This window comes from Mustela putorius, unplaced genomic scaffold, assembly GCF_011764305.1.
Source record: "Mustela putorius furo isolate JIRA1106 unplaced genomic scaffold, ASM1176430v1.1 tig00000135_pilon_pilon_pilon, whole genome shotgun sequence".
Taxonomy (NCBI): domain Eukaryota; kingdom Metazoa; phylum Chordata; class Mammalia; order Carnivora; family Mustelidae; genus Mustela; species Mustela putorius.
In genome coordinates, this window is record NW_025421292.1 from 1,575,594 (window position 1) to 1,645,751 (window position 70,158).

General features: G+C 44.1%; 3 protein-coding genes across 12 annotated transcripts; 1 reads left to right on the forward strand and 2 right to left on the reverse strand.

The window, feature by feature from the left end:
- Nucleotides 1–20,751: 20,751 nt before the first annotated feature.
- On the reverse strand, nt 20,752–26,280 carry LOC101674777 (HLA class II histocompatibility antigen, DM beta chain). Of its 4 annotated transcripts, none has more exons than XM_013044839.2 (6): nt 25,984–26,277; nt 25,023–25,304; nt 23,437–23,721; nt 21,675–21,791; nt 21,480–21,515; nt 20,752–21,110 (listed from the first exon to the last, which is right to left on the reverse strand). In XM_013044839.2, the coding sequence occupies exons 1-6, from the start codon at nt 26,036–26,038 to the stop codon at nt 21,094–21,096; spliced, it is 792 nt and encodes a 263-aa protein (XP_012900293.1). In that variant the 5' UTR covers nt 26,039–26,277; the 3' UTR covers nt 20,752–21,093. The 4 variants fall into 4 exon arrangements, with proteins under 4 accessions (XP_012900293.1, XP_044930609.1, XP_012900294.1 ...); XM_045074674.1 differs by having other exon boundaries at nt 25,023–25,215; nt 26,108–26,276; XM_013044840.2 differs by having other exon boundaries at nt 25,023–25,215; nt 25,984–26,276.
- A 2,418-nt stretch (nt 26,281–28,698) lies between these two features.
- Nucleotides 28,699–37,943, reverse strand: LOC101675687 (HLA class II histocompatibility antigen, DM alpha chain). Of its 3 annotated transcripts, XR_006605171.1 has the most exons (6): nt 37,757–37,877; nt 36,218–36,502; nt 35,358–35,636; nt 35,003–35,128; nt 33,818–33,980; nt 28,699–28,946 (listed from the first exon to the last, which is right to left on the reverse strand). XR_006605171.1 is itself a non-coding variant. In XM_004770577.3 (5 exons), exons 1-5 carry the CDS (start codon nt 37,842–37,844, stop codon nt 33,964–33,966), a joined length of 795 nt encoding a protein of 264 aa, XP_004770634.1. In that variant the 5' UTR covers nt 37,845–37,943; the 3' UTR covers nt 33,443–33,963. The 3 variants fall into 3 exon arrangements, 2 of the variants coding, with proteins under 2 accessions (XP_004770634.1, XP_004770635.1); XM_004770577.3 differs by lacking the exon at nt 28,699–28,946 and having other exon boundaries at nt 33,443–33,980; nt 37,757–37,943; XM_004770578.3 differs by lacking the exons at nt 28,699–28,946; nt 33,818–33,980 and adding an exon at nt 34,399–34,649 and having other exon boundaries at nt 35,000–35,128; nt 37,757–37,943.
- Nucleotides 37,944–51,946: 14,003 nt separating this feature from the next.
- Nucleotides 51,947–64,198, forward strand: BRD2 (bromodomain containing 2). Of its 5 annotated transcripts, none has more exons than XM_004770579.3 (13): nt 51,947–52,395; nt 54,999–56,315; nt 57,921–58,224; nt 58,846–58,983; nt 59,693–59,831; nt 59,918–60,132; nt 60,230–60,604; nt 61,108–61,236; nt 61,428–61,676; nt 61,808–62,073; nt 62,702–63,006; nt 63,217–63,339; nt 63,447–64,198. In XM_004770579.3, exons 2-13 carry the CDS (start codon nt 56,287–56,289, stop codon nt 63,584–63,586), a joined length of 2,412 nt encoding a protein of 803 aa, XP_004770636.1. In that variant the 5' UTR covers nt 51,947–52,395; nt 54,999–56,286; the 3' UTR covers nt 63,587–64,198. The 5 variants fall into 5 exon arrangements, with proteins under 5 accessions (XP_004770636.1, XP_012900279.1, XP_012900281.1 ...); XM_013044825.2 differs by lacking the exon at nt 51,947–52,395 and adding an exon at nt 53,649–53,813; XM_013044827.2 differs by lacking the exon at nt 51,947–52,395 and adding an exon at nt 54,262–54,391.
- Nucleotides 64,199–70,158: the final 5,960 nt, after the last annotated feature.

The window sequence follows — 70,158 nt, forward strand, 5'->3', positions numbered from 1 at the left end:
GTGTGTGTGTGTGTCTTGCTTTTGCTTGGTTCATTTGTTCTTGCTGCAATGGGCTTTTCTATATATTGTGTCGATTTGGATGTATTTGTAAGAGTTTTATTAGGTCCATTTTGTTATAAATTTTTCTCAAATTTCAGGAATAATTTAGAAGTGAGTACTATCAACAGCAAAAAAAAAAAAAATTTATCTTGACTTCAGCAATTCTTTAGTGCCATTCCATTTTTTTTCCTATTTGAGTAAAAATTAAACTTTTATCCCATTTACTCAGATATATCTATCCTTCATTACACCTAGGAATCAGAAGATGCCTAGAATAATAGACACCTTTTCAAGTCATAATATTAATAACAATTTAACAATGGTTTCTGAGAGTAAGAATTCAAGGTGATTACTTCCTCTTATCTTGATATTTGCCCTGTACTGTTTGAATTTTTAGGAATGAAGGTATCACTTCTTATAAAAATGGTACGTTATTTCAAAAATTAAATCCCCGAGTCTGAATTCAAATAAATGACATGGTGGCTAAGCAGAACTCCTTAGTGGTGGAAAGAAAGGGGGAGTTGGAAATTCAAAAGGATAGAGGAAAGGTAGGAATTTTCTGGACCCTGGAATCAACAGCTGTTCCAAAATGCTGTTGCTATACTTCTCCAAAAATTCTATGTGGATATATAGGAAAAGAGCCCTTGGAACTTTTAGTCATTGCTCCAGAAGAAAGACAAGGACTTCAATAGTTTCTGGTTAGCAGAGAAAGGTTTGTTACTTTAAGAAAACCCATAATAACTCCTTCAGGAAAAGAATAATCACACATAATTTTTACATATTGAAATAACTGCCTCTAAATAGTGGTGTGGTCTTGCTCAAGGTTTCTCTAGTTTGTCTAAGCTCTAACTTTTCCTTATCTCTGATAGGAGGGTGTGAGACTATGTCTGCGGTGACTTCTAGATATAAATCTGCATTGAACAGTCCAACTCGGATAGTCCCATTGATTTGCTTAAAGGATATAATTTTGTCCATTATTTTTTAAAGATTTTTTTTTTTTTTTTTGGCAGAAAGGAGGAGAGGAAACACAAGCAAGGAGAGTGGGAAAGAGACAAGCAGGCTTCCTTTGAGAAGGGAGCCCAAAGCAGGACTCGATCTCAGGACCCTGAGATCATGACCTGAGCTGAAGGCAGATGCTTCAAAATTGAGCCACAATTTTGTTCATTATTAAAAGCTTTGTTTATCCCAGGTAATAATTTACTGAATATTAATTGTTTTTAACTTTATTAATTTTCTTTTTTTTTATAAATTTTTTTTTTAAGATTTTATTTATTTATCAGAGAGAGAGGGGGGGAGAGAGAGAGCACAGGCAGACAGAATGGCAGGCAGAGGCAGAGGGAGAAGCAGGCTCCCTGCTGAGCAAGGAGCCCGATGTGGGACTCGATCCCAGGACGCTGGGATCACGACCCGAGCCGAAGGCAGCTGCTTAACCAACTGAGCCACGCAGGCATCCCAACTTTATTAATTTTCTTAAAAGGCTCATCACAGAGTGCCTTTAAATACTAATATTTTCAAGTATATTTCAATAATTCAGAGGACATTTTTTAATAACCAAAATTCATTCATTTTGAATGAATCTGATGCTATTTGAAGTACCAGAGATATAAGAGTGAACAAGATAGTTGCAGTCTCTTTCCAACAAAGCTTATGGTTGAATGCTTCTTGTTTGAAATATGATTCAAGACTTTCAGGAACACAACCAACCCATAAATCGATAAAAAGAAATCTATCCAATCCCAAGTCACTAACAAACAGAAACGAATGTATAAATACCTAATTTTAAAACTTTTTTAAGTAGAGGGTGAATAAACAAGCATGGTAAAATCCTTAAGTAAAATTACTGACAAATTATAGCCCATAGATGTCAGCAAAGACCCACCCGAGAGCAGGAAAACATTTTCCCAAAGGAGGTAGTGTTTAAATTTCTGTCTTCTGTTTCTTTCCCCTGCAAATATTTGTTTTGTTTTATGTTCTCTGTGTCTTAATAGCCTATAGCATGTATCTAAAGCAAATGTTTTCTATTATTTCATCTATTTATTGAACATATTTTGTTTCTTAATTTCATCCAATTCATTTACTGGTTCTGGTAATCTAGGTTTGCTCTTCTCTCTACTCTAAAGGTCTTTTCATTTGTAATGTAAAAACCAGTGCTTGCCCCTAAGGTCAGGAACATGGCAGGGATGTCCATTATCACGGGTGTTATTCAACATAATACTAGAAGTCCTAGCTTCAGCAATCAGAAAACAGAAAGAAATAAAACGCATCTGAATTGGCAAAGAAGAAGTCAAACTCTCACTCTTTGCAGATGATATGATACTTTATGTGGAAAACCCAAAAAGACTCCACCCCAAAACTGCTAGAACCCATTCAGGAATTTAGTAAAGTGTCAGGATATAAAATCAATGTACAGAAATCAGTTGCATTTCTATGCATCAACAACAAGACAGAAGAAAGAGAAAGTAAGGAGTCGATCCCATTTACAATTGCACCCAAAATCATAAGATGCCTAGGAATAAATATAACCAAAGAGGCAAAGGAATCTGTACTGAGAAAACTATAGAACACTCATGAAAGAAATTGAAGAAGACACAAAGAAATGGAAAAACATTCCATGCTCATGGGTTGGAAAAACAAATATTGTGAAAATGTCTATGCTACCTAAAGCAGTCTACACATTTAATGCAATCCCTACCAAAATACCATCAACTTTTTTCAAAGAAATGGAACAAATAATCCTAAAATGTGTATGGATCCAGAAAAATCCTCCAAATAGCCAGAAGAATGTTGAAAAAGAAAACCAAAGCTGGCAGCATCACAATTCCAGACTTCAAGCTGTATTACAAAGCTGTAATCATGGGGCACCTGGGTGGCTCAGTGGGTTAAAGCCTCTGCCTTCAGCTCAGGTCATGATCCCAGGGTCCTGGGATGGAGCCCCGCGCGCGCGGGCTCTTTGCTCAGCAGGGAGCCTGCTTCCTCCCCTCTCTCTCTGTCTGCCTCTCTGCCCACTTGTAATCTCTGTCTGTCAAATAAAATAAATAAAATCTTTAAAAAAAAAAAAAAAGCTGTAATCACCAAGACAGTATGGTCCTGCCACAAAAACAGACACATAGATCAATGAAACAGAATAGAGAATTGGGACTTCCTCAAAATAAAAAGCTTTCACACAACAAAGGAAAGAGTCCACAAAACTAAAAGACAACTGACAGAATGGAAGAAGATATTTGCAAATGACACATCAGATAAAGGGCTAGTATCCAAAATCTATAAAGAATTTTTCAAACTCAACACCCAAAGAACAAATAATCCAATCAAGAAATGGGCAGGGGACATGAACAGACATTCGGGCAAAGATGACACCCAAATGGCCAACAGACACTTGAAAAAGTGCTCAATCTCACTCAGCATCAGGAATATACAAATCAAAACCACAGTGAGAATACCACCTCACACCAGTTAGAATGGCTAAAATATACAAATCAGGAAAAAACAGGTGTTGGCAAGGATGCAGAGAAAGGGGAACCCTCCTACACTGTTGGTGGGAATGCAAGCTAGTGCAGCCACTCTGGAAAACAGCATGGAGGCTCCTCAAACAGTTGAAAATAGAGCTACCCTATGACCCAGCAATCGCACTCCTGGGTATTTACCATAAAGATACAAATGTAGTGATCCAAAGGGGCACATGCACCTGAATGTTTACAGCAGCGATGTCCACAATAGCCATACTATGAAAAGAGCCTAGATGTCCATCAACAGATGAATGGATAAAGAAGATGTGAGATATAGATATAGATATAGATATAGATATATAATGGAATATTATGCAGCTATCAAAAACCCAAAATCTTGCCATTTGCAATGATGTGGATAGAACTAAAGGATATTATGTTAAGTGAAATAGTCAATCAGAGAAAGACAATTATCATATGATCTCACCGATATGAGGACTTTGAGAAACAAGACAGAGGATCATAGGGAAAAGGAGGGGAAATGAAACAAGACGAAGCCAGAGAGGGAGACAAACCATAAGAGACTCTTGATCTCAGGAAACAAACTGAGGGTTGCTGGAGGGGAGGGAGATAAGAGGGATGGAGTGGCTGGGTGATGGCCAGTGGGGAGGGTATGTGCTATGGGAGTGCTGTGAATTGTGTAAAACTGATGAATCACAGACCTGTACCCCTGAAACAAATAGTACATTATATGTTAGTAGAAAAAAAACTAGTGCCTGATTGTATGCAGGCACAAATTGTTTTCTGAAACCCTGGTTTCCAAAGTGGAAGTGTGAGCACCGCACTGAATGCACCCAAGATCTTTCAGAGGAAAAGAAAAGGAAATATTAGTGTTTCTATTTATATATATTTGGCAACTTTCAAACTTTCTATTTGTATATGTTATGGTACGTATAACCAAGTCATGTCCCTAGTACATGTGGATAATTTATGATAATTTATTAAAATATAAACATATATATATAAGTACTCGAATTTTTTTACTGAGAAAGCTGTCTTAATCCATTTGGGCTGCTATAATAAAATATGAGAGACTGGGTAGCCTATTAACAGCAGAAATTTATATCCCATTGTTCTGGAGACTGAGGAGTTCAAGATCAAGGTACCAATATGGTTCCATTCCGGTGAGACACCTCTTCCTGGTTCATAGCCAGCACCTTCTCACTGTGCCCTGAAATGGTGGAAGGACAAAGAGAGTTCTGGGACGGTGTCTTTTATAAGAACACTAATCCCCATCAGGAGGGCTGCATCCTCATGACCTAAATATTTCCAAATGCCCCACCTCTTAATACAATCGTATCAGGCAAAAGGATTTCAATATGTGAATTTGGGGAGACACAAACATTTAGACCATAGTAAGTGCTTTATGCTTTTCCTAAAAAAGAAATTGTGTTTTGTTTTGCCTACATAATTGGAGTGTGTGTTCTTCCAGGGAATAATGGTATCTTCTCTTACCTTTTCTAAGGGACCTTGTACATGTAAATGCTAATATTCATTGAACTCCACTGACATACAATTCAGTTCTTCAGACCACCCATCTGGGGACCACTCTTTGAACACACTTTAGAGGCATTTTCATTAAAGCTAAGCTTTCTTTAAAAATGTGAATTAAAAATTAAAACTAAAAGTGAAACAAAGACATTTTCCTTTGTACCAGCAGAAAGAAGACTTAATGAGAAACTTCAGTAGTAAATGTAGATAAGATAGGAGGGCAATTGGAAAGGATTAAATAAAGCTGTGCCAGCAGCCTCAAACCAAAGAATGTCCAGTTGCCTAGTTAATTCATATTTTGCATAATTTTTCATTGATAAGAATAACTCATAATTAACTCAACTGGCTTACCCATGGTTTTTAAACCTTAGTGTACATAGGAATATCTAGGATGTAGCTTAAATACAAATTCTCAGTCTTAGCCTAGGGATTCTGAGCAGGTCAGGGGGTTCTAGAAATGTGCATTTTTCATCAAGTATCCCAGGAGACTCTAAGCTAGTTATCTGAGACATGATTTTAAGGTAAATGTCCTAGACAACCACATTCTACCTTGTCACCAGCCGTGAGAACTTGATTTAACAAAAAAAAAAAAATCTAGTGGGTGCCTGAGTGGGTCAGTCAGTTAAGCACCCAACTCTTGATCTCAGCTCAGATCTTGATCTCACGGTGGTGAATTCGAGCCCCATGTTGAATTAAAGAAAAGAAAGAAAGAAAGAAAAAGCAGATCTAAGAATTCATTTATCAGTCTGTTACTCTCACCATCTCCCTACTGCCAACTGTGATCAGAAGTGTGTAAGAGTCTATGTTCTTCCTTCAGAGGTGCTCACGTTCCTAGCTGTGAGATGGTCCAGTTTCCTCAGAACTGGGTATAGACTGTGATCTTGGTCACCCAAGGCCAATTGCTGCTCCATCGTGTGCCAGCAGTGCATTTTCTGATATTTACTTGATAAACCATTGCTCAGTCCTGAGCTTCCTTTCCTCCTGATCCAATCCATGTAGCCTGGCTGATCCATTAGGTAAACCATCTTCTGGCTTTCCTATCTTCCCAACAGAAATGAACACAAGAAATCCTGGAGCAGAGTGAGACACCTCTTTGTGAAAATAGTGGAGACTCACCTCTCCTAAGGTCTTTAATGAAATATGCCCTAAATCCCTCCCCAAAATGCCCTTCTTCTGTACTTCCTCTTTCAGTGGATTAAATTACTGTCCACTCAACTCTCCAAACCAGAAAATTAAGTCCAGTCAGTTTTAAGGTCCCATCAATTCTTTTGCTTTGAGTCATTTCATTGATCTTATCTCCTTTGTTTCTAATCGTAATGGCATACATGAATACTGACTGAGTAGTGGGTTCAAAGTTGGAGAAATGGACTTCGAATGTTAGTTTTTGTAGATATAATAAAAGCCATGGTAAATTAGAGGAGAAAAGATACGGAGAAAGTAGGACAAAGTCAAAAAAATGTTCATGAAAGCACTTTGGAAAATTCATAGCATTACACAAATGTAACATTTTATTATTAACCATAATTTCATTTTTGTTCTGATTCTGTCCAGAGAAATTTCTTCCTTAAAATAAAAGAATTTTAAGCCTTTGGTCAAAGAACATTATATGGTCTTCCACTTACTACTTGTTTATTTACAATAACACTTCAGCAGCAAAGAAAAAGTTGTTTTACAGGGGAAAAAAAAATAACTTGCAATGCCCACTGTGTAACTCAGCTGTGGTCTTGGGTTCAAATTAACATGTACACTCAAAGGGGAGTAGTGTATACTAGACTAGAACTTGGAACCTGGTTCACTTAGCTTCACAGAAGGATACAGGACATGAAACAGCATTCTTGTTTAATGTCTGATGGCATTAAACCTGTCTTCTCAGGAGTTTTTACAATAATCTAGATATTGCTTCTTGCCCTCTCATCTCATGGGGACATGCTTGGCTGTAACAGACAAGACTGCAGGGGTGGATAGGAGCCATCCCAGAGTATGAAAACCCCACAAATTTCAGAACCCTATCTTAAAAGCCTGTGAATGTGAATTCCAAGCCAACAGGCACTTTCAGTTTCAAGAAACACCATACACAGAATCCAAGGTTTGTGTTTCCTGACAGGTTTTTACATATTTCTTGTCACATAGGCCCACAAACTTTAATGCCTACTCAGCCTTCCTCATGCAGACATTGTTCACTGAACAGGAGTCATGTCTATAACTAAAAATGTTACTTTGTAACACAGTTGACATGCCTTGTTTATCTAAACCCAATATATTCCCAAGAAAGAGTAAGGATAAAATAAACTCAAGTTCATCTTCCTGTGGGAAAAAAAACTGCTCTAATATTGCTGTTAACCCTCAGGCCCCCCAACAGACGGGGTTTGCTCCCACTCAAGAGTTCATTCCAGTGAAGGCGCTTCCTGGTAGCAGCTACTGAGCATTCAGGGGAAAGAAATGGAATGGGTGCCCACAGAGAAAAACCCATCTCTTTAACCTTCAAATACAAAGAACACAATCAATTCAACAAGCATTTGCTGTATATCTTGTACCAAACGGTGCCACATAGGAAGATTCATCTGCCATCCAAGAGAAACTGAGGAGAGGAATGGGAGCAGAGGCCAATGAGAAGATAGGAAACCACGGGACCAACTAGAGATGGCTGCAGCAAATTGCTTTGAGGGCTCTGAATACTGGTGCTAGGGTGGCTTAAAAGAGCTAATTTGAAAGGATTCCTAAGTCCTAGAGATACTTCTAAATCACGGAAAAGGAAGACATAGCCAAGCAGATCTTAAAGGCCACACGGCTAAGACTATCTATCAGAGTGATGCAGCCTCATCACACAGCTTCCCCCTAAACCAGTCAGTATCTTCCTGGAAAGGAACCACTGAGTCTTCTGCAAAGTAAAACACCCCTGAAGGTACACCCAGAAACTGCTCAGTGACGTACACTGAAAGTCCTCAATGGAGTGAGTACACAGTAAGTGCTCAACACAAACATACCTCTCCCCTACTTCATGTCACACACACCCTTAACTCATGAAGCTCCATGTCTCCTTTCTGTCCTGTCACTGGAGCAGAGACAGCTCAGAATTCCCACTCACCACCCCACTTGGCACCAGGAAGAGAGACCCTTGGCACAGGCATGACAGCATACTAGTGCTGGTCACAGAGTAAGACTGATGATCAGAAAGCTTCTGACTGCAAGCCATTGGGCGTCACCTGTCACTCTGTCCTTTGAGAACCAGAAATAAAACTTCTATTTCCTGCTGAGATGGCAAATAAGTAGGTTCGGGCTCTCAACTCCTACCCCATGTTAAGTTTGGTAAGGCTATAGAAGCAAAGGGAAGCAAAGATTTGGGAAACAATAACAATGGCAACAACAAATGGGAAATGTTTAGAACTTGCCAAGAGACAGAACTGCCATCTTGAACCTGTGTGTTAGGGAGGCGGGAGGGCTGCCTCCAGGGATAGAAGCAGCAATGGGAGGACAGACTGCAGGAGACCTTTTTAAATCCTGCACTTATCTCTTCACAATTGCCTTGGAACATCACTGCCTCCCCTTTACAACTTTTAATACAGCAGGAAAAAAAAAAATCAGTCCATCAAATGGAAAGTGAGAGAAAGGAGGAAATAAATACATTAAATACAAAATTTGAAATGAGTTACAAAAATAAGTCTCAACAGTTACCAATTGAAAAATAGAGACACTGACAATGGAGGAAATAAAAAGACCGAACTATGAGTTGCTTATAATAAATACATTTAAAGCTGGAAGATACATAAAGGTTGAAATGAAAAGGAGGAAAAAGATTTACCAGGTGGCAACTACGACCCCCCAAAAGTTGGGCAATTATCTCAATACACAACAGAACAGAATTTAAGGTTTAAAAAAGTGCCTTCATAAGGGACCAACAAAAAGATTTTTATATAATTAAAAAGAAACAACAGAGCAAGAAGGAATGGAAATCCTAAATATATATATAATCAATAATACAACCTCACAATTTATAAAGCAATAACTGAAAGAACAGACAGAAATCTATTTTTTTTAATTGTAGTTGGTGATTTTAACAAACCCATATCAAAAACTGACATACAGAAAAATAAGCAGACTTGAAGAACAATAAAATCGTTTAAGCTTGTTTATTAATCAAGGAATTGGAAAATGAAGAATTCTTCCAGTTTACAAATATGTGATCCAGAATGTGTGATTCTGGATCACAGGACAGGATAATAAAGGGAGTGGTGAGACTATGAGGATCTTTATTGAGAAAACTACTGAAATTTGAGTATGTATTGTAGATGAGATAATAGTATTATATCAAAGTTTAATTTCCTGAGTATTATCACTCTCTTGTATTTATATAAAAGAATGTCCTCACTAAGAGCAAGAAATGTACTGAAATACTTAACAGGAAAGGGGTATGATGTGTGCAACTTACTCTGAAATACTTAGAAAAAAAATTAGAGAGACAGAAACGGAGAAGAAGAAAGCAAACATAGTAAAATGTTAAAAAGTTATTGAATCTAGTCAAAGTGTCAAAGGAATTTTTGTACAATCCAAGTAATTTTTCTGTAAATTTGAAATTATTGCAAAATTAAAAGTTTTAAATTTTCATTAAAAAAACATTTGAGTTAAAAACAAAATTATGAAGAATGTAAAGAATAATTAGAACTGACCAGAAATAAAAACACTACACATCAATATTTGTTAGATATGATTAAAGCAGAACTTAGAGGAAAATTTTTTACTTTTAAATGCACTTTTCAGGAAACAAAAAAAAAATTACATAAATAAAATGAGCTAAGCATTCAACTCAAAAGTTAAGTAAAGGGGAACAGAACAAACCCAAAGGAAGGAGGAAGGAAATAATAAAGATAAAAATAAAGATAATAGAATTGAGAGCTTAAGACAAATTAATGGAAACAAAATCTGGCCTTTGAAAAGACACATCTATATGTTGTTCCAGAAAAGAGAGTGAAGAACAAAAGCTGCCCAACTCATTGTAAAAAAGAATTTTTATTACAAAAATAAATAAGGAAATACAAGAAAGGCAAGTTTTATGTCCACGCTTTATAAAAGTAAACACAACACCCTAAGTAAAATATTAACTAAATAAAAGCAACAGTAAATATGTAACTCTAGGATAACCAAAGAAGGTTTATCACAGGAACGCAAAGATGTTTCTCATCAAAAAAAAAAAATCTCTCAATATAATCCCCCATATTAGGATATTAAGAAGGAAATATATACATAATGAAACAGATCAATGAAGAAAAATTTTTTTATTTCAACATCTATGATTTTATATATATATATATATATATATTAAAAAAAAAAAACTCTTAGGGGCACCTGGGTGGCTCAGTGGGTTAAAGCCTCAGCCTTCAGCTCAGGTCTTGATCCCAGGGTCCTGGGATCAAGCCCCCACATCGGGCTCTCTGCTCAGCAGGGACCCTGTTTCCTCCTCTCTCTCTCTCTGCCTGCCTCTCTGCCTACTTGTGATCTCTGTCTGTCAAATAAATAAATAAAATCTTTTAAAAAAAAAAACCCTCTTAGAAAACTAGGACTAAAAGCTATTATTTAACTTAATTTATTAAGATTATACATAAAAACAGTGAGGACTTCTGGGAAGAATGAGTAGACCCATTTCTCCCTATTCCTCTCACTAAGTACAATTAAAAACCCTGGCCATTATATATAAAACAAACATAATACTCTGAAAGGTTGAGATAAGAAGGCAGACCTCATGGGATAAACTTAAAAGAATTGAAATCATACAGAGTATGTTCTCTGACCACAATAAAATTAAAGTAGAAATCAGTAACAGAAAATCTCCAAACACTTGGAAAATTTGCAATCATTTTAAGATAACCCCTGGGTCAAACAATAAGTCTCATGGGAAATAAAAGATGCATTGCTTTGAATATAAATTAAAATACAATATATCGAAGCCTAAGGAATATACTTAAAGCAGTGCTGAGAGGGGAATTTATAGCATGAAAATCATACATTAAAAAAAAAAAGGAAAAGTCTCAAATCAATAATCTGAAGCTCATAGCTCAAGAACCCAGAAAAAGGTCAAAGCCATAGCAAGCAGGAGAAAGCAAATACTAAAGATAAAAGCACAATTCAATGATATTGAAAACAGAAAAACAATAAGGAAAATCAATGAAAAACATCTTTGAAAAGATCAACAAATTGATGAAACTCTAGCAAGACCTGTGATAAAGAAGACAGGAATCACTGATACCAGTAATGAAACAGGGAATATCAATACAGACCCTGCATACAACAAAAAGATAAGGGAGTGGGACACCTGGGTGGCTCAGTGTGTTAGGCCCCTGCCTTCAGCTCAGCTCATGATCTCAAGGTCCTGGGATCGAGCCCCACATTCTGCCCTCTGCTCAATGGGGAGCCTACTTCCCCTCTCTCTCTGCCTGCTGCTCTGCCTACTTGCGATTTCTCTCTCTGTCAAAGAAATAAATAGAATCTTTAAAAAAAAAAAGGTAAGGGAATATTATAAACAACTATATAAACATAAATTTGAGAATTTAAACAAAATAGACATGTTCCTCAAAAAAGACAAACTAAAAAAAAAGAAAAGAAAAAAGACAAACTATTACAACTCACCCAATATGAAACACGTAATCTGAATAGCTCTATGGAACTATTAAGGTGTTAAATTTGCAATTTGAAATTTAAATTCCCAAAAGGGAAACTCTGGGCCCAGATGGCTTCACTGGAGAATTCTACCAAACATTTAAAGAAGAATTAACACCAATTCTACACAATCTGTTGCAGAAGAGGAGGGAAACACTTCCCAATTCATTTTATTAAACTTATATTACTCTAATATCAAAACCAAATGAAAAAGAAACTACTTGAAGGAGCAGGAGGCTGGCTGAGGACAAAGCAAAGGCTGGCGCCTTGCACACCCCCTTCACCCGCTCCCCTCCATATGTGTAGCATTCCTCAGGCACCCCTGACTGCCATAAAACGATAAATAGTTAACTTGCAGAGATCACAGTCCTGCAAGGTAGGAGTCTCCCTTGGTTTGCAAATGTCCTTGAGATTTACAACAGAGAAGTTACCTTATCAATAGCCCAATTTCCAGGGACACAGAACTCAGTTCCTCAAGCCCTAATGTCACCCTCCCCTCCATGAAAAGTAGAAGGAAAAGTAAATAAAGTTAAATTTCTTCTAAACCTAAATCTCATTAACAAGGATGCTTGACAGCAGGAATGTAACATTTCACCAGGAGACTCCCAATTGTCATTATGTTAGTGCCTCATTAGAGGGAAAGTGGCCTTGGCTTGATAGTAACCAGGCCTTCAATATCCTGATAGTGTTTTTTTTCCACATGCGTGGGCTAACCGGCCAGTTCTGCTTCTGTAAGATTGCTTTGTCTGCTTTCGCGCGCGGGATCCCTGACCCAATCCACTGACGCCAAGTATGCCTGTTCAAACTATCAATCAATCAGCTCAGCCCCACCCGAAACTTGTTTGTACCTGTCTATAAAAATCCTGCACCGACCCAGCTCTGGACCTCTCGGCGTTATCGGCAACGAGCAGCGCAGAGGTCCAGGTTCGAACCTGCAATAAACGACCCTTGCTGATTGGCTTTGACTCACGTCTCTGGTGGTCTTTTAAGGTGGGGGTAATATTCAATTGGCATTTCATACTCACCTATATTTTGCATCAATATAAGCACAAAATCATTAAAAATAGTTAGCAAATATGATTCAGCAATATATTAAAAAAAAAAACAGTAAATACTACAATCATTGAGGTTTTTCCAAGGATGTCAAGCTGGTTCAATATTCAAAAATCAGTCAGTGTTATTATCAGGCTAACAAAGAAAAATGATCAAATCAACACAATTATATCAACCAATGTAAGAAAAGCATTTGATTAAATTTAATACCCATTCATAACAAAAACTCAGAAAAAAAATGGGAATAAAGAGAATATTCCCAAGTTGTTTTAAAAAAAAAGGAGAGAGAAAGAAGAAAAAAGAAAAAGGCCTCAAGCTAACACATCTAATGGTGAAAGACAGAATGCTTTTCCTATAAGACCAGGGACAAGGTAAGACATCCAGTCTCACCACTTTTATTCAACTTAATTCTAGTCAGTAAATAATGCAAGAAAGGAAAAGAAAAGGTAAACACAGTGGAGAGGGAGAGCCAGAAGTAGCAGCTGCTCAACCTAAAATAGATTAGGGACTTAAATGTAAAAGATAATTTTTTTTTAATTAGGGGAAATCTTCAGGATGCAGAGCTAGGAAAAATTTCTTAGCATTGACAACAAAAGCATGATTCATAAAAGGAAATATTAATAAATTGGACCTCATCAAAATTAGAAACATTTGCCCTGTGAGAAACCTGTGAAAAGGATGAAAAGACAAGATACACATGATGGAAGGAAATATTTCCAAACCATGTGTCCAAAAGAGAACCAGTATCTAGAATATACAACAAACTCTGAAAACTCAACAGTAAAAAATAAACACTCTAATTAGAAAATAGAAGAAATTGGGCGCCTGGGTGGCTCAGTGGGTTAAGCCGCTGCCTTCGGCTCAGGTCATGATCTCAGAGTCCTGGGATCGAGTCCCGCATCGGGCTCTCTGCTCAGCAGAGAGCCTGCTTCCCTCTCTCTCTCTCTGCCTGCCTCTCCATCTACTTGTGATTTCTCTCTGTCAAATAAATAAATAAAATCTTAAAAAAAAAAAAAGAAAATAGAAGAAATGAAGAGATGTTTCACTGAGTAGGGTACACAGATGACAAGTAAGTACATGAAATGATGTTCAATAAAAGCCATTAGGGAAATGCACATTACAACAATGAGATAGGGGCACCTTGGTAGCTCAGTCAGTTAAGCGTCTGCCTTTGGCTCAAGTCATGATCCCAGGGTCCTGGGATTGAGTCCCACATCCTGGACTCCTTGCTCAAGCAAGAAGCCTGCTTCTCCCTCTGCCTCTACCTCTCTACCTGCTACTCCCCCAGCTTGTGCTTTCTCTCTCTCTCTCTCTCTGACAAATGAATAAATATATCTTAAAAAAAAAAAAGAACAACAATGAGATATCACCACCCACCTGTTAAAATGGCTAAAATGAAAAACAGTGGCAATACCAAATGCTGGTGGTGATGTGGAAACTGGATTGCTCATACATTGCTGGTACAGCCATTTGGGAAAACAGTTTTGTGGCTTCCTTAAAACTAAACAGGCAACTACTGCACTGTTCAGCAATTATACTTGGGCATTTATCTTAGAGAAACAAAGACTTGTGTCCACACAAAAACCTGTGCATAAACGTTTAGAGCAGATTTATTCCTATTGCCTAAATACTGGAAACAATCCAAATATCCTTCAACTAACTGCTGTATCCATACCATGGAATACAACTACCAATAAGAAACTGTATGTAAGTAACAACCCTGTGTAATCTACAGAAAAATATGCTGAGGGAAAAAGCCAATCCCCAAAAGTTATATACTGTATAAAACATTTTTGAAATGACAAAACACAAAAATAGAGAGCAGAGGAGCAACTGCCAGAGTAGTTAAGGAGGACGTGGGATAATAGGGAAGTGAGCGTGGCCATAAAAGAACAATTTGAGAGATCCTTGTGATGATAGAAATGTTCTATATATTTTTAAAATATTTTTTTTATTTACTTATTTATTTGAGGAGAGAGAACACAAGCAGGGAGAGAGGCAGAGAAAGAGAGAAAGGGAGAAGCAGACCTTCTGCTGGGCAGGGAGCCCAATGTAGGACTCAATCCCAGGACCCCAGGATCATGACCCAAGCCAAACGCAGACGCTTAACCGATTGAGCCACCCAGGGGCCCAGAAATTTCTAATATTTTGACTGTATCAGTATATCCTGGTTGTGATAATGTACCACAGCTTTGCAAGATGTCATCACCAGGAGAAATAGGGTTAAAGGTACTTGGGATCTGTTTATACTATTTTTTTTCACTACTGCACTTGAATAATGTGAATTATCTCAAATAACATGTTTAATTTTTTAAAAACCCTACAGCAAACATTGTAATTAATGGAGAACATTTAGCTGCATTTCCTTAAACAATAATGCTCATTGTCACTGCTACCACCTAACATAGCCCTGGAGGTCCTGGTCAATGCTATGGAAAAGAAAACTAAGAGTTTTCAGGATTTAAAGGGTTACTCTCAGAGTTTGCTGATGATGTCATTATCTACCAGGAGAGAGGGAGGATATCAACAACAAACTACTGAAACCAGCAAGAGAATCCAGTTGTTATGTTTTCACCTACAAAAATTAGTTAACTTCTAATATTTGCAAATTACTTATATTATAAGATGTTAATATCCAGAGTATATAAAGAACTCCTACAACTCAACAGCAATAACAAATAAAACCACACACAAAAATAATTTAAAAACAGGCAAATGATGTGAATAGATATTTCTCTAAAGGTGTTATGCAAATGGATGATGAGCATATAAAAAGATGTTCAACATCACCAATCATTAGAAAAATGCAAAGCACAAAACCACAATGAAATATCACTTCACACCCATTAGGATGGTTACCATCCAAAAAATAATAATAATAAAACAGGTACTTGAAGATATTTGCATACCCATGTTCATAGCAACATTATTCATAATAGCCAAGAGGTAGATGCAACCCAAGTGTCCATTGATGGATGAATGCATAAACAAGATGTAGGATATCCACACAATGGAATACTATTTGGCCTTAAAAAGGGAAGGAAATAAGGCAGTCTCAAAATGACAAATATTGTATGATTGCACTTACGCGAAGTATCTAAGGTAGTCAAATTCACAGAAACAGAAAGTAGTGTGGTGGTGACCAGAGCTGAGGAGAAAGGGAAATGAGGAGGTGTTGTGTAATGGGTACCGAAATTCAGTTTTGCATAAGAACATTTTGACGATTCACTGCAGAGTAATGTGAAGGTACCTAACACTACTGAAATGTACACTTCAAAATGGTTAAGATGGTCAAAGTTGTTATGTTTTCACCCCATTTTCTGAAACATCAGTTACACTTCTCTACACAGAAAGAACTGATAAAATAAAATTACAATAAGATAATCAATCATAATGACAACAAAGTCTGTAAAATGTCAAAGAGTTTACTGAGCATGTATGGGACCATGATGAAAACGTGAATTTTTTTAAAAAGCATAATAAAGAATACACAAGATGATTTGAACAGATGGAAAAACACCCCTGTTTTTTGCAAGGGATGACTTAATATTAAAAAGAAGTCAGTTATCCCCAAATTGCTCAATAAATGCAATATAACCTCAATCAAAGTTCAAGTTTAATTCTGAGGAACTAAAAAATCTTACAGTACAATACATCTGGAAAAAATAAACGTCCACAAAGAGTTACATAAGCCTTGGGCCAGGGCAGGGGAGACCAGAAAGGAGTATTCTCTCAGGTCCCTCAGCAGGAAACAGCAGTCTACTGTTATTACTGAGGTCTTGTCCCTGCCCATGGCCAAAGGAAACCCAAGTTTTGCATCTTTCCGCCCCCTCCAGCACCGCACTGCCTCAACTGGTTTTTTTCCCTCATGTTGTGAACGTGCCAACTCTCCTACATCTGTCCTTCTAGATCCACATTTCTCCACCTTGGGTATGTCATCACGGTTCCCGAACTCCTTGGCTTCCCCTTGCTTTCAGCCAAACTCTGAGAGTGGAGGCAGGCAGAGCTTGAGGTCAGGGTCTTTACTCCTTTGGCTCCTTCGCAAGGTCACCTTAGACTGCCTGTGTCCCTTGACTGTTGCTGGCAAGCTAGTGACACTGTAGGACTAGCTGTAGGCTCTCCTTCTGAATTCTGATAACCCCTCCAGTCCCTTGCCTCTTTCAATCTTGGGGTAGCAACAAGTCAACTGCTGCTACCCCCGGGTTACACGGTGCTATCCCCCACCTACTTCTTTGGGAATACTTCCTTGTAAATAGACTCCCCTTAAACTCTCTTATTTCGAGTGTGCCATCTGTTTTCCTTTGAGGCGCTGGGACTATGAAAGTCATTTCTTTCCTCTTTTCCTTCCTCTGACCAGTCTGGCCAAAGGCTCTTAGAAACCTCATTTGAAATGTGGGAGAGAAAGGGTCAAGAGAGCAGGTGAGTCCCTCCCTCGGGAGCAATCTTTTTGGGTTTGGGGTCTTTACACTCTCTGCAGCCCCTGGGGACTGGCCTGGCAAAAGTAGTTTTCCTAAATAAACATGGAGATTAAATACCATGCTTTTTTCTTGTCTTTTCGCATGACTGTGTACATGAGTAAGGAAACAAAGAGAAGCTGGAACCTAGGGGCATGCTGTCACTCAGGAAAAAAGCACGGAGGATCCACCCTCCCGTGATATATTTGAGTTTCATTCCCACTGTCTTTATTTTTTTTTTTAATCTGAGTATAGTTGACACACAATGTTGCCGTGGTTTCAGGTGTAGGACATAGTGGTTCAACTTCTCTATACTTTCTACTGTGCTCACAAGTAGAGCTGCCCTCTGTCACCACACGTTATTACCATATCATTCACTGTATTCCTCACACTGTGCCTTTTATCCCTGTGACTCATTCATTCTGTAACTGGAAGCCTGTGTCTCCCACTCCCCTTCACCCCTGGCCCCCCTCCCCTCTGGCAACCACAAGTTCATTCTCCTGTATTTATAGGCCTGATGCAGCTTTTTGTTTGTTTATTCGTTTGTTGCAGTATTTTTAAAGTTTTATTTATTTATTTATTTTTTATTTGACAGAGAGAAAGATCACAAGTAGGCAGAGAGGCAGGCAGAGAGAGAGGGGGAAGCTGGATCCCTGCTGAGCAGAGAGCCTGATGTGGGGCTCGATCCCAGGACCCTGAGATCATGACCCGAGCCGAAGGCAGTGACTTAACCCACTGAGCCACCCAGGCGCCCCTGTTGCAGTATCTTTAGATCCCACATATGATTGAGATCATATCAAAAGAGGAACCTCAAACCTGAAATCAACACAGTTCTCTAAAGTATTGGTATCTGCCCCAAGGGCTGAAGGGACTCCCTGCCTTGTGTGTGCCCTTGGGAACGCAGAACCAGCCCTTTCATGGGTAGACAGTTGGACTAGATGACCTTTAAAGTCAATTCCATCTCCAAGTTCAGCTTTTAAAATGAACAAGACATTGAAAGGAGAGAACCAGGGGCTCCTGGGTGGCTCAGTGCGTTAAAGTCTCTGCCTTTGGCTCCAGACATAGTCTCAGGGTCCTGGGATCGAGCCCCACATCGGGCTCTCCGCTCAGCAGGGAGCCTGCTTCCTCCTGCTCTCTCTGCCTGCCTCTCTGCCTACTTGTGATCTCTGTCTGTCAAATAAATAAATAAATCTTTGGGGGGAAAAAAAAAAGAAAGAAAGAAAGAAAGGAGAGAACCATGTGTTGTACCCCACCTGGATTAGATATAATCCAACAGCCCAACTGTCTATTTCCTCTCTCTCCCCACCCACCTCTCTCTCTCTCTCTCTCTCTCTCACATACACACACACACACACACACACACACACATAGAGCCTTTATTGACATTTTATTATGTTTAGCATTCTACTCTCCTCACACAGTCCTAGAGCTGGCTCACCATTATCCTACTTCTTTCCATCCAAGCACCACTCATCACCCCATGTGAGGACATGTAGTTCCTCCCTTTTCTCCCTAGTCTGGCTTCCTGGTCCCCAGGACACCTACGTGGCACTTTCTCCTAACTCCTTACCTGGAAACGGACAGCCATCCCTATAAAACACAAACACACATAGTTAGGGCAGAGAGAAGCCTGCCAGGACTCTCCAGAGGAGGACTGGAAGCTATCCAACTAGCTGACTCTCTCCTTCCTTCCCCTGGGGGTCCTGTCACTTTGATTCCCACTGCTGTGACCAGACCCAGACCCTCTGGATGGGCAGCTCCCTTAAAATCAGCCCCGCAGAAACACCACCCAAAACCCTACCCCAAGACCAGACTAGCACTTCAAAAAGAATTTGCTTTGTCAACCAAACAAAAACAAAAACCATGAATAGAAAAAGGAAAATGAAACAACATAAGACTTTAAACAGCAAGTTTTCAAATTAAGTCAAGCAGAAGTGGAAGATTATTTACATGATGCACAAGCTTAATCATTAAATGCTGTATGTAAATGCAAAAAAAAGAAATACAAAACTGAGAAAATTTCTAGAGATTAATTTCTGAGCCAACACTTGCCAATTACCACAGCACACAGCACTTTCTATCTTCCAACCTTATATGGCCTTGTTCAGAGAATAATCATTTTGAATTCACGAGCACTTTCCCCTCCCATTGACTCCTCCAGGAAACTCCTTCCAGAACAAATGCCCTGATCACAGGGATCCTTCTGAGGAAACCAGGGGAGTGGAAGAGACCAATTCACTGGTTGGACAAGCCCTGAGCACCTACTTTGGACATCAAGTCCATAAGAACAGTGCTTCCCCCGTTCCTCTGTAGGTCCCCATCAGCACAGAAACTGTCCAAGGATGAAGGGTTTTAGACCCCATCACACACACACACACACACACACACACACACACACACACACACATTCATGGATAGCAGCACACAAGAAAGAAGGTTCTACAGTCTATCTTCTGCCTCTTCCCCTAGCTCATCAGATTCTGATCTTACGTATTCCTATGCAGACACCCACATGAAAATATGCATCCATAACCCCTTGTTCTCCCTCCACAATATTCCGTTAGGCTAAGCTGCTTCAGTATTTGTATTCACTTCTGGCTTCTTTTCCTTGCCCAAAGTCTGGCATCCAACTCTAATTCCAAAGGCAATGCCACAGCCCTGCTTTCTGTGTCCAGCAGGTGTCGCCCCTCACCGGAAACAAAATGCACCCTCCCTTCTACCGTGAGAAATCTTTACCCCAACAGCAGACATCCCTTGGGTTGGGGTTGAAAGCGGGGCTCTGGAGAGAGGTGTGCTCCCCTAGATCCCCTAGCGTGAGGATCCTCTGAATAAAGCCATCTACATACTTCCAGCTAAGGTAGATGAACATCCCATGGGAAATTTGTTCTTTGATCTTGGGCAAGTTATCCACACTCCGAACCTTACTTTCTTCACTTGTGGTATGAAAGGAGACAATCTTTTTCTCCTGGCATTATTGTAAGAAGTGAGATACAAATACAAAGCACTTAGCCCAGCACCTGGGTCATTATACGCACTTGAGCTATGGGCTTTTCCCCACTTAGGGTTTGGAAGAAATCACCGCCAGAACTTCCATCTGAAGTTAAGCTCTGCCCCCTGAGTCCTATCTAAGGATCCACATCAGAGCTGCAATGAGGATCCGTGAGATAATACATGTAAAGTACCCAGTCCAATGTCTGGTCCAGAAAGTTGAGTAACAAGTAATAACTAACATCACTCCTGTGGGCTCAGCACATGCCAGCAACATTCTTAACCATCTGCAAGTATGAACGCACTCAATCCTCCTAAGACCCCTTATGAGGTAAGTAATCTGTCAATTCCCTGCCTCTCTCTGGTTCTATGACTCCACCCAACCACAGTTTAATTTCTTTTTATGAATTATAGATCAGAAAACTTCCCCCAATTCTGTCATGTCTAGAGGGAATAATTAAGAGGACATACTGACTCCTCCACTCAAGGAGGAGAGAATTAACCCCAACCCATAACTCTGCTCATGGTCCCTCCCCAGGGCCTCAGGAAAAAGCATTAAAAAAAAACACCAATATTTCCACCAGAGTTTATTCCTCAGAGATGATCGTCAGTGACTCACTGGCCCCTGTGGCACACTGTGGCCTCCAGAAAGGCCTTTAACCTCTCTCCCCAGATGATATTCAACCCAGAAATATAGTCTTGGACAATAACTTGATTACACAATATTCTCAGGATTGAGTTCTCCCAGCGTGCTAAGGTGTACACAAGGTGGGCTGGGAAGTTCAAAGATCCGGATGGAGAAACCATAGGATCCAAGAAAATGTGTAGGGTCTGACGATGTTGGGGGGACACAGCAGCATCACTAAGACTCTGAATCTCCTCACTTGCGGTATAGAAGGTGTAGGTCTCTTCCTCTAACTGACATGTTGACCTGCAGAAATAAAAAGGAAATAATAAGGCTTCAATCCAACGTGACCCCATCCTCTGTCTCTATAACCATCCATGCCAGAGCCCTTAATACTATGATATCAAAAATTCTAGATCACCAAGAACTAATACTACAAAGCCACTTTCAGTTGTCTCCCCATAAACACTCCATTGGATAGAAGAAGGGGGTGTGGTTGCTCCTCTTTCCTGCTCCTAATCCCAGCAATGGCACTTTAAATTATGCTCTTGGCTACATCCTGGTGAAGCCTCGCCCCTACTATAAACACCATTAGCTGAGCCCAACACTGACTCCCGAAATCTCTCACCACCACCCCCCAAGGACCAGGAGGCAAACAACTAACATAGATGTTACCTTCTGGATAACTGGCCCCAGGGAGGAAAATGTAGCCTGGAAAAAGAAAACATCTGATTAGGGGACAGTTTGTAGATAAAAGTATCTGGCGTGACTCACAACAAATGAGGTAGCAATGGGAAAACCAGTCACAGACAGAAAGTGAACAGAAATTGGAAGTGAGATTGGCAACAGGAGGTCAGGGACGGCACTCACCAGAGGAGCGAACTCTCCGCCAGCTGAGCAAACCAAGAGAGAAAATGATGAAGCCCAGGCCCAGAGTCACTGCAGACACGGAAACCTTCAGTGTCTGCATCGGGGACAGCCCAGGTGCTGCAAAAATAGAAACTTACTGGAACCAATCTGTTGCCCATTGCCAGAGCAACTTAATTTGGTGTGACTTCCAGCTAGGAAGTTCAAAGGTGCTTTAGCCCAATGCCAAGAGTCTGGCGCACACCAACCTATACCCAAGGAAACAGACTTTACTCAAAAATCCCCATCCTGGGGGCGCCTGGGTGGCTCAGTGGTTTGGGCTGCTGCCTTTGGCTCGGGTCGTGGTCTCAGGGGTCCTGGGATCAAGCCCCACATCGGGCTCCCTGCTCCGCAGGAAGCCTGCTTCCCTCTCTCTCTCTCTCTGCCTTCCTTTCTGCCTACTTGTGATCTCTGTCTGTCAAATAAATAAATAAAATCTTTAAAAAAAAAAAAATCCCCATCCTGTAGCTCTCCACTGCTAGAGCAGCCCTGGGGGACCCCTCTCACCACAGTTAGCACCAGAACTTCTAGGTCCTCTCTAATACATTGGGGCCTCTCGGGCATCTTTTTTCCCTTCTTCACCCTGAAGGTTTTCTCACCAAAAAATAAAGGATTCCTCATTCTCCTCAACATTTGCCCCATAGTGACTATGTTGGCTCCCTTATGTGCTCTAACAGAGTATTTGTCTATTAAAATGTCTTTCTACCTTTCTTAACTCTCAATGATCCCATTCCATGAGTTATCCGACTACTGAGGTATCTCCTCCAGTCCACCTCCAGATTTCCAGAACCGGTCTCCAGCCCACCCCACAGCTCCCACTTCCTGGAACCCATCATACTCTGAATCCACTCCACCTGGATTCCTTCCCCCATGCTGAAATGAACATTCCATCATCAAAGGAAACTCTGGCACATGCTGGGGAGGAGACTTTCCCAGGAGAGTTCTGGTGCACCTGTGGGTTCCTCTCTCTGCTTTTCATGCCCTCTCAGCCGCCCAGCAAGACAGCATTCCCCGATGGGGAGCCTAGTCTCAGCAGCCAGTCTAGGATCCTGTTCCCCAGCCCTTCGTAGATACCCCTCCTCTTCCTCATTGCTCACTCTTCTATTTCCTCAAATCTGTGTACCAAATCTCTTGGTACGTTTAACTACTTCCAATCTTGGGGTTCAAGCAGTGGTTCCTTGTTCGTTAGCCCAAAGTGTTTGCCAGCCAGGCTTTTTCTTCCCTGACAGAACAGCCCAAATTTACAACTGCCCCTACGCTGAAAGAAAGTCCCATTTCTTCCAAAAGCTTTTTTATTCCTTCGGTTCCCATTCCTGGCCAGACAACAGAATAGTTGAAATCTGAAGATCCTAAAATGCTGCATCACAATTTTTGGTTGTGAAAACACGGTCACCAAACCACATCCTCTTTTCAGGATAGGCAGGCGCGCTGCTCCCCTGCCACATGACACCCCCAGATGCACACATGACATCAACCACACCACCATGGCAACAGCAACAGTAACTGTTCCCATTCCTGTCTCCCACAGCCTCATCTCTGGTCATCAGCCCTCCACCGGTTCCTCCAGACTGGCTGCTCATTCTCAGCATCTCCCTCACTGCTGTCATTCCCTGGACCTGTTCACATGTCACTCTCTGAGCCAGAATGTTGGTGTTTCCTTGTCCACAACCCATGCACAGTAGCTCTCTGCTTCAACCTTAATTCCTCCCACCCTCCATGCACTTACTCCAGTCCTGGAAGACGGGCTCAGGAGCCCCAATGTGCTCCACCACACAGGTGTAGGTATCCCCATAAGAAGGGGTTGTGGCGAAATAGGAGACAGTCTGATATGTCCAGTCTCCATTGGGCTGGGCCATCTTAGGGTCACTACTGTGAGGAGGGACAGGCTGCCCATTCTTCCTCCACCAGATGGTCACATCAGCTGGATAGAAGCCCCAAACGTAGCAGGCCAGCATCACACTTTCCTTCGTGTTAAAAGGAGTGGTTTTGGCTACTTGCACAGTTGGTGGCCCTGCATAGGAAGAAAACGTGGTGGTGAAAGAAGGCAACATTCTGGCTTTTTCTCCATCCTGGTTTCTTTCCTGCTTCAACTTTTCATGGCTTTTGCCAACTGACCCTTCCCACCCCTACTCCATGCCTCCACACATCCCTTTGAAAAAGGAGTTAGAATTGTTCCTGCTTTGCAATTTCCCCTCAGTCCGTCACTGCTCTTTCAGATTCCTGATCCAACATTATGGTTGATCACATTAAGCAGAAGCCAGGTCTGAACTGCAAGCTGTTTCAGAAGTCACTGACTATATATTTCAAGTAATATATTGATAATTTCAAGTGAAATGTTTATTTCAAGTATATAAGCTAACAGTTATCAAGAATTGTAGGTTAGGATTTGTAAAGGTAGGAAAAGATGTCTGTCCTCAAATCTAATTTAACAAACTTAAGTGGCTGAATCGAGCAACATTTTCCCCTCAGATAGTTTAAGGAAATGAGCCTAACTCAGATCTAACTCTCTTAAATTTGGATTAACATAATCTGAATTAATGAGATTGTTAATATTGCCATTCCCTACTAGTTTATTCTTCTAGGTGGCCCTCCTGCTTGCCTCTACCTTGGTGCTTTTCAAACAAAATCTTAAATAAAAATCCAAGAAATTCTGTTAAAATGCAGGTTCACTAGGCTGCATCCCCAAATATTTTCACTGAGAAGATCTGTAGTGGCACTCAAGGGCTTGTATTTTTAACAAGCACCCTCCCCAGGCAATTCTGAGAAAAGTGGTCCAGAAGTCACATTTTAGACATATTACTCTGTCTTATGGAGATCTTCATGTTTTCTTCTATCAGTCTCAAGTCCTTCTCAGTGCAAGGGATTGGGGGCAAGAAAGCATGTTGAAATTCCCAGGGAGGCTTTCTAAATATTCCCATGCCTAGGTGCATCCCAGACCTAAAACATCAGAACCTATGACAAAGAGGTATGAGCACTTTGGAAAAAGGTATTCTGGTTATTCTGACACACTCCTGGTTGAACTTGACTCTGCATCATGAGATGCCTTGAATGGAAGGAAAGAATGCTTACTCTCTCAGCCCATTGGCCTCAAACATCACTTCCCTTTCTTTATTCCTGCTCCATCCCCGTCAACAACCCTTTGAGGGTCCACACTCACTCTTCTTACATTCCAGGTCCACACATTTTCTGCTTCTTTCCTGCACAAATCTCAAACCTGTTGGCTATAGAGGGATGAAGGGATGGAGGGATTCTCCCTGGCTTCTCCTTTCTAACTGTGCTTCCCAATAGCCCCGTGTGCGCCTCTCTTCTTACGTGTCCTGTGGGTCAGTGATCCCCAGAAGGACTGGGTATGTGTGGCACAGTCCTGGAGTCCATTAGACAAGCGGGAAAGCACGGATTCCTGATGGTTGAGGAACTCTGAGAGGTACTTGGCCAAGGGATTCAGTGCCCCAAATTCAAGAGGGACCATTTTGGACTTGTCTCGATCCCAGCAGGTCAGCAAATCCTTGTTGAAGGAGACACAATATGTGAAATCCTTTGCAGTCCCATCATCATCCAACAGACAGGTGCTTTCCACATGGGCTATAAAGCCACCTACAGGAACCAGAGAAAGGGGGCAGCTCAGAGACCTCTGCAGGGAGCCCAAGCCCCCGTTCATGCCCCAGTTACACCCAGTGAGTGGGGTGTAGCTTTCCTGCTTCAGGCAGCATCTACAGACCAAGCTCTTGTACTGGAGTCTCTGAGAGCACCGAGTCAGGGGATAGATGGTAGCAGCAGAGAAGTTTTTAGTTACCGTTTCCTCTTTATGAGACTGAGTATGGGAACAAGAATGGCCCAAAATTAGTTGCTAGTTTAAACACAGCAAATTTACCCAGGACAAGACCTTCAGTAAGGTGAATTATTGATTGAGAAAAGGGGTCAAGGGAAAGAGTCAGCTTTGTTGTATGCTGGATATATTATTAAATATTCACTCCATATATATTTATGAAGCACACACACAAATGTGCCAGGCTCTGTGCTAGGAGCTGAGGATATGAGGATACAGAAATAAACAAGACAGATATTGCCCTTGCCTACACTCCAGCAAAAGATACATATATTATACCAATAATTCTACAGTTCAATTATATTAAAATTGCAACAAAGATACAAAGGTAGGAAGTGCTATCAGAGTATATGCCAGAGAGACAAAGAGTCTGTGGTGTCCAAATCCAAGTGACTCCCTTGCCCCAAAGGAGCAGAGGAAGGGGGATCCCAAGCAGAAAACCCTTACCTTCTCCAGCAGAGCCCAGGCTGAGGCCCAGCAACAAAGGCAGGAATGTGGTCATGCTCTGCTCTGGGGACACACCAGGAATTCAGTGCCCTGGACTAGTTCTTCCAGGGCCCTGGGTCCTCACCTGCTCCAGTAGTTCCAGCCTGGGTAGATGATCTCCAGACCCTGAGCGGACTAGAATATAGCCCCGACTCCTTGATCCCCCGTAAATGAGTGATTTGGAGCCACCCAGTCCCTAGATACTAATTCTGTTCCTACCAGCTCTTCTAAATCAGTCCCAAACTAAGAGTTGTCAGATGGGTTAGATGGGCGGGGACAAATACGAGACAAATCACTGAGTGCTTCAGCCTAGCATCACCAGTTACCAGGTAAATCTTATCCTGCCCTAGGCTTTAAAGGACTCTGTCTCCTAAATCTTTCCCTGTGGGAAAAAGACCAGTCTGTAGATGGATTTCCTTAGATCAGTGGAGAGAATAATCCCAATACTCCCAGAACAAACGTAGCCTGGGCTGCCCACCGGTTTAACTGTTTCCCTTCAGTATCCTTCCAAAAGACAGAGACTAGGTAACTTCTCTGTCCCTTAGAGGGAGTAACTTAGAAAGATATTGCATAACCCCTGGTCTGCCCTGTCACCCGGAGATGGGAGATGGAGGCAGGAGCTGTAAGGCCCTTCTGGAGCAGGTGGCAGAGACAGGGCTGTTGAGATGGAAGAAGGCCCAGGGAGAGTGCAGGGTTGTCTGGCCTCAAAGCGCCACTGGGGAATAGGGGAAACAATTGCACTTTAGAGGTCAGAGACGGAGACTGGAAAGTCCTTCCCTGAGATTCCATTGCTTCTTGCAGATCTGCATTTTGTCCTTCCTGTTTTTTGGAGCCAGGAAATCCTACCTTCAACCAGTCTGAGCCATCTCAGGGCAGACCACAGGACAACTCCACATGAACCCCTGATAAATAGCTGGGAATGGACCAATTCTCAAAGCTCTCCTGCCTTGCCCAAACTCAACACTCTCCTATGCGTTTCTCCCACTAGTCCTATCTGTTCTGAAGCAGGTCCCTGCATTATGAAGCCACTAGGAAAAAAAAGATAAAGTTTCCCTCCTTTACTTCCCCTGGAAAAGGCAGATTTTAAATGGCAATTCATCCTCCTATCCCATTGTGAACTGTACAACTGTGATGGCTTCTTCCCTCACAAATTTAAAACCTGAAATTGTCTTCTCTCTCTTCCCCAGTGGCTTCGGGGCTGCGTCTCCCCACCCCAGTTTCTGCAACCTTCAGATTTGATTTAGTAGTGAGCTAAATGAGAGAGGACTAGGAGAGAGCCCCTTGACACCACACTTACCTGTCCTCCCCCAAAGTCCCCAACCTCAAGAAAATCGATACTTAGGAAGAAAAAAGAAGTATGTACCAAAAATGAATAGAAGAATGACTATCAGAAGCAAAAGACTTGGGTAATAATTGAGATTAACTGAAGTTGTGTTTCCCAGCAACCCCGGCTCTGAAACCTCCTCTTCATTATAAGATGTTTCTACACTCTACATCCTCTAATATGAGCCATCAGGAGAGCTGGAACCGGCAGAAGATGGAGGCAGTGAGTCCAAAATTTGTTGAGCTTCTGCTCTGGAACTGATACTGCACTAGGTAGGCCCTTTCCATGCTATCTCATATAACCTTAAAAGATCTGTTGAGCGTCCCCATTTTACAGTTTTGAAAAGAGCTCCAAAGATTCACACACAGACACTTGCGCACACACGTGAATGCAAATGAGCAAACCCACACACTCACTACATTCTGGGGCTGGAGGTGACCCACATAAAGGCAGCCAGTGGTGGCCTCCACTGAGAGAAAGATAAAGGGAAAAGTCACTCCACCATCCAAGTCTTTGCTTCCCTGTTCTCAGAATTCCTTCTGTTCTCAGAACCAGGGTCTCTCCGCACTTTCTCTTTTGACAGTTTTAATACTGTGTAAACTCTTCCCCACTCGTACTCGCACTTCCCCCGGATGCTCTTCCCCGCCCCGCCCTCCCACCAGGTAGGCGGTGAACCTGACCTCGCAGGAGCCAGGGCTTGTGATCCTTTTCACCGTCTACAAAGACCGTGCCTGCACAGAATTGCTGGTGGTGAGGTCCCGTGCCTGCCTGCACTAGGGTGGCCGCCCACCAGCAAGCTGAGGCCATGTCTAGTCTCTGCTCGGGCAGCCAAAGGAGATGTGAAACCTTCTGTGAGGCAGCAGCAGGAAATGCAGAAGCTTTCACTTCTCTATTAATGAGAAGGCGGAGGGTGCTTTTTAGAATAAAGCAGGACAGAAAACCCAGAGACCTGTGCTCAGCCAAGAGGATTTTTCCTTCCCCTTTTCCTCCTAATTTTACAGACCAAGTTCTGTCCCCCACCTCCCATCAACCCAAAAGAACGTTTCACATGCTATCCATTGTGATTGGATTACTAGTTCTGTAGTGTCAGGACCGCCAGGACCGCAGGAGTGAAGGATCCGCAGCCTCATTCCCACAAGCTGTCCCTCTTTTCCTGGCACTGCCCAAGCCCGGAAAGCCAGTCCTCTACTTTCACACGCTTCTTCCTCCAGGCTGTCCATCACACATCACAGGTGGACTAACCACAGTGTTTCTGTGCAGAGCATTACAGGGAATACCCAGGAAGGAGACAGGGATTCTGTTCCCATGACACTCGCTTTTAGATCAGTTGGGGAGTGAGAACAAACATCTATAAAGAGAAGAGTTTATTTTATGGCAAGTAAGCAGTAATGCCAGTGTACTTCAAAGAGAAAAAAATCATTGAGGGCACGGTGGACAGGGAGTCCTCTCCAGGGAGGAGTGTTAGAGGTGAGCCCTGACTACTGGGCTGAAGTTGTGTTCAGAAGAGGAAGGCAGTTGCCATCGCAGTCCTGGCACATAACGCCACAAGCTTGGCAATGTTATCAGGTGCTGTTGGAGGTCTACCAGGAGTCTGGCTTGGCTAAAACACAAAGGAATGCAATAACATCAAGCGCATCACACAGTGAAGGAAGTCACAAATGTGGCCTCATGCTCTTCCTAACAGCACAGCCATAATAATAAATCCCTTCTAGGTACTTCCTTCTGTTTCTCCCTATAAGTTCTCAGGTTCCTCTTCTGGACAGATGGCTTTAACTCAAGCTTCAATTTTATAAACTCAAAAATGGTTCAGCCCATCAATCATTTGCAATCTAAAACCCATACCATGATGGGGCACCTGGGAGGCTCAGTGGGTTAAAACCTCTGCCTTCGGCTCAGGTCATGAACTCAGTTCAAGGTCCTGGGATCCAGCCCCGAATTGGGCTCTCTGCTCAGCGAGGAGCCTGCTTCCTCCTCTTTCTGTCTGCCTCTCTGCCTACTTGTGATTTCTCTGTCAAATAAATAAATAAAATCTTTAAAATAAATAAAAATAAAACGCATAGCATGAGAACACATTTGTGACTTCCTTCCATGTCTTCTCAAAACTACACACATCTGCACCCTGCCAGGACTACATCACTTCCCTGTCTAACCTCGACCCTCTTCATCCACACCTCATCTCTGTCCTCCCACTCCCTCTTCTCTACAGGATTCACTGCTCCAGACCCTGACCTTGGAGTTACAGCTGCTGTAACTAGCCCATCATTCTTCCATCCTTCAGCCAAATGACTTAAACTACTAGGAGATATTCTACCTGACTTGCCACCACAGCTCCTGAATAATGTTATCTCCATCTTAACTGTGAGAAAATGGAGCCAGAGGGAGGTTAGCAACTGTCCAGATTTATCCAGACACCAAGTAATAGAACCATGACTTGAACTGAGGATTTATGATTCTAAAATCTATACTCCTAATAATCAGAAAATAATAGAACATTGCTAGCCATTTATAATAGTTATAAAACCCATAACATGTTTAGAAATTAACATGAAAAAGTATAAGCACTTTATGAATAAAAGGGAAAATTTTGTTAAAGTACATAAATGAACACCTCAGAAAGTAAAGAGACATATTCAGAGATGAGACATCCTAATATAACGAAGAAGTCAATTTCTTCCCATATCACTAACCTAAATGCTATCCTAACCACATCATAGCAGGGCTTGGGGAGAACTTGTTAAGGGGATTCTAAAATGTACACAGGTATCAAATCCATGAATATCTTAGACAATTTTGATAAAGAAGAGCAAAATGGGATTTTGGGAGAGGTGAGTGATAAAGAAATGAAAACGAGCCCTGCCAAGTATTAAGACATATGAAAAGCCATAATAATTAAAACAATATGATACTGATACAGGAACTGACAAACCAATGGAGTGAATTATTCAGAGACAAGTCTATGCACATAAGGAAACATGGTATAAAATCCCCATCAATAAGTGGAATATTTCGTAAATGATATTAAGAAGATCAATTTACTATTTGGAAGAAAAGAAAGTTGTATCCTTATTCCCATCATACAGAAAAGTTCTGGATGGATAAAGATCTAAATATGAAAGAGAAACAGTAACACAAATGAAAGCAAGCATAGTAAAATGTCATATATGGCCAGACAAATATAAGGCAAAGCTTTTCCACCCAAAATTACTCAACAGAAAAAGAGAATTACTATGCCTAAGTCCTTGGGTTTTTATCCTTTTCAAATTAAGGTCACTCTTTCAAAGCTATTTGGAGAAGATACATTATCCTAAAATGATGCCAATAAATACAAGAGGCTTGTTTTGTTTTTAAGATTTTATTTATTTATTAGTCAGCGAGAAAGAGAGCACAAGCAGAAGGAGAAGCAAGCAGAGGGAGCAGCAAGCAGAGGGAGCAGCAAGCAGAGGGAGAAGCAGGCTCATCACTGAGCAGGAAGCCTAATGCAGGACTTGATCCCAGGACCCCGAGGGGTCATGACTTCAATCAAAGGCAGACGCTTAACCGACTGAGTCACCCAGACATCCAGTCCACACTGCTTCCTATAGTGGCTGCACCAATTTACAGTCCTACCTACAGACCACACAAGCAGTCAGTAATAGTATGGAGTCTCCTCAAAAAAATTGAAAATAGAGCTACCATATGATCTTGCAATTCCACTCCTAGGTATTTACCCAAAGAAAATGAAAACACTCACTCAAAAAGATATATGTACCCCCATGTTCATTTAGCATTGTTCACAATAGCCAAACCATGGAAACAAACTAAGTGTCCATTAATGGCTGGATGGATAACATATCCATATGGCTGGACAAATAAAACACAAACAACAATGAAATGTTATTCAACTATTTAAAAAAATAGGAAATCCTTCCCTTTCTGGCAACATGAATGGATCTCAAGGGCATTATAGGAAGTGAAATAACTCAAACAGAGAAAGACAGATACGTGGAATCTCTCTTTTATGCAAAATCTAAAAAAACATTAAAAATCAAAATAGTAAAAAAGATTTCATATATATGGAGAACAGACTGGTGGCTGTGGGGGTCAGAGAAGAAATTAATGAAATGATTTTGGTGTTTATTTTAGTGGCTGGATGGACCCCCCGATTGATTTCTTTAAAAATAAATAAATAAATAAATTTGGAAGTCATTTGCATAATCAAAAAATACATGAGAAGAATAAAAATAAATTTGTTTGGAGTACCTGGGTGGCACAGTCCATTGAGCAGCTGACTCTGGGTTTCTGCTCAGGTTGTGGTCTCAGGGTAGTGAGATCTAGCCCTATGTATGTGGGGCTCTGTGCCAAATGTAGAATCTGCTTAGGACTCTCTCTTCCTCTGCCTGTCCTCCCTGAGCCCTCTTGAACCTCTGCACACTCTTTTCCCTCTCTCTCTAAAATAAATAAATAAATCTTTAAAAAAAAAGATTTGTCTTATGAAATGTGAGTGGAAATAGCAATATCCCTACATTAATATAGCATGTAATAAAATATGTGATTTTAATTTTGTGAGTTAGTAACTAAAGGTAATTAGCAGATGTTTGACTATTTCCCTATAACTTCTGTATCCCTCAAACTTTCTATATTGAAATTTGTCAAAAAACTTCTAAAATATTCTAGTTGGGAAAATTGAGTATCATTTTATCACTTTATATTCCAAAAAAAATTGTAACTTCACTGCCTTGGGGTTGGAAAGGATTTCTTAAGATCATTAAAGCACAAACCATGAGGGTTCTGACTGTCCGAATTAAATAATTCTATTCAGGAGAGGAACATGTACAAATTTAACTGGTGAGCAGCAAACTGGAAGAAGGCATTTGCAATATTTATACTGACATAAAATTGTTACATAGACTATATAAGAAATCCCCACAAATTCACAAGAAAAAGACAAGAAAATGTAATTTTTTAAATAGACAAAAGATATGAATCAGCAAGTCACAGAGAAAGAAACCTATGAAAAATCCCCAACTTCAGTGGTAACATAAGGCAAATTAAAATGAGGATACCACTTCACTACCACCATATTCCCAACATTTGAAAGTCAAATAATTTCAAGTGTTAGTGATGACAAAGGCAAATGAGACCCACCTTGCTCTGTTGATAGGAGGATAAACTGTTTATAATCCTTGAATTACATAAATTACAAACTTGTTGGGTGAGAAAAATCAGCATATGAAATAAGACAGCATATCCTAGAGAGTAAAGTCTGGGTCAAAGTGCAAGTACATTAAATCTTAGAAGAGCTCAATAAAGATCAGTTAAGGTTGCAGGGGGGCACCTGGCTGGCTCGGTCCTCAGAGCATGAAACACTTGATCTAGGGGCCATGAGTTTGAACCCCATGCTGGGTTATAGGAATTACTTAAATTTACTTAAATAAACTAAAAAAAACTGCAGGATTAGTGTTAGTTAGGTTCATGAAAGAAGCCAAACTTGGGTTGGATCTATAGTATTGAATAAGACGGGAACAAGAGGAGCAGAATAGAGAAGGCATTGCAGTGAGAGGAAGCCTAAAGGGCACAGTATATGGTCAAGGAAGAGTGGTGAAACCAGATTCTTTCCAGAACAGGATACCTGCTGGGAAGGGGGTTGCCAGACTGGAGAGGCTCTTTAGTGTTTCTCCAGCATTGCAAGTGACAGTATCATAGATGTTTAATCAGAGAGCATCTAACGTAAGCTCATCATTTTACAGGTGTGGAATCTGAGGTCCATAGAGGGGATGTGACTTGTCTAAGATCTGTCTAAAAGCAGTCTGAAGACATGACCGGCAGGAAATTTCTGGGTAAGCTGGAGAATAGATAGGAATCAGGAAGAACTACAAAGTGGAGAGAGAGCTGTAGAATAGTAAAGAGAAAAGAAAAAGAAAAATATCTCAAAAGGGAGAAAATACAATACTTGAATGTAGATTCGAAGTGGGTTCCAGAAAAGAGAAAGAAGTCAGTGATGCCACTAAAGTTCCTCTGTGGAAATTCTTGCTTAAGTATTGATCAGCTTTCCATGTGCCAAACACTGTTCTAAGCATTCTACAGAAATTAACATATTTAGGTTTCAAAACAACCCTATTAAGGTGAACACCTTTATTATCATTATCCTTTTGCAGAAAATAATATCAACACACAGAGTGGTTAAGTAACTTGTCCAAGGGCACACAGCTAAAATTTGACAGTTCCAATTGAATCCACAGCAGTCTGGTTCCTGAGAGGATACTGTTAAGCAGGAAGCCTGCTGCTATTAGAAATGAGATGGTTTAGAGGAGGTGCCAGCTCCTGGGAACTGGATCTTTCCCCTTAGATCCGATTCTGGTACAATGTGAAGAACAGAGGCTCTCTCTCCAATACCAAAATATTTCACTCTTGACTTTAACACCACCCCCTCCTCCAAAGCAATTCCCAAACCCTCAGGAAGGCAAGACACAACGCATCTGCAAAGTAATTTACCAGCAGTAATCAGGTGACCCCTACCCTCGCTTCTGCTCAGGGCACACCACCGCGGGTTCTCCTTGGATAATCCACTCCAGCCCAACAAGAAGTCACTTGGAGGAACACGTGAATTGTGGGCCCTTCCAGGCTGTTCTCACTTCGCTTCAGGAGCTTGAATACACTGTTTTCACAGAACCGACAGGACTGAGTTAGAACAGCATTTGAAAGCTCTTTTTTTCCCCACTCCTGAGTTCCTGGTTTCCCCGCTATGGTGAAGGTTGAAAGGAGTTACATATTTCTCAAGGCAGCCTCTACTAGCCATAAACATTTCCACAGACAGTAAAATGAAAAGAAAAAAAAAATCCGCAATCAGCCTCCTCCACCATTTTGTGAGCAGATTATCAGAAAGTAGACCTGCCCTCTTTTTCACGTATTTTGCCAAACTATTAGGAGTGAAAGTCATCATACGGTGGTGTTGTGCTGAGACCAAGGAACAGGAGTCAGAGAGGCATTAGGGATTTTCCCATTTTCCTCCCTAACTAGGGCAAGCCTCGTTCAGGTTAAGGCATATTGGATTTGAAATGACAACCCACGCAAAATTAAGAAATAAGATTTATTGCCCTGAAGTGGGAAGGGATGTGGTCCTGATAGAAAAGCCACTCTGGGTTTCTCTTGGGTTCAAGCCTGGGGACAGCATAGCCCCCAGCTGAGAAACCTGCACAAATGCGCATGCGCACATCCTTGGGGCGGTCCCAGGGACTCCTGCCTGGGCGGGATGCGGGAAACCTGAGCTCCCGATGCATGCAAGGTTGACACTGCTGGCACCAGACTCTGGTCAGGAAGAATCAATCTGAGGAGAGAGAGGGATGGAGGGAAGCCATCAGGGGAATTCCCCTCCTGTCTAAAGGTCCCTTGCCTCCCTGTCTGCCGCATATCCTGGAGAAGATGATCTCTCCAAGCATCCCTCCTACAGCTCCCCCATATCACTCCTCTCCCACTCAAAGCCACGCCCGTGATCCCATAACTGCGTGTGTGCATAACGGGGACCCCAACCAGAAGGGTGTCTCCATGGTGCCTGATTCAGGCCTCTGCATCCAAAGGCCTTCCCATACCACAGGATGACCCCCCGCATGCCCCCCACATGTCCCACTGTATGTGGTCCTCATGGTTCACCCACACACTCCAGATACCCCAACGTACCACCTGAGCAAGGCTTCCGGAAGTAGATGATGAGGACTAAGCCAACAATGATGCCCAGCACACCCAGGCCAAAGGCCACACCACACAGCACATTCTCCAGAAGATCAGAAGGCAGCGCATTATGAGGCACTGGAGAAAACGGGGAGCAGTTCAGTCTGGAGACTTGGTCAGTGAGCCCCCCACCCAGGGGAATTAAATGGTGTCTGGGATGAAACAGGAGAAACTGAGGCATGAAAAATTGAAGTTGCCCAGAGTGAGAATAGACTTCAACGAAGCCCAAGTAGAGAAAAGGCCCTCCCATGGGTCTATCCTTTTTCACCCCCCAAAGGAAGCAGGTGTCCGAGGACAAAGTTCTCACCCCAATAGGCAACTACTGTGTGGCTGTCAATCTCATGAGTCACGATGCAGGAGAAAACATCAGAGGGTGCTGGTGTAAAGTTTAAGTAAGAAAAGGCCTGGAAGCTGAGTTCATCAACCGCGGACACAAAAGTCGGCCCGATTCCTTCCACAGGCTCCAAGTGATGCCGCCAGTTCACCGTCAATGTGGGTGGGAAGAGATTACTGACAAAACAGACCAGCGTGTTGGGCTTGCCAAACTCCAGGGGCTTCAGCGTGAACACGTCAACAATAGGAAACCCTGGTGAGAGGATCAAGGCAACGAGTTTAGAAGTACCCCTGAGTTTGGAAGGGGCAAGGCATACAGAGGCCAGGGCAGATTTGGGAGAAGAGATGAGGAAGGACCTGGGGCTCTGAGGGTGGTCTTCTTCCAGGCAAGAACCAGACCTGAACCTAGAGGCAGGGCCAGACCCAGGCCACTCTGGGACCCTCCACGCTGACTTCCTGCAGGGCTTCCTCGCTAGACCTCACATGGGCCTCTAATCACATGCTGTCTTCTTACTGAAACACAAGCACATCACCGGATATTTCCTTTCTCCCCTTCCATCCTACTGAGCATAGTGACTGGCAAGCTCTAATCAATATTCAGCAGGCATCAATTGGTCCCTGTTGCGTTCATCAAGTTCAAAACAAATAGTTCTAAACACCTACTATGTCCTAGGCACATGGCTTTGTCCACAGCGAAAACAGTGCAGACCATAGGTGGCGCAGAGAGACCCAGAAGGCATTAGATGAGGGGGCTGGTGTGAAAGGGAAGAATTCAGCATACAGGTAGAGGAGGTTAAGGGTGTACCCCTTCCTCCACCCCCAGAAACACCTGACCTCTAGACACAGGGATTTGCCCTTCGAGGTGTGGTCCTATTTCCTGGATCATAGACTGGCAGAACGTTTTGTCAAAGAAAATGGTGGAAGTATCTCCTGGCTTCTGAGCCCAGTCAGCAAATTCAGGCAGGCGAGGCACTCGGGTGTTCTGCGAAAAGTCGAAGGAGAAGAGCTGGTCCCCGTCATAGGCTTCCGAGAGGCCGATGCTGGGATTCCAGTTCTGGCAGTACATTGTGTGCTGGAATGTGTGGTTTTGCAGTTCATCCCGCCACGCTGGAGTAGGACCTGCAGAGGAGACAGGCCGGGTCAGGGAAGGGGTTCTGCTTCTCCTCTTTAGCTTAGAAAATAGCACAGCCTGCTGCAGGCAGTAGGGTTGGGGTGTAACCTTTCCTTGTGTCTGTTATTTAGGCTCTCCCTCCCCGGGGGAGAAGAGGACATTACAGCATGTCTCCAATCTTCCCCTGCCCACGGAAAAGCCAACTGTCTAAAGTCCTAAAAAGTAAAAAAAGGTCTACTGTCTAAAGTGACAGATTCGGAGTCCCAGTGTTGGTTTTGTGTTTATGTGCTGCACAGAGGTATCTGGCCAAGGAAGTATTTGGAAATTGAAATCTCGCCTTCACTCTACTCACCAAGCCAGACATCCTGGCAAGGGCTACATCCTCCCCAAAAAATATATCTTTGTCTAATTCCCAGAAGGCCACCGTACTGACTTATGAAGGCCTTGGATGGCTTCCCCAGACTTAGAAGGGAGGGTAAAGGAATGGTCATGGCCTCCCCAAGCCACAGATGACACTGCCCATCTTACCCACAGACAACATGGTAAGTTGAAAAAAACAATCTCCAGGCGTCTCTTTAGACACTTCATTAGCACCAAACCTCTCTGAAAACGTCTTCACGTTTTCATTGCTCCTGCAATGACAGGACTGGGGGACCCAAAGTTGCAGGAAATAATCTCTATTCTTTAAAACTCCCGGCAAGAATCTCCCCCACACACGCACACAACACTAGCAGGAAACTTTCTACCCAGTACTCAATACCTAGAAATAGATACATGTAGGAAAAGGGATCTTCCAGATTATCCTTCCATTCATTCCTGTCCTTTACAAAGAAGGAAACGAAGGACCAATAAAGTTAAGAGACTTTCCAAGAACCGCAAAGTGAGTTGATGACAGAGTGCAGAGTAGACAACTAAATAGGACAGTGAAATAACATTTGCTTTGTTCAAATCCCAGCTCTGCCCCCTTCCAGCTGTGTGAACTTGACCGTGTTCCTTAGAGTCTCTGAGTCTCATTTTTTTCCCATCTGTAGAATGGATATAATAATCTCTGTTTCAAGAAATTGTCTTAAGTGGGCTTAAGTGATATTGCTTGCCATCCATCCATAGTTGATCTCTTTCCCAGTTCTGCTATTGTTTCCACTACTTCAGAGTACTTCCCGCCACTTACAAGGCTTCAAATGCAAAGAAGGCTTCCAATGCTATGGGTGCCTCCCTAGGCTCTAACCTGTGGGGACTGGAGTAAAGGAGAAGTACTGTCATACCTTCAGGGGCGGTCCGGGAGTAGGGCAGCAGCCACAGCAGGTGTAACAGCCTTAGCAGTGCAGCTCCCCGCCTCCGCTCCTGATCCATAGCTTCACACCACACCGTGGGCTCAGAGCTACCAACCAGCTAACCCAGGGCTCCAAACTCCTTCCCCAGATCCTGTTCCGCCAGCTGCTTCCAATAGTTGCCCTTATCATTTGGCTAAACCAATCACAGAAGCAGAGGGTTCAACATCATCAGTTGCTGGGGAAAGACACGGTGCGAGCAACCTCCTCAAGACTTGGCTCTTCACCGGGCAGGGAAGACCATGGAAGGACGTCTGCCTCCTGCTGGGAATCCCTCTTCAGTACCAAGCTGTAGGCTTCAGCCTGTAACCTAGGTAATGGCCTCTTCAGAGCAGCGCCACCTCCTGGCGGAACGCTGCAGTGGGCACGCTCCTCTTCCCACAGCAAACTTCCCAAGGCTCTTCAGACCCCGCCTCCTCCTCCCTGCGGCACCCTCCTGCTCTCTCTCTCTCAGAGGTATTCCTCAGGCATTAGCTCTAATTCATTCGCAGAAATACATGGAAACTTTAATAAGTGCTAGTATTGGGTCCAGGCCTAGAAATACAAAGATGAATAAAGGGTAATCCTGCCTTCAAAGACCTTAAAGTCTAGTGGGGTGGGGTGGGGGTGGGGTGGGGAAACAATGAGTAAATCATTACACAACAATGGAATGTATTCAAATAAGAATGTGCCAAGTGTTTTGAAAGTAGTAACTTAATGAAGGTGGAGGAATAGGTGGAGCATAGTGAAGGCTTCTAAGAATCTTGAAAGAAAAACAATGTGACCCCAGAACATGAAGGAAGAGAAAAGCATTCTGGGGTAAGGGGCAGGCAAATACCTGAAGGTCAGAGACACTCAGAGCTCCTTCTCTTGGAGACTTCTGTGTGGTTGCACATGAATGGTGTAGAGGCTACTGATTGTGTCCCTGTTTGGTAATGGTGGGTGGGGGAATGTCAAGATGAGCTAGAAATTTAAGCAAGAACCAGACCACATAGGCTGTGTTTTACCACAAAGAGGATTTGGCTTTTATAGATATTAAAACTAAGGAGTAACCCAATTATTTTAAATTTTAGAAAAATTGGTCTGACATTTCAAAGGATGTACTGGAGCTTGGAAAATTTTGAACTAAAACTGCTGGTCAGAGTCTATAGTATATGGCATCAAAACAAAAAGTCACACATACCCACACACCACTCTTTTTTAGCAATATTGCAATAATTTAGGTGAGAAATAATAAGAGCCTGAATTAAGTCATGAGCAGAGGAGATGGAACAGAATGTTGAGATAATTAGGAGGTTGACTCTAAAGGGCTTGGCTACTGATTAGCCCAGTGGAGGGTCAAGGCTAACATTAAGATTTCTAGATTGGGTGGCTGGATGGGCCGTCAGTAACAGACTATGCTAAAATAGAAAAAAATGCCATGGAAGCAGATTTGATGAAGAAGAGAATGGGTCAGTGTTGAAAATGTTGAATCAGGGGAGCCTGGGTGGCTCAGTGGATTAAGCCTCTGCCTTTGACTCAGGTCATGATCTCAGCGTCCTGGGATCAAGTCCTGCATCAGGCTCTCTGCTTGGCAGGAAGCCTGCTTCCTCCTCTCTCTCTCTGCCTGCCTCTGACTACTTGTGATCTCTCTCTGTCAAATAAATAAATAAAATCTTTTTAAAAAATGTTGAATCTGAGAGGCCAGTGGAAGAGCCACACAAGAGACGTGAGGTGTATGGGTATGGATCTTGGGTATAGGCTAAAAAAACTCCATTTGGGAGTCATCAGCATAGATGTTGAAGCAGAAGCGGTGGACAGATAGCAAGTAGACTGTGCAGACAGAGCAGAAAGTGACATGAGGACACAAATCTGCGTCGGTTCCAACCACAACCCTCTTACCAGTTAGCATCCAGGATCTAGTCGGGAACATAGAACCACTCTAGATCTTCCCGACTGAGGGAATTTCATACAGAAAATTGGTTACAATGGTGTTAAAAGGGCAAGAAGTGCAAAAGGAAAAAAACATGTGTCTGAAGACACAAATAGGAAAGAGGAATGCCTAGGAATCGGAAGCTCAATAGGAGGAGCTATTCTGACACAGAATCCCTGTCTACACCTGCTGCTGTCCTGAGACAGACACCATCATAGCTAGTTCTGGCTCTGCTGAAAAGTTTCCATCTTCTTCAAGGCTGGATCTTGGAGAAGCTGCTTTTTCTACCTAGGAGGCTGGAGCCCAGAATCCCCCATTCTCGCTGCTACCATATCTACCAGCCACTGCCACTCTTAGAAACTAAAGTAAGAAGCTTCTTGGTTTCTCTGCCTTATCTCCTGCCAGTGCCTCCTACTGAGAGAACCTAACAGGAAGCCAACTGGCTGGGAAGCCAGGGGAATTACATACCTTACAGATGCCTAGACCAAGCAGTCCAGAACACAGTATAGGAGAGCAAGAGTGGTACTGACACCAGCAAATAGCCAGTACACGGACATGAACTAATTTGTAGGAATCTAATAACACCAGGACCATCCAGATAGTTATGAGAGCTAAGAGAAGAACAAGGAAGAAGTAGATTCAGAGAAGCAGAGGTGTTCCATGAAGAAGGACAAGGTCGGCATTATTAAATGTTATCCAGAAGTCAAAGAAGGACTAGACGTGTCCTTAGATTTGGTAATTTTGAAATGGTTGACAAATGTATTGAGAGCAGTTTCAGTGTTGTAGTGGGAGTTGACTCCAGATTGTGGTGGGCTAAGAAGCAAGTGGGAGGTGAGGAAGAAACTGTCATTGTATATGCTGGAAGTCTAATAGAGAAGAAAAAAGAGAGACAGAAGGGGTGGGGGAAGAGGCAGTAAGAAACATCTAATGTGGCAATTAAGTAATCTTAGAAATTAATCTATGTGGTTATGGTCCCTCAGTATTTCTCAGACTTTCAAAATCCATAGTCCCCTTTGAAAAATAAATAGCAGCAAATAATAGCCAACCCTAAAAACAACCCCATGACCTCCTGGATATTCTGAAACACTGATGTGTGAACACACATGCGAGTGTATGTGGTGGGGGCAGGCGGAGCGCCAAGGCTGGGGTGGGGTTTGGAAATCATTGTGCTACACTCCAAAAAACAACATTTTCCCAAAGTCCCACTCTTTGTGGACTCACCCATCAGCAGTTCCTGTCCTGGGAAGCTTCCCCTTGGGGCAAGGAGAAAGGAAGTTTATGACATCACCAGGACTATAGGGGGAGACATAGAGCACATAGCTACATTTAGTCTAAACCAGGGGTGGGCAAATAGTGACTGCTTCAGGCTTGTCTCTGTCATGTGTACTCAGCTGCCACAGAAAAACCGCCAGAGGCCACATGTCAGTGAAAAGAGCATGGTTGTGCTGGTTTCCTCCCTGCATTTCCTCCCACTTCTTGGGCATCTCCTTCTCAGTCTCCTTCTTGGACCACTTCCTTTTATTTATTCTTTTTTCTTTTCTTTAAAGATTTCATTTATTGATTTGACACAGAGATCACAAGTAGGCAGAGAGGGGGGGGGGCGGGGAAGCAGGCTCCCCGATGAGCAGAGAGCCCAATGCGGGCTCGATCCCAGTTCCCTGGGATCATGACCTGAGCCAAAGGCAGAGGCTTTAACCCACTGAGCCACCCAGGCGCCCCTCATTTACTCTTTAAATGGTGATGTTCCCTGGAGTTGAGCTCTTAAACTTCTTTTTTACTTATGGACGCTGAAGTGTAAATTTCATATCATTTTCATGACAGCATTCTGCTTTTGCTTTTCTTCCAACCATTTAAAAATGTAACCATTTTTCTTAGTTTTCTGGTCACATAAAAGATGATGGGCTGGATTATGCTCCATACCAGTTTTCTGAACACCTTTCTCTGTGTGTGGTCAATATTGGGATGGGGGACTCAAAATAAACCAAAGAAGTGCTCCATTCCCCCCTTGGGGGTAGCAAAGGGTTAATGAACACATTGTGGCCCAGAAAGGACAGATTGTTTGAAAGGAGGCCTGAGGGGAAACAGGAGGAAGAAGACTGGGTGGTGGGAAGGCTAGGAACAGGCCTCAGACACTGCAACTATGCTGGGTGGGAGGAAAGAGACAAAAGGGTCCAAGTGATCCACAGATTAGAGTATGGACAAGATCAGGGTGATCAGATATATAACTACCTATCCTCAAGACTCTGGTGAGGTGTGGTTAACTCTTTTCTCTCCCAGTGTAAATAGTAACAAGTTAGGACTACCTCTTCTTCCTATCAGCACTCTTCAACAAGTTCTGTATCAGATACCAACTCACTGTCTATTTTGGTCATTAGATAGGAATGTCCCTGAAAATAATAGCACCTCTAAATCCAGTAAGCCATGGCTTTCTAACACAGCTCTCCCATCCCTGACTAGTACTGCCCCATTTATTTTTCCTAGAAGGCCAAATTTCCTGAAAAAGGTATGGGTTCCCATATTTCTAATTTTATACTTACCGTTTAACCCAAAACTCTCAACCATGAGAACGTTCGCCAATATTTTTGTGTAGTTAAATCAAATGGACTCTTTGCAACATTTGACACTGTTGGCCATGCCCTCCTTCCTAAAATGGCCTATTTTTTGGCATTCTGAATGGCACTCTCTCCTAGTTTTTCCTCCCACTTCTCTGGCGTCCTCTTCTATGTCTGCTATGTGGACTCCTTTCTTAAGAGTGGGTGTTCCCTGGAGTTTTGTCCTCAGGCTTTTCTCTTCTTACACTACATTTGTCCTGGATGGCAAGCCTTCAGCTGCCACGTATTTGCTGATGTCTTCCAAATTTACTCCTTGAGCTCAGATCCTGAACTCCATACCACCTAGACACCCAGCTGCCTTTAGGCCTCTCCTCTTGACCTCCACAGCAGTCCTCAAACCATATTCTCCACAATAGTGTCCATCAAGGGACGCCTGGGTGGCTCAGTTGGTTAAGCGGCTGCCTTCAGCTCAGGTCATGATCCCAGCGTCCTGGGATTCGAGTCCCTCATGGGGCTCCTTGCTCAGCAGGGAGCCTGCTTCTCCCTCTGCCTCTAGCCTGCCATTCTGTCTGCCTGTGCTTGCGCTCTGTCTGTCTGTCAATCTCTCTCTCTCTCTAACAAAAAAAAAAAAAGTGTCCCTCAAGAAATTTTTTCAAACGTAAATTTGATAGTAGCAGTGTTCTATTTTTAAATTTATTTCCTCACAGAGGTAATAAGATACCAAATACATTTACATAATACTTTTATTATGTAACCATTTATTTTATTGAATAAAGTTCTTGGAGATGTAGACAGTAGAAACCAATTCTGGGTAACTTAACTTTTTAAATGGCAATTTACTGGAAGGATACTGAGTTAGTTCGTGAAATCGAAGGAAGAGTGGAATAAGCTAGCCTCAGGAAGGGGAGCCTCACAGGCCTTAGCAGCAAGCGTTGAGCTGCTGTTAATTATGCCTCACCTTTAAAGACCTCCAGCCTTCATCTTTCAAGTTTCATTTTGCTGGGAGAGAAAATCTGACTGACTCAGCTTGTATTAGTGTGTATTTCTGGATCAAGTAGCTGTGGTCAAGCACAATATCACCGCTAATGTATCAGAATTATTTCCAGAGATGGGAAAATCATCATGAACCAACAGCTATCTTCAACATACGGCATCCTGGACAATTGCATGAGACCATCTGAGACATAAACATGAGGTTAAATCTGTGTATTAATGCTCAGACAGCATTTCCCAATTAACTGCTCGGGTAATATGTCTTCTACTTGATGACCTCTGGTCTGTCACAAGTCTTGCCACAAATTCAAAACATACTCATAATATGTTTCAATGTTGATTTATTAACAATAAATATATAAATATAAATAAATAATACATTCCACTAACTGATTCCCTTTGGATGTATGACTAAAAGAAGTTCTATTTTAAATTTTACTATGAAAATTTTCAAACAAGGACGTCTGAGTGGCTCAGTTGGTTAAGCATCCAAGTCTTGATTTCGGCTTAGGTCATGATCTCAGGGTCGTGGGATCGAGTCCTGTGTCAGGCTCTGAGCTCAGTGTAGAGTCTGCTTGTCCTACTCCTTCTGCTCTTCTGCCCATTGTCCCTCTATCTCTAAAATAAATAAATAAAAACTTTAAAAAATTTCAAACATACATAAAAGAGAAGAATCTAACAACTCCTCATGTACTCTTGTAAGTTTAAATACTTTTCAATCGTCTAAAATTCTTCCTTTTTTTTTTCATCTATTCTGTTCTACATCTTTTTTTTTCTTTTCTGGGTTATTTTAAACAAATTCTGTTATTATATTTCTAAGATAATACAATATTACCACCACAGTCAACAAAATTAAAAACAATTGTTTAATTTCATTTAAATCAACCTGTGTTCATTTTTCCCCAATTATCTCAAAAATGTCTAAATTTTAAATGAAAAACAGTGTCTTATGGTTTCCAAATTGCATGCATTTCAAAAGTACCAGTGAGTTTTCTTTTTTCTGCTCTTTTTTTCCTTTTTTTTAGATTTATTTATTTATTTGGCAGAGAGAGACAGCGAGAGAGGGAACACAGCTGGGGGAGTGGGAGAGGGGAGAAGCAGGCTTCCTGCTGAGCAGCAGGGAGCCCGATGCAGGGCTCCATCCCAGGACCCTGGGATCATGACCTAAGCAAAAGGCAGACGCTTAACAACTGAGCCACCCAAGCGTCCCAAGTTTTCTTTTTTTTAAGGATTTTATTGCTTCATTTGAGAAATGAGTGCGTGGAGGGGAGAGGCAGAGGCAGAGGGAGAAGCAGACTTCCAACTGAGCAGGGAGCCTGATGTAGGGCTTGATCCCAGGATCTGGAGATCATGACCTGAGCCAAGGCAGATGCTTAACCATCTGAGATACCCAGGTGCCTCTGTGAGTTTGCCATTTTACATTATGTCTCACAAACCCCTGTTGATGGCTCAACAATGAATTCTAATAAGAAAATAAGTTCAGCAATTACTATCTTGCATGCACCTCTGCCTCAAAATCTACAAAATTAAACTTATCACCCCCCCTTCCTAACAAGTTCCAACTCCTATATTCAAGACCTCAGTAAATAACTTGACTATCCAACCAGTCATCTGAGCTACAAATCTATGAGCCAACCTTGACAACTTCATCTTCCTCAAACCTTCTCACCCAATTTACCAAGTCCTATCAATTCTACCTCGTTAATATCTCTTGCATCTGTCCTTTCTTTTCTTCCCTTCCCATTGGCTCAAGACTTCATCGATTTATTTGCATTTCCCTGGATTACTACAACTTTCTTATTCTTTTTTTTTTTTTAAGATTTTATTTACTTATTTAAAAGAGAGAGAGTGATCGCTTCTCGGCCTTTTGGCTAAGATCAAGTGTAAAAGAGAGAGAGTGAGAAAGAGAGCATGAGCAGGGGAGAGCCAGAGGGAGAGGCAGACTCCACACTGAGCTGGGAGCCAGATGCAAGACTCAATCAGACTCCAGGATCATGACCTGAACTGAAGGCAGTCACTTAACCAACTGAGCCACCCAGGCACCCCTCTTATTATTATTTTTTTTATTTTTTAAGATTTTATTTATCAGAGAGAGAGAGCATGAGCGGGGTTAGGGGGGCAGGGGCAGATGGAGAAGCCGACTCTGGGATCATGACTTGAGCCAAAGGCAGATCCTTAACTGAATAACCCACCCAGGTGCCCCATACAACTTTCTCTTTCTTGATCTGTCTCCCTCCTTAGTGTCTAGTGCTGCCAAAGGAATTTTTTAAGTATGCACATTTGATCAATAATACTTTTGTATAAAGTCCTCCAATGATTGTAATCTGATTTCCTCAGTACGATCCTTAACGACCTGAATCCCATTTAACCTACTTCTAGATGTCTTTTGAGATGAAATCTCGTCTCCCTCAGGAAGCCTTGGGACTTGGAACAGAGATTAGTAGCTTCCTCCGTATGCTTCCACAGCACCCTGTGCCAGACATTACCATCATTTTTCTTGTACTATTTGATTTATATAAGTGCTTCATAGTCACCTCACCCTCACTGTGGGACCCTTAAGGAACCATGCCCTATTCTCTCTTTTTACATGTTTAGCATCCACCAAGAAGGCCCACCAACAAGTGACTACTCCCTGAATGAATGTGCTGTTACTGAAGATGTTGAAAGAGAGACTGAAGAGCCTTCAAGCATTAGATGACTGATAGATAATCACTTCTGACACAGATACTCCAACAGTAGGTCTTAGCAAGTATGCCTATGGGCTACTCTGCAAATACTTTCATTCCCACTGTCTTCCCTGTGTGACCCACCATTCTCCGCCTTCTTTCCATTCCATTCTAGGCCCTTCCCAAGTTCCTTGCCAACTGCCACTTTCTTCCTACTCTCTTCCACCTCCTATTTCAGAGAGCAAACCTAGTCATCCATCTCCCACCACCCTCATTCTCATTGTAATATATCTCTTCACAGCCATATTCATTCTTTCTTTTAACTACCTTATTAGGGTGTAGTATTTCTATCAACTACAAGGTTGGAATTTATTATTCCATCTATAAACAAGAAAACTGTGCCTCAAAGAGGTTCATTTGTTTGTTTATCTATCTAGCAAACTGACCACCCTCTATGTGCCTGGCAGGATGCTAGACACCAAACATATATCATCATCAAACTTATAATCTAGTGAAAAGAGAGACATTAGACAAGTATACAAACAAAACTATAAAAGCAAAATGTAAAAGGTACTATGAAGGAAAAGAACTGAGATCCATAAGATTAACTGGAGTGGGGACCCTAGTGATAGTGACGTGGGGTCTGAAGGGTGAGTAGGAGTTAGGCAGAGTGGGAAGAATGCTCCCTTGGAGGGAACAGCATGCATAAGCCACTAAGACAGCAAAAGACTGGCTCCTTCAAGGAAGTGAAAGATCGTGGGCTGTCTTCTTAGCATAGTTAGTCCTGAGACTGTGATTACCTTATTCCTTCTCATCTCACGTGAAGATGCATGCTAAGATTCCTAGCTGACCTACTTCCAGTCTCCCCAAAGCCAATCCATGGTGCACATTATCACCAAATAAATTTCCCTATAAAGGTAGTTCTCACTTCCCCTCTCAGAAAACTTAAATAGCTCCCTTCTTTCTACTGTATTCAGTCTGATTACCTGGCCTGGGTTTTCAGGTTCCCTACACTCTGTATTCTACCCCAGATTACAGAAATGTTCTCCATGATCAGTCATGACTCACAGTTACCAACCTGTGAGTTTTCCCCCTTTGTTCCCTTATACCTGTCTGCAGAATCCCACTTCCTCATTCAATCAGAACAACGTTCTTAACCTGTAGTCCATACACCACAAAATTCAGAGGTCCATGAACTTAGACAAAATTTTTAAAAGTCAATTTTATTTTCAATAACATCTAACTGAAATTTAATTTTAGGAAACATAGAAAATAAATCTTTGTAGTACCTGTAACATTGTCATCAGTAGTTCCTGTAACATTGTCATCAGTAGAAATTATCAATTAGTATTTTCGTATCACACATAGACATCTCAAAATATCTTAATAATTAATGCATTATTAGTCTTGCCAATAAATCATTTTGTTATCTAAGAACCACATGTATTATTTAATATGGAAGCACATATTACTAGGTCATAACACATTTCTCTAAACATTCTGATAATTGTGTATTTCATTTATGCGTTTAACAAATAGTATTGTTAGGCAAAGTCTTGAGGCTTGACCAGACCATCAAAGAAGTCCATGGCACAAACAAGTATAACAAACTCCTAATTAGTCAGTCATTTGTTCAACAAACATGAAGTCCTCACTGGGGCCCTCTCTTGTTCTGGCACCTTCATTATATTTTTGCTTTGCTTTTCCTTCTTGTTTGATGCTCTTTCAGTGGTTCCACTTCCTATTCTGTTCCCTCTGTAAGGATCTAACCCAAAGCTCAATCCTGCACTCCCAACTAAATTCTGTTTTATATTTCCTCCCTTATAAATCTCACCCTCCTGCATCACTGATTCAAACATCAATTCAAAGATGACTCCCAAATATACCTCTCCTAGTCTTCTCTTCCCCCAAATTCAGTCCTAGATTTTAAAGCACCTGCTGTGTCTAGCAACCAGAAGAACAGACTGGGCATGGGCAGACTGCCTGGGTTCACATCCCAGTTTGGATCAGTTACTAAAAGTGTGACCACAAGTAAATTATTTAACATCTGTTGCTTCTGTTGCTTCATTTGAAAAATGGGGGTAATAATAATAGCATCTACTTTATAAGGTTATACAAGTTAAAAGAGTTAATATATGTAAAGCACCGGGGCACGTGGGTGACACAGCTAGTTAAGCTTTGGACTCTTGGTTTTGGTTCAGGTCATGATCTCAGGGTCATGAGATCAAGTCCCGCATCGGGCTCCACTCTTAGGCATCTGCTTGAAATTCCCTCTCTCTGCTCAACTACTCTAAATAAATAAATAAAATCTTAAAAAGAAAAAAAATACGTGTAAAGCACTTATAAGAGGGCCTAACACATTTCAAATACTCAATAAATGTGAGCTATCACTGGTCTCATCTCCTTTCAACCACTGACATTTGTATCTGGCGTTTATTAACAGATTCAGTGCTAGCTGTTGGGAATGTGTGAAGATAGGGTTCTTACCTAATGACATAAGATTGATCAAGTCAGTTCTCAAGTGGCTTCCCACCTGGCCCAAACGTAATGGCACAGGAAATCTTTTACAACACTCCCTCATATAAATTTATTTTCCAGTCTTCTCTCCTGCTTCACCTCTTATAGCTTATATTCTATTCTTTTTTTTTTTTTTTTTTAGCTTATATTCTATTCTGGCCAGATTGGACTGCATTGCTCTCTGAGAAGGTGCCCTGTGCTGTTCTGCTTCTGTCTTTCCTCACACCATTCAAATGTCTCAATTATGTACTTGACAGCAAAGATTATGACTTACAATGATTATCTTCCCAATACTATGAATGATGACTGATAAACATACACATTACAATTTCATCTAAGTCACATATTTAAGAATCAATTTCCTTCAACATTTGCTCACTCTGTGAGAACCTCACACTGTCCAGGTACTGTGCCAAGAACAATGGATTTTTTTTTTTTTTAAAGAATACAATATGACCCTGCTCTCAAGATCAAAGTCTAGTAAGGGTTAGAAACATGTAATCACATAAATGCCATTCACTATGAAAAGTGCAACCATAAGAGGAAGGGACACCAAGGAATGAGCAGTCAGATCAATTTGAGAGACAAGAGTAGGCTTTTCAGATGATGGATTTGGGGCTTAGATGCATTGGAGAAAAGCTTATTCCATGTAAGAGAACAGTATGTGTAAAATACAGAGGCGTAAACCAAAATGGTCTGTCTGGGGAACAGTTCATTATGGCAGGAGTATAGGGCCCAAGGGGGAAGTGGCTAGACACAAAACTGGTGAATCAGAGATGATTTTCTGTAAGCATAGGCATTTGGACTTGATCACACAGGCAATGAGGAATTTTAACCGAGGGCTTAAACAGTAGCATATGGTCAGAGCTGTATTTTCAAAAGCGCACTCTTGTCAATGTTGTGCCAGGGACAGAGAAGAAAATCGAAAGCAGTACTGTTCAATAGAACTTTCTGCAATAATGGAAATGTTCTATTAGTCCTGCTATCCAATATGATAGACACTAGCCACATGTGGCTAATGAGAACATGAAATGTGACTAGTTCAACTGAGGAACTGAGGAATTTAATATTAACTTAAATAGCAACATGTGGGGGCACCTGGGTGGCTCAGTGGGATAAAGCCTCTGCCTTCGGCTCAGGTCATGATCTCAGGGTCCTGGGATCAAGCCCCACATCGGGCTCTCTGCTCCACAGGGAGCCTGCTTCCTCCTCTCTTTCTCTGCCTGCCTCTGTCTACTGGTGATCTCTGTCTGTCAAATAAATAAATAAATAAAATCTTTTAAAAAAATAGCAACATGTGCCTAGTGGCCACTGTGTTGGACAATACAGCTCTAGAGATAGGGAAATCAGTTAGGAAGCTATTGATGTAGCTTGGATTGTAAGACTATGACAGAATGAGATTCAGTAAATACTTAAGAAGCAAAATGGTAAGTCTTGTGGATATAAAGCTGTGGGGGGGGGCAGGGAGTAAGAAATTGAGAATGGGCTCCCAGATTCCAGGCTTTGCTACTAAAGAGTTGCAATTAGTCAGGATAATACAGAAACAGATTCAGCGTGCAGAGATTGTATCAATTTTGAACTTGTTGAAGTGCCTAAGGGTTATCCAAGCAGTGACATTTAGTAGCAAGTTTAGCTCAGGAGAGTCTTCTGAACCCTCTACAAAGTTAACACATTTGAAAGGTTGGGAGCCATTGAGTGAAACTGGGTAGAGAAGATGAGCAGAACTAGAAGCAAACGGAGGCAAAATCCTGGCAAACCTCAATCAATCGGAAGAGGCTAAAGAGTTCAGGAGGGGCGCCTGGGTGGCTCAGTGGGTTAAAGCCTCTGCCTTCGGCTCAGGTCATGATCTCAGGGTCCTGGGATTGAGCCCCGCATTGGGCTCTCTGCTCGGCAGGGACCCTGCTTCTTCCCTCTCTCTCTGCCTACTTGTGATCTCTTTCTATCAAGTAAATAAATAAAATATTTAAAAAACAAAAAGAGTTCAGAAGGAGAGTTGAGAGGAGCAGTTGGACAAGAAAGAAAAGAAACAGGTGAGACTGGCCGCAGAAATCACCGGTGTAGAGAATTTCAGGAAGGAAGTGTAATCAAAGATCAAATGTTTCAGAGGTCAAGTAAGGTGAGAACTGAAAAGTGCACCCTGACTTTGCCAATTAGAAGGTCCTTGGCGACATCTGCCAGAACAGTTTCAATAATGAAAGAAGTGGGCTGAAGAGTGGGAAAGGAGCCGGAGCGGGCCCCACCCGGCAAGCCCTTGCACCTCCAGGTCCAGGCCCCAGAAAATTTCGATATTTTGAGGTCTTGACTGTGCAGGGTAGCTCAGAGATAAATAAAAAGTCTACAAGTTGACACAATATTAGTAAGGTTTTTTGTTTTGTTTTGTTTTTCCTTTTTTGAGGCTGGCAAGCCAGTGGAAGAAAACAGCTAAAAATGCCAATTGGAACGAAATGGAGGATACCTTTAGAGTAATAGATAAGGTTGACCAGGTCTAAAGAAAAGGAATTTCTTAAACCGAAGAGAGGACTTCCAGTACAATACTAAAGGATTACAGACAAGGCCCAGTTCATAGGAGGGAAATGGAAAATCGCCAGCTCCCCTGCAGGTTGGCTCTTCTGTTCTATCGGTGGGGAATGGACTAGAGTTAAGATCTGAATCCATACACTGAGGGTCAAGGGAGAGATTATTGACTATAAACAAGTAAAAGTTTTGCTTTAGGTAGCAAGAGAAACACCATATCCTTAGATTTTTATGGGGCTGATTCAACATCGAGAAAATAGCGGGCAAAGTCTTAGGAAAAAGTAGAGTTCAGTTTTAACTGAAAAAGTAGAGTTCAGTTTTAACTGAAAAGGTAGAGCAGGTCAGTAAAAAAGTGAAAGTTATCAGAAGGCCGGTTAAGTTTTGTGTAAGGTAAGAAGTCGAGGCTGGTAGGCCTCAGTGAAGCGACGAAGTCGAGGTAGGTTCAGAAGTAAGAGTCTGTAAAGCTACCTAAGACAAAAGATGCCCAACAAGATGGGCACATCCACAGTCAGCACCTCCTTTCCCGCCGGAGGCACCAAGGAGGTGGTAAACTCCCTTTCCCCCAGTGGAACTATACTACGGCTGGAGCGGGCCCCACCCGGCAAGCCCTTGCACCTCCAGGTCCGGGCCCCAGGCCCCACGCTCCTTCACTGACAACAATTTGGCGGGGCGCGTTTCCGCTGGACTCTGTCCAGGACGAACTAACCAGCACCTCACACCTAGGCAAAAGCAAGCAAATCAGCCCGCCCCGGGAGCCCCACACAGCGGGTGCTACTAAGGGAGGGGCTCAGCGAAGAGAAGAGAAGAGATCTGCGCGTCGCACCCGCTTCCGCCCCACCCACTGCGCGCGCTCCCAGGCCTGGCGAGGAGGCGACGGTGCCTGCGGACGCATGCGCTCTGCTGCTCTCCCCGTGGGCTCCTGCACTCCTTTCCCCTCCCCCCGGGCGACCGAACTCTTGCGCTTGCGCAGTGCACGTTCTCGGGCAGCGGCAGCCATGCTGAACCCGTACGGAGAGGCTAGTGGGGGGGACAGGGTCGACGACAGCGGGATAGGAAGCCAGGGAAACGGAGAAGCAGCGGCATTAGCGCGCCCTGGGTCTCTGGAGATAGGCCAGGGCCATGCGGCTTCCTTGGCCCCTTGCGCGACCCCCAGAAACCTTCGGAAAACTGGTCCTCGTGGGGGGGGGGGGGAAAGGAGGCGGCTGGCACGTGACCCAGGTCAGCCAATCTGGGTGTTGCTGACGTGGCGGCGCGGCCCCGACTATCTCCCCCCCCCCAGCTCGCTCGGGAAGGGAGGGGCGGGGGTTACGCCCCCTCCCCCAACACAGCTTGTTTCCCGGGGGGGGGGGGTGACACCCCGGATTACATCCTTTTCCCCCCTTCCCCCCGCACCAGGCCGAGGGGAACGTTGGCTCCCCCCTGGAAGATTCCAGGTTCCAGGTGAGAAGGGGCCCTTGCGGGGCGGGGATGTTGGTAGTCATTTAAATGCTTAACCAATGGTGGGGAGTCCGGAGGGAGAAATTCTTGGGGTTCAGAGAAAAACCTGAGGGTGGGAGGGTTTGTCCTTCAAACAGTTTACAGCCAATGGGAGCGTGGAGGGGGGGCGAGCGGGAGAGGGCCCCTCAGATGGGGGAGGGGAATGGCCAACCTCGTGCCTCCATACCAATTGGAGGGCAAAGGGGCGTGGGGGCGGTGTGTCCCCCCATTCCATTCGTCCCCTGGGGGTAGAGGAGTCCGGAGCCAGGTGAGGTTTCCTTTTGGCGGCCGGAGGGAGGGGTGACTTAGTGGGCTGGGGAGTGGGAGTGGTGTCTGTATTTCCTACTCTTGGATTTGAGTGGGCAACTCAGGTTGTGAACTGAGATTGTTCCCGGGCGCCCACTCCCTTTCTCCCTAGAGACTCTGGAAGGAGCATGTCTGTGCTTTTGTGTCAGGGGTAGGAAGCTCGCAGTCATCACATGGCATGCTGGAGGTTACGCTTCGAATCGCTTATCGAATTTGTGTGCATTCACGTGGACACGGCCTGTGGAGCCTTCTGTACAAAACTTCGTTGCCTCGGTGGGGTCTTAGCTCAGCATGTGTTACCCCAGGCTGGGGAAGGGCTTACAGGCTGAAATCTTGGGGTTTGTTTGGGAGCAGAAACCAAGCCCAAGGTGGGTGCTGGGAGGGCTGTAGAAAGCTTGGTCTGAGACTGGAGGGAGTTGAGGCTTAGGACCTGCAATGATTTCACAGCTCACAAGGTTTCGGGTTTCTCCAGGGTGGCGTCTTTTGCCTCCTTCATCCCCTCCCCCATTCCTGAACAGTTCTCTCCTTGTGTACTGCGGGGGAGGGAACGGAAAGGAGGGAAGAGTTACTTTTCCAAATTCCTGACTAGCTGTTAGCCTCCCCTGTGACTCATGTGGGGGAAGGGAGGTTTGAGAGGGAGTAGGGAGCAGTGATTTTCCGGAATGCAGGGAAGTAAGCCAGAGTAAGGTCTGGCTGCCCTTTCGCTTTCGAAGACCCAGCATTTCGCGACCTCCTACTAAATTTTTCTTCCAGGCCGGCCCCCTAATGGGCCTCTCCTAACTTGCAGGCCCCGGGCGGAGAACTGCAGGTTTAGGAGGCTGGGCCACTGGGGGGAGGGGATGGGGGAGGGGAGAAGGCCTCAGCAAAGTTGCTGTGTCACTGCCCTTCCTGCTGCTACTGCCCGCGCCAACCCGCATGTACTTTTGGGTCCGAAGCCTTATCCCTGCGTGGGGGAGGGCGGTAGTAATAGGGGAAGAGGCTTCCTTCCCGGTGTGCACTTCCCCCCGCAGGGTTGGCCCGACTCTGGTGGTCGAGAAGACGTGAGATTGGCGGCCATTTTAGACGCAGTAACTGAGGTTAGGGCTCAAGAGCTACTGTAAAAGGAGGGGGGTGATGTGGTTGGAGCGCAAGGACCTAGGCCCTCAGGAACCTTTCGGGGGTGGGGGTGGGGGGCTCTTATGTTCGTTGGTTACATTATTTTCCTTTCTCAGATAATGCAGTCTTTTTTATCTTGGTATCCAGAGAAGGGGAGGTGGAGAGGGAGCTGCCAGCTAAAGAGTAGGTTGGGGATAATTCTTTCACTCTCCCATCAGGAGAGGAGGGGATGGCCGGGGTTGGGAGGTCGTGGTCCCAGAGATGGCTTGAGAGATTCCTGGCTTTGTATTCTGGGTCTTTACTCATACGTAGTCTAATCCTACTCAGGTAACAAGATTGTGGGGAGGACTAAGTGAGTAGGTTGGGGGAGGGGGGCGAGACTGAGCTCCCAAAATGGCTCCTGCCCCTCCTCGGAGGCGGACGGCCCGGGGGGAGGGGAGGAGGGGAGAGAAGGAGGGGGAGGGCTAGTCTGAGCTGCAGCCGCCGCCTCCTCCGCTCGCCCTCCTCCCTGGCGCTGACCGATGGACCAGCCGTTCCGTGGGGAGGACTCCGGACCCTGGTGGGGGGATGGGGAGCCCTGCTGCCCCCGAGGCGGAGGGACCCTAAGGGGGGGCGTTCGGGCCTGCTCTCGGGGTGGGGGAGGGCTGGGAGCTTGGGTAAAGCTCTGAGCTCGCCAGGAGGGGAGGGTTTCACCCTGATTTGCCCCTCGCAGGGCTTGGTTTTTTCCGCTCTGATCTGACACCGGAATGAAGTTTAGGGAGGAGATGGGTGTCATTTTATAGAGTATAGGGTATGTTTGGAGATTTTGCTTCCACTTAACTAGGATTGTCGGGATTTTGTCGACCAACCATATACTTAATGGGTAACAAGGTGTGAGCAGGGAGGAATTGCAGAGGTGCTTGGGTGAAAGTTTGGGGAACGTACTTTAGATTTGGTTGTCTTGTTGGTAAGCCTTTGGGAGCTCACTGATTGAGTTTTGCCTTTGTCTTCCGATTATTTGATCTGGGGAAAGACGGGGAAGATTTTAAGACTGCGGCAAGCCTGTATTTTTTATTGTGGGCTATGGGAACGTTAGATTCCCTCCATGGTTAGGTTCGGGAGCCCTTAGTTCTCTGCCAGAGTAGCAGGCCGCGGCTTCTAAGATGGCGTCTTCTTCCTCATTTCAGATTCTTCACTGCGGCGGCCTCTCTGCAGAGAACAACAACCCGCCTGGCGTCCTGCGGCCACACCCTGGCGGGCCCAGGCTGGCTACGCCCACGCGGCCCCCTCCAGTCCTGTCGGTGTGGCCAATGGAGGAGCTACGAATGGCACGACCTGCCCCAGCTTGGCAGTCGCCGGTCGCACCGGGCTTGGACGCTTGGGAAGACTTTGTTGGAAGGGGAGGCGGGGAGAGGGTGCTGCACCCATGCCAGCCTCTCTCTTTCCCTGGAGTTGCCGAAGCACAGCGCAGCCAATTGGCTCAGAGATGTGGCGGGTTGCCGGTTCCCTATGGGTCTATGCGGCACTCTTCTGCCTAGTGACTGACACCTTGGAAATGAAGCTTGTGACGTCATCGGTCCAGCCAACCAATAGAAAACGCTCCCGCGGAGAGGCGTTCCTCCCCTTTCGACTTTGCTTCTTCACGCGCGTGAGCGAGCGTGCGCGCGCGGAGGGGGTGGGGGAAATCTCTAGCACGGTGGCGCGCATGAGCGGCGAGGCTCCGCCTCCCTGCCTATATATAAAGGGCTGGCGCGGGGCTCGGCGGCGCCATTTCGCGCTGGAGTGGAGCAGCCTCTAGAACGAGCTGGAGGATTCTGCCTACTGATAGAGAGCTTTCGAGTCGTCGGGGACCGCCATTGCAATCCACGTCCATCCGTTTGGAAATGGCCTTCGTCTCGGCCTATGACCGGTCCCGGCGGACAGTACAGACCCCATAGAAGCCCCCGACGCTCCCCTTTTTCGGGCCCCGCCCAATCCTCGGAGTCTGTCCACCCCCTCTACTCCGCCCTCAAGAGGATTTCAAAGATGGAGGCGGCGGCTCCCTAAACCACTTTTCGTGTTCATCCGCCTCCATCCGAGATTGAAACGGGACCTCGTCCGCTGCGGGCAGTCCCAGCAGGAAGAGGGGATCCTTGCAGATCAACAGCGGGCAGTATTGACGACGGTGTCCGGGATTGGGGGCCGTCCTAGTGTTTGAGGAGTCCGTCCCCCTCGTTCGCCCGCCTCTGCTGAGGCCGCCGCCATTTTCTCGCTGTCCGCCTCCTGCGGAGCGCGCCAAGCTGCTGGGAGCTCGCGGAGAAGACTGCTTTCGTGCCGGCCGGGCGCGGGGGGTGGGGGTTGTCGCCTGCAGGGCCAAGGGCAACGGCCCTCCACCCCTCCCCTACTTCCCGGGTTATGCTGGACCGGGAGGTAAGGGGAACCGAGGCCACCCGGACTTCACGCGGCTGAGGGCAGCGCCGGTTCCCCGTGGTCAAGATGCTGCAAAACGTGACTCCCCACAGCAAGTATGTCCCCCTGATCCGCGTGTGGGAAGGAGACGTTGGTGGGGACTGTGACACGGGGATGTGGGGCGTCGGGTTCGGAGGGAGGACAGAACGGACTGGGGCGCGTTCCTCTTCCGCGGTGCGACTGTTGGCTGTCGGGGGCTCGCGGAGGGGGTTGGGTGACGGTTTTGGAACGGTGGTAGAGAGCCAGATACTGCGTATGAAGGGAAGACAGGTGGTCAATTTATGCGTTACTTTTCCCGCCGTGGTCTAGTCTTAATCTAGCCGGACAGAGCGGGTTGGCGGCGGAATGTAGAGGGGAAAGACGACATTGAGTGGGTAGCCGGTCCTGCGGGCGGTGGGTCTGGTGTCTAGCAACCGTTTGTCATAGGGCTTTTAGGGGCTTTCGTGGCCCCATCTAGCACCTTATAGGGTTGCCATGGTGATAGAGCCTCAGACTGGCTACTGAGATTCCCACAGCGGGGTAGAGGGATTACTTTGAGCCAGTGGGTTCGTGTGTTCAGACTAGGTCGTTAAATTCTTAGTGAATCAGTTTTGTGTTGGGGGTTTGCGTGCTTTTTGTTTGGAGGCATGTTTTTGCTCTCTTTTAAGAGTTTGACTCTGGGCAGGAGGGTGGAGCTAAGGATTTTTTGTCCAGCTGTACGGATGTAAACAGTGAGATCTCCGTGTAGTGTTTCTAGTCTTAGGACCTGGGAAGCACCTGGTTCTGAGGAGTACCGGAGAGAATATAAGTTTGAACCAGTCTTGGCCATTGATTTCAAGAGTCTGGTGCTGGAGTGGGAGCCGTTAATCTTATTTTTTCGGCGGGGTTAAGGGCGGTCTGTCACTGTTTATTGAAATTGCTGACCTTGACTGGGGACTGGGCTGGCTTAATTTTTGAGTCCCTGGGAGAAAGACGAATTCGAATGGTTTCTGGGGTCTGGCAGCTCGGTTATTCCAGGAGGTAAAGTCAGACAAATGCTCCCTTGTCTGAAAATTTTTTTAAGTTGGTAAGGTTTTCCGTTAGATTTCTGATTTATTCTCTGCTTTAAATTAAGCAGCAGAGCTTGTGGAGAGGTTGGTGGTGTGTTCTCTTGTGCCCAGATGGATTTTTAGGTGTCTTCATCAGCATTTTATGAAATTTGCTCCCTGTTTTGTTCCCTTCCTCTTTTCGTTGGCTTCCCTCAGGCTCAACCACCATGGCAACCACCTAGCCCCTAGTGAGGAAGAAGATTGGGGTTTGAGCTTCTCTGCTCCACCCATTTTAAGTCTCAAACTCTAAAGCTGTGGTTCTCAGATGTTTAAGTTATGCCTTATGAGAAACCCATCTTGGGATTTTTTTTTTTTTTAACTTTAAAGGAACTACAGATTATGCACTACCCATCAGAGTCCAGAATACAGATCTGGATAGGTTTAACTAAAAATAGGGAAACAAAGTGGGGAGTTGGGGGGCCAAGAACAAAAGGTCCACATATTGTTTGGATACTGGTTGTGGTTGAGATTGACTTCCATAAGCTTGGTTATCTCTTATTAAAATGGAAGTCTGGATTTATTGGATATGTAGTATAAGTGGTATTACTGATTGTCATGAAATTACCACATCTAATTATGTTTCCCATTTCACAGGCTCCCTGGGGAGGGGAATGCAGGGTTACTGGGGCTGGGCCCAGAGGCAGCAGCTCCAGGGAAGAGGATTCGAAAGCCCTCTCTGTTGTATGAGGGATTTGAGAGCCCCACAATGGCTTCAGTGCCGGCCTTACAACTGACCCCTGCCAACCCACCACCCCCGGAGGTGTCCAATCCCAAAAAGCCAGGACGGGTTACCAACCAGCTGCAATACCTGCACAAGGTGGTGATGAAGGCTCTGTGGAAACATCAGTTTGCATGGCCCTTCAGGCAGCCTGTGGATGCCGTCAAACTGGGCCTGCCGGTGAGTGGGGATATTGGAGTGGGGAGGTATTGGCAATGAAAAAGAATGTGTGTGAGTGGAGGTGGGCTGCTTAGTATAGGTGCTGCGGCCCCTAGGGACTTCCCATCTCTCCCCTGTAGGGCAGATAGCCACCAGATTTCTGGATTCTTGGTCCTTTGTGATTATTGATCCAATCGCTTGCTGTCTTGGCATCTCATTGTGCCCTCCATGTGTCCTTCCTTAACTTTTGTGCCCTGGCTCCATTTTACAGATTCCCACCCCAGGTTGGGAGAGGACCACGGTGGCCAAAATTCTTAGCTTCTTCCTCTCCCTCATGCCAGCCCATGGATAGCCAGCCCCAGAGGTAATGTCACAGGAGGGGAAACCTCGCAGAGTGGGTGGGAGGTGGGTGGTTAGAGAAAGGTACTAGGGGCTTCCCAGCGGGTGTTAAGCCCATTACTTTTTTTTTTGTCCTTAGTTTTTTTTTTTTTTTTTAATTTTTTTTTTTTTATAGGGGACTACATACTGTGATTTGGGGGGGGAAATCATGTGTGTGTGTTGCTGGGGTCAAGAGTTTAGAAAAACTGGCATTTATTTTTCAGTGGCTCTGATCTAGTTTTTGTTTTTGTTTTTGTTTTTTAGGATTATCACAAAATTATAAAACAGCCTATGGACATGGGTACTATTAAAAGGAGGCTTGAAAACAACTATTACTGGGCTGCCTCAGAGTGTATGCAGGATTTTAACACCATGTTCACCAATTGTTACATCTACAACAAGGTGAGTTTTTTCTGGTGTGCTCATTGAGAGAGACCATGTCTCTATTACTGCTTAGATACTGTGTGTTGGTGGGATGTTTGAAGGTATTCTCAAAGTGCATAGGATCCAGAAAATCTGAGTTCCAAAGGATACTGCTCACAGTGATGCAGCTTCAGAGATCTGGAGTTAAAGGTTATTTAAGTAGAACATTTTTAGTATTTGGGGATGGTGGCCCTATTTCTCAGCAGAAACCTCCAGAAAGCTGAGTAGAGCAGAACGTATTCTCCTTGACAGTCTCATTCCCTTACTTTTTTTTTTTTTTTTTTTTTTTTCTAAGATTTTATTTATTTATTTGACAGAGAGAGATCACAAGCAGGTAGAGAGGCAGGCAGAGAGAGAGGAGGAAGCAGGCTCCCGGCTGAGCAGAGAGCCCGATGTGGGGCTCGATCCCAGGACCCTGGGATCATGACCTGAGCCGAAGGCAGTGGCTTAACCCACTGAGCCACCCAGGCGCCCCTCATTCCCTTACTTTTGAACTTTTTCTTTATTGCATTTTGAGGGACAGTTAGGGGAGAACATGGAAATAAGTGGCCCAGTGTAGGCAGTTGTCAGTACTTGACAAAGTTGTCTGAGGGGGTGTGGTGATAGTTGGAGCTAGGAATTTCTCTGAGAAAAATGGTTTGTCTGCTTTTAGCTGGCATTTGAATCTTCTTGTTTGCGTTTCCTGTAGCCCACTGATGATATTGTCCTAATGGCACAAACGTTGGAAAAGATCTTCCTACAGAAAGTGGCATCTATGCCACAAGAGGAGCAAGAACTTGTGGTGACCATCCCTAAGAACAGCCACAAGAAGGGGGCCAAATTGGCAGGTAGGAAGAGCAGCAATTGCCTTAATGGAGACAAGATGGGGAAGATAATAGAACTAATTTTTTTTTTTCCCCTCCCTTTCTTCTAGCACTCCAGGGTAGCATCACTAGTGCCCATCAGGTGCCTGCTGTTTCTTCTGTGTCTCACACAGCCCTGTATACTCCACCACCTGAGATACCTACCACTGTCCTCAACATTCCCCACCCGTCAGTCATCTCTTCTCCCCTTCTCAAGTCCTTACACTCTGCTGGACCCCCGCTCCTTGCTGTCTCTGCAGCTCCGCCAGCCCAGCCCCTTGCCAAGGTACAGATCTGTGGATTTCTTTTGGGCAGTGGGAAGGGCAAGGTCTTGGATGAATGAGGTGGACCCTAAAAGGCTTGCATCTTGTTTTTCTCTGCAGAAAAAAGGCGTTAAGCGGAAAGCAGATACTACCACACCTACTCCTACAGCCATCCTGGCTCCTGGTTCCCCAGCTAGCCCCCCTGGGAGTCTTGAGCCCAAGGCAGCACGTCTTCCCACTATGCGTAGAGAGAGTGGTCGCCCCATCAAGCCCCCACGCAAAGACTTACCTGACTCTCAGCAGCAACACCAGAGCTCCAAGAAAGGAAAGCTGTCAGAACAGTTAAAACATTGCAATGGCATTTTGAAAGAATTGCTCTCTAAGAAGCATGCTGCCTATGCCTGGCCTTTCTATAAACCAGTGGACGCTTCTGCTCTTGGTCTGCATGACTACCATGACATCATTAAGCACCCCATGGACCTCAGCACTGTCAAGGTACCCACTGCATGGGGCAGATGGGATGCTCAGGCAGTGATTGGAACTTTGGGTTCAATAAAACAATCAGTCACTTCTAATGGGCACATGGCAATCTTGATTCTTGGTATTTTTTATAAAATGGTAATGGGACAGAAGGTTAAGTGCTTGATAATTGAGTTGGTATTTCTTGGACTTTGTATGGTGAGTTTTGTCTTCAGAGCAATACTACTCATGTACGTTTAAGTCCTACTTACTGGGAGCATTGGGTTAGGGGAGTAAGGGGTTGGAAGGATAGAGGCCACCCACCCCTATCACTTAGAAATGGTTTTTTTTTCTAGACATAGATATATCTTCAACCCACCCAAATTCATTTGACTTCAAACTTGAACCCCAGGGCATAGATCTTTAAGGTCATCCCTACTGTGCTCTCAAGAGAGGGCTACTCTTGGCAATGTCTGGGGTTGGCAGGGAAAGGTGAGTCTCCCTGCCTGTGCAGCTTCTGATGCTGCCTCCTTCTGCAGCGGAAGATGGAGAATCGTGATTACCGGGATGCACAGGAGTTTGCTGCTGATGTGCGGCTTATGTTCTCCAACTGCTATAAGTACAATCCCCCAGACCACGATGTCGTGGCCATGGCACGAAAGCTACAGGTGAGTGTCACAGTTGGAATTTGAAGAACAAGTGGGTCTGGGGAGAGAGCTTGTCCTTTGCTATACTATCTTACTGTGAGGTTCTTCCCCAATGCACAGTTGTAAATAGGAGCTGTGTTGTACCACCAGGTGGCTGGGTGTAATTGGGGCACTGTTGACTAGCAAGGCTCTGATGGTATCTTTCTTACTAGGATGTATTTGAGTTCCGTTACGCCAAGATGCCAGATGAACCACTGGAACCAGGGCCTTTACCTGTGTCTACTGCCTTGCCACCTGGGTTGGCCAAATCCTCTTCAGAGTCCTCCAGCGAGGAAAGCAGCAGTGAGAGCTCTTCTGAGGAAGAGGAGGAGGATGAGGAGGAGGATGAGGAGGAAGAAGAGAGTGAAAGCTCGGACTCTGAGGAAGAAAGGGCTCATAGATTGGCTGAACTACAAGAGCAGGTATTTTATTATTTAGTTTATAAAGTCATATCTTGTCTTTGCCCTAATTTTTTTTTCCTCTTACTCCCATTTATTCTACTTCTATTCTACTTTTATTTTTCTCTTTATACTTCTGATTGTTTTGTCTCCAGCTCCGGGCAGTACATGAACAACTGGCTGCCCTGTCTCAAGGCCCAATATCCAAGCCAAAGCGGAAGAGAGAGAGAAAAGAGAAAAAGAAGAAACGGAAGGCAGAGAAGCATCGAGGCCGAGCTGGGCTTGATGAAGATGACAAGGGACCTCGGGCACCCCGCCCATCTCAACCCAAGAAGTCCAAGAAAGCAAGTGGTGGTGGGGGTGGCAGTGCTGCTACACTGGGCCCTCCCGGCTTTGGACCTTCTGGAGGAAGCGGCAGCAAGTAAGTTCTTAAGAGGTCAGGGAGCAGGGACAAAGGATGGTCACTACACTGTCCAGGGGGAGAGTGGTTTTTCTCACTTCATGCAGAGTGTTCTTTAAACCAGAGGTCAGCAAGTAAGTTTTTAATTGGCTAGGTAACACTGATTTTGAGAGCTGTGGAGCCACTCAAACTCACTCACCTTTGGTGGGGTGGTGTGAAAGCCGCTGTAGACCTTACTTATGGAAATGTGGTTAGGACTTTTCCAGTAAAACTTCACTTGTGCAGAAAGCAATGCAAGCCACATTTGTCCTCTAGTTTATCTAGTCTTTCTCTTTGCACTAACAAATTAACACACTTTGTCTTGTTTTCCATGCTGGGGAGGGTTAAGTGTTTTAGGGAGCAAAAAGATGGACTCATGCCAATATACCAGTGTCTAGTTTTCAAAGCCCCAAATAAGTGGTTAAGTGTTTAGCATGTGAGGTTTGTATTACTGAGGAGGGTTGGTAGTATCTTATTTCCCATTTGCCTTATGGGAAAACTGAAGCATTACTCTGGCGGGAAATTTTAGATTAGTGTATTAAACAGTGGAAATGTGTTGGAAGAGGTTAGTGATGCTTCCCTAAGCGACAAATTTTTTTTTTGCCTATAGACTGCCCAAAAAGGCCACGAAGACAGCCCCACCTGCCCTGCCTACAGGCTATGATTCAGAGGAGGAAGAGGAAAGCAGACCCATGAGTTACGATGAAAAGCGGCAGTTGAGTTTGGACATCAACAAATTACCTGGGGAGAAACTTGGTCGAGTTGTGCACATAATCCAGGCTAGAGAGCCTTCTTTACGTGACTCAAACCCAGAAGAGATAGAGATTGATTTTGAAACCCTCAAGCCATCCACACTTAGAGAGCTTGAGCGCTATGTTCTCTCCTGTCTACGAAAAAAACCTCGGAAGCCCTATAGTGAGTATGAAAGGACCTTTCCCACATTAATTCAGCAGTCCTCAAGTAGTTCTGAGGACAGTAGGGTATGTTTGAGGCACTCTTTATTGTCAGCCCCAGGGTAGGGGGGACATGCTTGTTCCAAGATCAAGAAAGGAACTTGGCAGCAGTAAGGTGCAATGAAGCTACATGCTTATGGCAGTCTTAGATCTGGAATGCTTGTTTTTCTAGCCATTAAGAAACCTGTGGGAAAGACAAAGGAGGAGCTGGCTTTGGAAAAGAAGCGGGAATTAGAAAAGCGGTTACAAGATGTTAGTGGGCAGCTCAATTCCACCAAAAAGCCCCCCAAGAAAGGTGAGTACGCTGTAAAATACTACAAATTCACTGCATCTCCCTTTTGACTTCCTTTGACAAATGGAGATGAGATTTCTGCAACTTTAACCTTTAACCTTGTCTTGCAGCAAGTGAGAAAACAGAGTCCTCGTCATCGGCACAGCAAGTAGCAGTGTCACGCCTCAGCGCTTCCAGCTCCAGCTCAGATTCCAGCTCCTCCTCTTCATCATCCTCTTCTTCAGACACCAGTGATTCAGACTCAGGCTAAGGGGCCAGGCCAGATGGGGCAGGAGGCTCCGCAGGACCGGACCCCTAGACCACCCTGCCCCGCCCCGCCCCTCCCCTCCTTGCTGTGACACTTCCTCATCTCATCCCCTCTCCCCCCTACTGTAGGAGAGCTGGCTCTGCAGGGGGGGAGGGGTGCAGGGACATTTGCTGAAGGAGGGACTTAAATGGACAAAATAAGATTTAGTTCCCAGCCCCATTGAGAATGACCTCTTGGGCATAGAGCCCCCATTCAAAATGACTGACGTGGGGCAGGGGTACAGGGTGGGAGTGAGCAAAGGCCCTGATACGGGGTTACCTGAGGCCATAGCTGCCCTGTTCACTTGTAAAGGCCCTGTTTTGAGGTTGGTTGTTCTAATTTATTTTAAGCTAGGTAAGGCTGAGGTGTATGGGGCCATGGTACCCTCAGCCTCCATGGGGAGGGAAGAAGGGGGAGCTCTTTTTTTACGTTGACTTTTTTTTTTCTACTCTGTTTTCCCTTTTCCTTCTCCATTTGGGGCCCCTGGGGGTTTCAGTCATCACCCCATTTGGTCCCCTGGATTGTCTTTCTTTGTCTGTTGATTCTAACTTGTAAATAAAGAAAATATTATTCAAATTTTGAGTTCCCTTAATAGCGTTTGCTTTGTAGTATTTCAAAAGAAACATAATACAAAATTTTGAGGAAAATAATCCTGAAGTGAGAAAAGGAGAGCTATCTTGTAGTCGGATTGTCTTAGTTTTTAAAGCAGTAGACTGTTGCTATGGTGATTAAAAAGTAAGTTAATCTGCTTTGTAAAATGAATCCTTCAAAATACCTTTAGGTTCATGGTTTGCTCTGTTTTTGTTTTTGTTTTTTTTTTTTTTCCTGTTTAATTTTAGATTTATTGGGACAGAGGAAGAGGCCAAGCACAGAGCCTTGGGCTGGATCTCACAACCCTAGGTGACAACCTGAGCCAGCCAGGCACCCCTTCTCTGGTTTAGAAAAGTTGTTAAAACCTGTGGCTCATTGATAGTTGATCAAGTTTAGGACTCAGGACTTAAAAGGTGGCTGACCACAGGTATTTTTTTGTGTTCTGCGTCTGACTTTGAGAAGACCGGTGTGTTTCCTTTTTTGTAAGCTTTGGCCTCAAATTTCCAGATTTACAGAGCCCTGCACAGTTTATTAACATAATCCAGTAATTTTTGCCAAATTCAGATTACAAAAATGAACATACATAAATTTTAAGCCGTTGTCTTGCTGAGGGGAGATGGACTGTGTAGTTCAGGGAAGTGGGGCGTGTGAGTTCTGGAATTGGGGACTAGCAACAAAAGTAAAAGACATTTTAGCTTAGTATATCAGACCACTGTAGAAAACTCGATCTTTGAAGTAAGAGTTGGGAATTAACGTAGGGAAAATGGTCTGTCCCTCCCTAAATGATGATGTCAAACAGGAAGGTAGGTACAGGGTGGAATCTGGTTTGGAAATGGAAGATTATAGAAGCGAGAATGTGGACTGTAGCAGGGATACTCTGCCCTTAACCATAGACTAGGGCTCCGGTAAAGCTTTTTTAAAATACTGCACGAAGTATTCTGTCTTCATGAATTCTCATTAAATTGGGGCCTAGAAGGGCGCCTGGGTGGCTCAGTGGGTTAAGCCTCTGCCTTCGGCTCAGGTCATGATCTCAGGGTCCTGGGAGGGACCTGCGTCAGGGGCTCTGCTCAGTGGGGAGCCTGCTTCCCACCCCACCCCCAACTCTGCCTGCCTCTCTGCCTACTCGTGATCTCTCTGTCAAATAAATCTTTAAAAAAGTTCAGGAAGTATGGCAATGCACAACCTGGGCTGAGAACCACTTGATAGGTTTTTTGGAAAGCCCTTAGCTTGAAAAGGGAGGAGAGATTTGACTGGGCTTTTGGCCCAACTTAATCCTAGAACTCAGTGATCGAATCTTGAGCTTTGAGCTCTGATCTTTTTGAGAAGGGTGATCAAAAAGCTAATGGAGGGCACCTGGCTGGTTTAGTCCGTTAAGCTTCTGCCTTCAGCTCAGGTCATAATCTTGGGGTACTGGAATCCAGCCCCTCGTCAGGCTCCCTGTTCAGAGGTGAGTCATCTTTGCCTCAGTCACCGCTGTGCTTTTTCTCTCACTCAGTCATTTAAAAAACTGGAAAACTTGGACATACTTGTAATGGAATTTGTTGGGGTAGAACAAGAGTTAAGTCTAAAAACTGTTATAGTTTTAATCAGATGCATGTTTGTATGTCCAGGATTACATCTCATTTCAAAAAAAGTTGCATTAGTTTGGGAGGAGGCTAGTTTCAGAATCTAGTATAACTAAACTGAGAACAAATGCTGTAAGAAAAGGTAGAGCAGCTCATCGCCTTGACTGCAGAACAGCATGAGATGGAAGAAGTAGCTCCAGACCTGCATTACATCTCCCATGCTGCCACATCAGGCCAGTTTCAAGTGGATTTCCTGAGACTCAAGTTCTTGGTAGAGTCCTTGCTGTTGTCCCTGATCCTTGCTTTAGTTTGGGGCCAGTCTTCTCCCTTAGTTGAATTTGCTAGTCCAAGCCCCAACTTCACTCCATCCCATACCCTTTCTCATGGTAAGTAGTTGGAGGCGTCAGAATGCTACTTCTGCCGTGGTTGGAATTCCTGTCTTTCACAGTTAACTAGTCTCCAGCGGGACTAGCAGGACACAACAGCGGAGTCCTGTGGGTATCTCTCCCATGTTCTTCCCAGCTCTTGAAACCATGGGTTCCACTGCCTTTTTCTAAATGCCATTTGTCCCTCTGATGTCTCCGGTGGGAGCTTTTTTTTAAGATTTTATTTATTTATTTGATAGAGATCACAAGTAGGTAGAGAGACAGGCAGAGAGAGAGGAGGAGGAAGCAGGTTCCCTGCTGAGCAGAGAGCCTGAAGTGGGGCTCAATCCCAAAACCCTGAGATCATGACCTGAGCCGAAGGCAGAGGCTTAACCCTCTGAGCCACACAGGCGCCCTCTGTGGGAGCCTTTTTTATTCACATTTTACAGAGTTCCATTGGTCGCCTTTTATTTTTAACAAATTCGGTCAGTAGACCTAGACACTGCTGAGCTCCGCTAAGCCAGAGGTGTGGGGGTGAAGTCAGAGAGCAGGCCCTGCCCTCATGCAGCCTGCTCTGGAATTCCTCAGTCTTGCGGTACACCGTGCTGATGGTCTCCCAAGATAAAGGCATGACTTAGTCTTCCCAGACACTTAATCTTTATTGTATGCCAATGTGTGGCTCCTTGTCCCAGCCCTTGCCAACCTTGCTCTCGGATTCCCTCAGGACTGTTTTGATTGGAGCTAATCTTTGGATTTTGCCCAAAGTAACCTTGAGAGTGTTTTTCCTGAACAGTGAGAGGGACTGTAGTAGGGCTGGGAAGGCCATGTGCAAATGATGGTAGGGAACTGATCTGACGTCTCCCAGTATCTTACATCTTTGGGGCTTTCCCCTTCCCTGGATCATAAGTAGTTCGAGCTCTGCAAAATCTCACTAGCTGGTCTCCAACACCGGATGAGACAGCTTGCTGCCCCCATAGTTTATGTGTGTGGTTTTGGGGTGGGGGACACAGCTAATCGCAAATTTTTAATGAAAATTGTATTTCTAGCCCCACAACATGCAAATATTTTATGAGCTTAGAGGGTTCTTATCAGAGAGATCACATCTCAGATCTGTTCTGACAGATCTCAGAAGGATGAGTAAGTATGTTGGGCTGTATCCAGGGGAAGGGGGAGTGAACATTGCCCGCAGGAAAAATAGTGGAGGTAAGCTTCCAGGATGTAGGTGGTACTGAAGCAGTAAGAATGAAAGGGTGAGTACTTCCAGGTAAGGCCAGAAAGGCAGAACTAGACCACGGAGAATATTTAGCCACAATAAAGATTTGAATTTTTATCCTGAAGACTTCAATTAGAACTCATATTTATTGAGCACTATGCCAAGCAGTATACCGAGAACAACTTATTTTGTCTTCATTATAGTCCTGTGAAGTAGGTCTAATCTCCCTTTAACAGATAAAGAAATGAGGCACAGATAGGTTAAGGAACTTGCCCAAAGTTGCAGCACAACTAGTGAGTGGGTGGGATTTGGACGGACCCAGCAATCTGGCTCCAGGAACTACGACCCTAGAATTCCAATATTGTGGGTTGGTGGGGTACTAGGAGACACATCCTTTGAAAAAATTGCAGTGGGAATTGCAGTGGGAATCATGTTGGGTTGGTGGGGTATGGAGAAGGGATGAAGAGTGATTTAAAAAGCAGTCTCTTCAAGTGAGGATAGAGGTTTGGAGCGAAAAGGCAGCAGCTTAGGTGAAGAGTAGATAACACTCAAAAACCTTGTAGGAGATAAAATGGATGGGATTATTCCCCACACACTGTGGAAGAGCAGAATTGTAAATATCTCTGTATCCCTTGGAGTCCCAGAGCTTTCCAGTAGTAGAAGTTTGGTAGTTGGTTGACTAAAGGAACGCCACCTGGCTGAGGAGGTGAAGAAAACCCGCAGCCTTTCCCCCCCCGGAGGGGCGGGGTGGGGGGTGAGGAATGGGATTGCGGGAGTCGGGGCACTTAAGAGTCTCAGAGGGTCTTTGGCGCCACCTGGTGAGCATGTTACCATGACTTCCACCTGTATAGTTCAGGTAGTATCGTGTGTACCCTCCCATCTTTTGGCTCTTCTTTCCTTCTTACTTCCCTACAACTCATTTCTTGAAACAGGAGCTTCATTCTTATGACGCGATCACCCTCGACCTCTGAAGCATCCGATGCTTTCTTCAGACAGACCCTCTTAGTTGGCTCCTCAAAACTCTCTACTTTAGCCTTCCATGAGATGTTGTCTCTCACGTTACTTTCTTTGTCCTCCTTATCCTTATTTGGACAACATCTCTAAGCAATTCTACCCATTCTTCTGGAGGTAGTTCACACCCATAACCTCTGTCTCTGTCCAGACCTTGCTCCAAATTTCCAAGTCTCTTTTCAACTGTCAAATGGCAATGTCCCGGAGCTCCTAGCACTCAGCACATGTCCAAAAACGATCATCGTTCTCCACACATGCGCCTCAGTGAGTTACCTATTTATGCAGCAAGCACTCATACAAAATTCACTAATGTGCCAGACACAAATGTCTTTGCAGGCAAGTCTTCCCAAGAATGCCAGGAGTTAGGCACTGAGCACCTTTTATAGATGAGGAAACCAACAGAGCTATCTGGAAACAGTTCTACAATAAATAAGTGGCAGAGCCGGATTATTAACGTAACTGCCATTCCCCCAGTTACTGGAGCCAGAGCCTGGTGATCTGCCTAGATCTCTCCCCCTTGCTCTCCCCTTTTTTGTCCACCTGGCAAGGGCTGTGGAGTCTTCCTCCATCACTTCTTTCCCCTCAGTGTTCCCGTCAGGCTGGACTGACACAACTCTCTGCTCACCAGTCTTCTGTCCACAAGCTCATTTCCATTGTATCCATCCCCCACATTAGCTGCCAGAGAAATCCTTCAGGAAAGAAATCTGATCATGTTGCTTTTATTACCCTTCAGACGTAAATTCCTTTGCAAGGCTTCTATCTCACCCTTGTTACCTCTACAAGGTTATATTTCTCATTTGCCCTTGAACTCCGCACTCAACTCCGAACAAAGGATGGGCCTTCCCAGATTCTCCCATGCTATTTAGCCCCATCAGGCCTTGGCACATGCTGTCCTCTCTGCCTGGAATATCCCCTTTCCCCCATCAGCAAATTCTACATAATCTCCAAGAACAATTCATTACCTCCACTATAAAGACCTTTCTGACTGTCCTTCCAACCCCCATGACACATACACACACTTTCCAAAGGACCTCATTGAGCTTTGAACTGCACTAGGCCCTCTCATCTAACCACGCCCCTGTCTCCAGACTGCAGCAGGAGTGTCTAGCATTGAGTTACAGTGACCTCTCTGTTGTGGCTGTTCTGTTCATCAGCCTTTGAGGACTCTACCTATGAACAATTCAACAACTTCAATTTTTCAGGTCATACTTAAGCACTTCCTCCTTCATTTTGCCCCTTGTACTTTTATGTCTCTTATAGTTCCTTCATGAAGTAGGAACTGTGTCTTGTTCTTTATAACCTAATCAGCCCAGTGCCTGGGGAAACAACTTAAATTTAAGCATAAATGATGGTTAAGCTACCTCTTATTTAGTCTTGCATCCTTCCGAGGTACCTCAGCACAACACCCACCAGAAGACGCATCAGCTCTGCCGTGGGGCCAGCGGGCTGGGCGCTTAGGTGTGGATGAGCACATCATCAAGGTGTGGTGAATGTAGGGAAACCACCCATCCCTGGCTTGTCCGGGGCTGATGAGTTTTAGCTATAAATATGGGAAAATCTCAGGCAAATTGGGATACGTGGCCACCTCATGAATGGAGACATCACCACTTTGGCCATGCAGGGAGCTAGTAAGAGCTAACATACTCTAGGCATTTTTTAATTTTCCAAGCCCCATAATTATTACGCCATATACCTCAACTCCTGATTCTCACCACATATAATTCTTTATCATTAGATTCCAATATGCCTACCTCATAGAAGAGAAAGCAGAGGCGCACTGAGGTATAGTAA

Coding starts and splice junctions, on each gene's coding strand:
- LOC101674777 (XM_013044839.2), bottom strand. CDS start 26,038: ATGACCACATTCCTGCCTTTGTTGCTGGGCCTCAGCCTGGGCTCTGCT. Junction 25,305..25,983: donor CCTGGGCTCTGCTGGAGAAG/GTAAGGGTTTTC, acceptor TGGTTCCTGTAG/GTGGCTTTATAGCCCATGTG. Junction 23,722..25,022: donor ATCACTGACCCACAGGACAC/GTAAGAAGAGAG, acceptor CTTCCTATGCAG/GGCCACCAACTGTGCAAGTA.
- BRD2 (XM_004770579.3), top strand. CDS start 56,287: ATGCTGCAAAACGTGACTCCCCACAGCAA. Junction 59,832..59,917: donor GAAGGGGGCCAAATTGGCAG/GTAGGAAGAGCA, acceptor CCTTTCTTCTAG/CACTCCAGGGTAGCATCACT. Junction 63,007..63,216: donor AAAACCTCGGAAGCCCTATA/GTGAGTATGAAA, acceptor TTGTTTTTCTAG/CCATTAAGAAACCTGTGGGA.
- LOC101675687 (XM_004770577.3), bottom strand. CDS start 37,844: ATGGATCAGGAGCGGAGGCGGGGAGCTGCACTGCTAAGGCTGTTACAC. Junction 36,503..37,756: donor CTCCCGGACCGCCCCTGAAG/GTATGACAGTAC, acceptor TCTCCTCTGCAG/GTCCTACTCCAGCGTGGCGG. Junction 35,637..36,217: donor GCAAATCCCTGTGTCTAGAG/GTCAGGTGTTTC, acceptor TCCTCTCACCAG/GGTTTCCTATTGTTGACGTG.